At 45.8% G+C, this 71665-nt stretch overlaps 2 protein-coding genes and 1 pseudogene across 5 annotated transcripts; 1 reads left to right on the top strand and 2 right to left on the bottom strand.

Annotated features, from left to right (window-relative positions):
* Positions 1 to 20425: 20425 nt before the first annotated feature.
* LOC121837807 (zinc finger protein 22-like) lies at positions 20426 to 23375 on the bottom strand. Its single transcript, XM_042293626.1, has 3 exons — positions 23348 to 23375; positions 23078 to 23263; positions 20426 to 21343 (listed from the first exon to the last, which is right to left on the bottom strand). The coding sequence occupies exons 1-3, from the start codon at positions 23373 to 23375 to the stop codon at positions 20802 to 20804; spliced, it is 756 nt and encodes a 251-aa protein (XP_042149560.1). The 3' UTR covers positions 20426 to 20801.
* A 12286-nt stretch (positions 23376 to 35661) lies between these two features.
* LOC115309386 (gastrula zinc finger protein XlCGF49.1-like) lies at positions 35662 to 70823 on the bottom strand. 4 transcript variants are annotated; one of them, XM_042293189.1, is made up of 5 exons: positions 70701 to 70823; positions 60999 to 61402; positions 56782 to 56915; positions 42182 to 43112; positions 35662 to 36477 (listed from the first exon to the last, which is right to left on the bottom strand). In XM_042293189.1, exons 4-5 carry the CDS (start codon positions 42255 to 42257, stop codon positions 35852 to 35854), a joined length of 702 nt encoding a protein of 233 aa, XP_042149123.1. In that variant the 5' UTR covers positions 42258 to 43112; positions 56782 to 56915; positions 60999 to 61402; positions 70701 to 70823; the 3' UTR covers positions 35662 to 35851. The 4 variants fall into 4 exon arrangements, with proteins under 4 accessions (XP_042149123.1, XP_042149122.1, XP_042149124.1 ...); XM_042293188.1 differs by having other exon boundaries at positions 42182 to 42349; positions 70701 to 70817; XM_042293190.1 differs by lacking the exon at positions 70701 to 70823 and adding an exon at positions 62769 to 62787 and having other exon boundaries at positions 42233 to 42349.
* On the top strand, positions 64179 to 66194 carry LOC120836435 (annotated as a pseudogene).
* Positions 70824 to 71665: the final 842 nt, after the last annotated feature.

Genomic DNA, 71665 nt, shown 5'->3' with positions numbered 1-71665 from the left:
TTAATCTACGCTGACTGTACAGTGGGTGTCACTATATCCTGATGCGCCAGAATCGCTGCAAGTGGAGTTCTATTCCAAAATGTATAAAATATTTGTTTTGACATAAAGAGCGTGTTTCCGGGGAAACGGGCAAACTCGTTACTGCAAAAACTACTCATCTCACAATAAAGAAGCCTGATGCCGTAGTGGTCTGTGTCAAAGTGATATTGTTAGAGTTCAATATAATTGGATAATTAATGAATTCCGAGTTCTTAAAATATTAAATAATAGTTTTAAAGGCATGGTTTCCATTATAGTGTCGTTCGGCATCGTCGTGAACTACTTAATACACCCGCGTTACAATGGTATGAGGCATTTGAAACGAGTCAAAATTACTTACCCAAATAGATTGAACGCTAAAAATGTTTCTTTGATGGCAGGTGCAAAGGGCCAAAGCTGGCAGGGTGGTGGAAGCTACAAGCCCGTTGGACCACTCAAACGTCGATCTTCCGCCGCATGCCCACCCTGCCAGCCATATTCACGCAGAGGGCGTGGTCAGGCGATGAAATGGAGGCGGTTGTCTGGTCCGGCAAACGTGTAGCTCGCACCGCTCTGTCAGCTTCAAGGGGCCGTGCAACGATATTGAGTACTGGGCTTTCTGGCACCTGTGGGGCCCAAGCACTGGTGTGCCCGTTAAAAATAAAATAAAGAAGCAAGGAAATAGCATTACTTTTAAGATTGTCAAAAATTAACGGGGTAATGAGATTCGTTATCGTCCTAGAAACGTCACGATATACCGTTACGGTTACTTTCAAAAGAGAACGAACGCCACTTGCGCCAATTTGAATTGCATTATTACTTGACAGCGAAAGGCTGAGGGTATGAACTTCGAGAACAGTTCAGCTTCTACGGAGTAATTTCTTTGTGTTATTAGTTTGTAAGATTTGTTGCATATGGTTTATTATTTTGAAATCTGGTTTTATAGACTGTGCTCTTTCATTTTCTCTTTCTTTCGCAAATAATTCAGTAATTTTTTGCACGACCATAAAGGCTAAGCAATACACTTCAATCGAATAAAACACTGGCTTGAACAAACAAGTCACCACGTGTCTGGATATCCATCCCCCCCCCCCCCCCTTTTTCTAAACGAATACACTTTTGGGAGTATCTATGGTTGTTCCAAAGAAAAAGGGGTGTAATGTATTATATTACAGCCAACATTAACCTTCAAGAAAAATTGGAAGAGCACGAAGCTGGAATTCAAGAACCTCCACTGACACGCAGAGTAATGACAAGAAAAGCAACAAATCGCGAGAAGAAAATAACTTGAGTGCTTCTCTTTTTTTTTGTAGATTATTTCTCAAGGACCCAATACGTAATCCGCAAACGTGAACAGAGCATTGTGGCCTCTTCTCCACGAGCTATTAGTTGACCCAAATAATAATAATAAAAAAGGACTAAACAAGCTCGTAAAACGTATAAAAGAAAACATTGTGACAAAAAAAGAAAAAGAACCCTTCTGAAAAGAAAAAAAAAAAAAAGACACGCGCGCCTGGTGCGCCCCACCGGGAATTACGGATATTCGATGTTCGCACTCTGGGTTGGGCTACGCTTGCGGCCCAGGTCGGTGCTGTCGTCGGCGAGTTGCTCTTACAAGTCCCTCGAAGCAGAGACAACGAAACGATCAGAAGTCGATGGTAGTTGGCGATCAAGACTGTGAGTTTGTGTGAGCTCTATATGCTGAACCTAGTAAAGATCCGCGCTTTTCAAAACTGCCATCCGTCTTGTCGGTATTGACAGATCGTTTCATCGACAAGCAACGTTTTATCGACGGATCGTTTCTTCGGCAGAGTCTTTTTCTCGACATAGCCTTAGAAATTGACTTTTTTGTGGCATTTATGTCGCAGACTTGTGAAGAGGGCTTCAGGAGCCTCATCAACGCAGCGGTGGCGCATTCTCCCCATTGCAAAGCCTAGTTTACTTAACGATCGGCGGTTCCGACTAGGTGGGGTGCCTACTTGAGCCTGAGATTAAATTAAAACTCCCTGAGCGAAGCCGAAGTTGCCTTCACGTTGCATGACGGGCGTACGACTATGCCTTCGACGCCCAATCGGGCGTCGTAGTAGTAGTCGATTGAACGAGCAGCGGGGAAATGTTGTCGATAAGTCGCGGGTCGATGAAAAGTTGTCAATGAAGTGATACGGGCCAAGCATTGGCAACTCACAACGCTCCAAGTGAAAAATACAGACTTACCTTTGGATGTCTAATCGTCACAGCCGAGCGTGGTCGTTTTGTGGACACACGAAGGTACTATACTCCGTTTCACCTTATGTTGTACCGCAGACAAGGCTTGAAGCCGAGATGTGCCCTAAAGCAAGGAGCTCGCGCTTCTAGCCTTTCCTGCGGTACATCATAAGATGAAACAGAGTATTATCAACTCAGGCTAAGCACTCGTCCGTGCTGTCACACGGGCGGTACATCAGAATGCCCCCACAATTCCCTGAGCCATGCGAGGTCACGTGGGGTCCGAGTGACACATTTTAGGAATTCCCGGAAGGGTCTATTCGTAGCGGAGCGAGAGGCCTGCTTGTTTTTCATGCTCTGAAATAAATAATGCATCATCTGGGGTGACGAGTCGAAGCAGTCACTTGTCTATACCGGAGGTTGTGAGGGCGCCGGGAAGAGGATCAGTGTAACGCCGCGAAGCGGTGAGGCTCAGACGAGCAACGTTCCAACGAACAACGAACGTATTTAGCGGCGCCCACGAGGACCTTATTCCAACATGCTATATGATTGGTGCCTGGGTTGCCAGACCAACCAGCAGGCTCTGTCGTTGCACCCACCTTATCTTAGGGTGAAACAATAGCCGCGGCTGTTGGTAAAAAACTTTGTCACACGCGAACTTCTGATCCGGACGCCGAATGTGCTGCAGTGTCCCTTTCTCCTTCTGTGTTGAAGTCCTCGGGGGTACGAAGGAGGTGCCGTCTGTTCCTTCGTAGCGTTCTGCCGCTCTCAGAGATGACCCGATAGGATCTAGGCGCCACCCGGTCTTGGACTTCTTCATTTTAACGATTTGTACGCCTTCCTCGGCCACGCGGTAAAAACAAGTGTAAAATAAAAACAAAAAAACAGAATTTGTCTGGCAGCTTTCTTGCTAGAAAATTTCTGTAAAGCTGTTTTATGTTTTTAATTTTTTTTTTTGTTATTTGACATTCATTTTCTGTTTCTCACTAAACGCCAATTTATGTAAAATCACAAGTTCTGTAAAAGCAGTTACGAAAAAATCCCAGCACAGAAAATGTATGTAAAATCACAAGTTCCGTTAAATCACGCAAAGAAAACTAAGGGGGAAGATAATTTCTGCAAGGTTACAAGTTTTATAGAACCAATTATTGTGAAAGCCTAAGAGCAGATATCCTGTTTTAGTTACGTAAATTTACATTTTCTCTCGTTTCTTTCTTTTACAAATATTAGATACAATATTCGAAGATGAAACAGGGCATAGGAAAAATATATGACCTCACTGCTGATATACTGCCACGCGACATCCGTGCTACTTGGCATCAGAGGTAGTGAAGTATGTATGTAGCAAAGGTAATTAGGTGAATTTTAATACGTTTGCTACTATATAAACTTTACCGCATAGATGCGTATGTACTATCGAGGGAAAATGAAAAACGAACAGAGGAGCGCGTGGCTCGCTGTACAGGCTGCGCCGCCTGGAAGTCAGCCTGCGAAGTTTGGTAGGAGCTGAGAAGATGACTTCCCAGTTTACTCGGTGAGCTATTTTCTTCAATCCGCGAGAAAAAATTACGAATTATAAGAACAAATTATAAAGAAACAACAAAGAAACCCATCATTGTGCCATATATTCATAATTTTTTTTCACGGACTAAAGAAAATAGCTAACCGAGTAAAGTTGGAAGTCATCTTCTCAGCTCTTAACAAACTCCGCAGCTTGTGCAAAAAAAGTAAATACCCCACCAATTACAACTGTCGGCTGCAAACAGAAGCATAAGAACACCTTTGTCCCTTGTACAGAGAAGGTGGTGTACTCCTTTCCCCTCTCTTGTGGAAAACTCTACATAGGTCAGACCGGAAGGTGTCTTAGCGATCGCCTTCGTGAGCTTAAGATAACACATTCACTAACAAAAGCTCGGGACATTTAATCATTCACTGTCGAGACTGTGGCTGCTCAGTACTGCTGAGTAACTGCGCCGCGCTTGGCAAGCACCACAACCAGCTCACAAGAGAAATTATCGAGGCGGAGAATATCGCAAAACATAACGACAAATGTGTTAGATCTCCGTCTTTTACCTTATCGCAAAAAAAAAAAGTTAGACTACCTAGCTTTATATTAATTTCAATTTAGGTAGCTTTATATATAGCTTCATATCGAAAGTAAAGAAAAAAGACCAGTTATATTCTCCCTGACCTTAGCCTGTAATACAAAAAGAAGAAAATAAAAAATTGTAAATATACCCGAGAGGGTTGTCAGTCAGCGCTGCGTAAGTGTCTCTTTCTTTTGTGTGTGTAGACTCGAGTGACTGCTTTGCGCCTGCTTCACGAGTGGTAACTCTGGCGCGCCCGAGTTTCAAGTCGTTCTAAAAAGAGTTGATTTAGTGGTTCTTCATGACGCTCTTCTAATTGGAACCATATGTTTATTTCCACTAATTAAAAAGTTAATTAACGAATTTTAATTAATTAGCCGACTGTCGCAAAGATTAGCCACCCACATAATGTCCCCCGCACAAACCGCATACGGACTTTTTTTTTTTGTAATAAATATGTTTGAATTTGAAACAAATCACCCGGTATATTTCTACGCGACATATGCGTACATAGGCACCTATGTAGTAAAGCGTACATAGCAGCAACTATATTAAGATACACCTAATTACGTTCGCTACTATACGTACGTCACTAGATCCGGTACCTATAGTAGCACAGATGTCGCGTGGCAATATATCAGCAGTGAAATCATTGTTTGCCTACGCTCGGTTTCATCTTCGAATATTGCATCTAATAATTGTAAAAGAGAGAAACGAGAGAAAATGTAAAATTACATAACGGTGCTCTTGGGCTTTCACAGCAATAGACGATATGCGAAACTGCTTGGTGATCTGGCAGCACTGTGCTCGCCGCCGTTTTTGTATTTTTGTAGCGTCAAGTATCTTGAGTTTTGATTTCTCAGCACTTCCAGGGCATGGACGCAGTGCCACGGAGTTTAGTTCGGAAACGTTATTGTCTTCTGCCTTCCGATCACCCAACGTGCACAAGGGACTAGACCGTCATGCCTTTCATCTGAGGACACTTTCAAATCTTTTATCGACGCGTATCCGCATGAAGTCGTACTGTTTAGCGATAAACTGCTCCACGACAATACATGCAACTCAAGGTTATTTTTTATTTGTTTGATTTTTGTTTTATTATTGGCGAAAGTATTTTTGGGTGGAAAGTTCTGTGTTCTTCTAAAGGAAACTGTCGTGGGCAACATTTTTCTTCGGGCGCTAGAAAGAACTCAAATTTGTTTCAGATAGCATTGACCCAATGCTCAGTTGTCGGATGTTGCGTCAACCCTGGCAGAATAACTGCTTTGACTTTCTCAAAACTATCCCCAAGCTTCTTTGCACTAAACAAAATTTTTACCTCAACTGCAGCAAAAAAAAAAATGGAGATTGTGAAATGAAGTTGGCATTGCCCGTATTGCTCCACTCAACGTCCGCAACGCAAGTTTTCACCGCCGCCGACAGGTGGTATTTGTTTTAGTCACTGCCATGAACCGAAGTCGAACTTTGCGTTCGATGTAATCGAACGTGGCGTTTGACAAAAAAATTGTGGCAAAATCCCGCCTCTGTGAGTGTTGAGCAAACAGACGCGTCGTTCGTGTCTGTTTTGTTTTTTATTCTTCATGACTGCGCTTTGAATATTGAAGAATATTTTATCAACAAACTCTCCTGTTTAGTTTAAGAGGTGTTTTATAAGCCTACCGACGCCAAATCAAGAGTTATGAAATTGCTGCAAATCAATGAGATGGCTTTGTGGCTTTCCAAAATAATTATTTTTTTATTTTAGAGCGCAGCTCTTAGGGGCCCGTTCCCGGCTTGAGCGGCGTCGCCGTCGCCGTCGGCGTAACGAAGGTCATCCCAAGGTCACTTGACCCCCAAGGTCATCCCAAGGTCACGTGACCCCTCCCCAAGGGTCATCGGGGGTCACGTTACTCCCAAGGTCACGTGACCCCTTCCCCAGGGTCACGTGACATCCAAAGTCACGTGGCTCCCCAGGTCACGTGACCCCCGGGGGCACGTGACCTCCGATGACGTCATCAGTGACGTCACTGATAACGTCACCGGCATCCGCATTGTCATCGTCATCATCACTAATGACGTCACCGGCGTCCGCATCGTCATTGTCATCATCACTGATGACGTCATCAGTGACGTCACTGATGACGTCACCGGCATTCGCATCGTCATCATCACTAATGACGTCACCGGCATCCGCATCGTCATCGTCATCATCACTAATGACGCCACCGGCATCCGGATCGTCATCGTCATCATCGCGGATGACGTCACCGGCATCCGCATCGTCATTGTCATCATCACTGATGACGTCATCAGTGACGTCACTGATGACGTCACCGGCATCCGCATCGTCATCGTCATCATCACTGATGACGTCACCGGCATCCGCATCGTCATTGTCATCATCACTAATGACGTCATCAGTGACGTCACTGATGACGTCACCGGCATCCGCATTGTCATTGTTATCATCACTGATGACGTCACCGGCATCCGCATCGTCATCATCACTGATGACGTCACCGGCATCCGCATCGCCATTGTCATCATCACTGATGACGTCATCGGTATCCGCATCGTCATCGTTACTGATGACGTCATCGGCATCGTCATCGTCACGTGACCCACCTAGGTCACGTGACCCCCACCCAAGGTCACTTGACCCCCCCCCCCCAGTACCCTTCCCTCCTCCTCCTCAAGAGCTGCGCTCTAATTCGGCGTTACAGGGAGTTGTAAACGGCTTTCACTTTTTTTTTATATAAAGATAAAATGAGGGCTCTCTGGTGCTTTCAACTTTTGTGGTTCACTGTTAACTATATGCATTTTCAAATATGGCTGGTGGAGGTGATTAATAAAACTGTGTTCTTTTTGCCTCGCTTAAAGGGGCACTGACACATCAAAATTATATATGTATATTTTTTTATTATCCGAAACGATTCAAAACGATGCCGGGACATTATCCTCAAAATTCAAAATTTGGGAATTCACTATTTGTGAAGTAAGAAAACAATTCCCAAATGCCGAATTCGAAGTTCCCGCGCGATCCGCGCCGGTGCGTTGACGTTAAAGGGACACTGACAGGGTATTTATGCTCGCCGAGGTTTTTAGTTGTACGTGACATATGAGAGCTCAACTACGCAGAACAGAATTTGCGGCTCGAAATTCGGTTTCTTTCGCCCGAAAACCGCCGATCAAGAACTGGCCGGTTCGAGTCTCGCTCACTCTCTTTTCCGCGGTCACGGGCCGTTTTCTAAGGTATCGATGCGACCACCAAATTTAATCAAAGTCGTGGGTCACTGAAGGCACACACTCAGTATTAAAAATAGAAAAAAATATGAAACCCATTTTTTGTGGCTTCTAAAAAGCTGCAAATACGTTGATTGAAAAAAAAAAAAGTTTCACAGACAACCGGAAGCATTCTGTGCGTGCGTCGTTTCGCGTATCGTGGGTCTCGCAGGGACGGCGATGGCAGCGGACGACGGGCGTGGGACCTCTATTTCAGAACTGTCGTTCGCGGTACTGGCGAATTCTGTCTACCTTTAAAAGAGAAATTTGGGACTGATAAAAAGAATTGGTATTCATCCCGTACGACACGCCCGACCACCAAGCCGATTTGCACGAAGACGTCGCCGAGCCGTCGCTCCCTTCTCGTGGCTGAAGACATCGCTCGCGCAAACGTCAAGCACGACGTGTCTACTTCGAGTTGAGTATGCACGCGTACGATTTCTTTACTAGGTGAGAATGTCCCCAAAGCGTGGTGGCGTGGTGCTTCCCGACTTCGACCCGGGAGTGTTTTTGCTAGAGGAAAATCGGCAGCAAACTTTCCAACTTACAGTTTATCGGCTGAATTATTACCAAGGAAAGAGATCCCCTAGTTTCGATATGCCCCTGTAGCTTAGTGGGAAAGACGTCCGCTTCACACGCCGCAGGACCGGGTTCAATCCCCCATGAAACATTTTTTTTTTCATATGTTTTTCGATGTCTACATTTCTTTTTTTTTTTTACAATTATCACTGAAGAAACAAAAAAACAAAAACAAAAAAATAAACAAATGTTGTGGACGACACGTCGCTGAATTAAATGGTATGGGATTTCCTTTTTGACACCTGCGAACTCAATGTAATCACTTTCCACAAAATGCAAGGAGCATATAAATCGGGTAGCGTCCGCTTTCCGAGGTGCCCGTAAATGTTCTACAGGAATTGCAGCCAGCCATTGGTCCCGATCCCGTTGATCTTTCGGAAACTCTGTCGCACAATGCCACTTCTGTTTCGGACGCAGGACATGTGAGCCAGCTCTTCACGCAACATCTTGGGTGTATTCTTTTCGAAGCCGATCAAAATTCACCACGGGCACTCACTACTCATCTCCAACTCCTCAATGTACAAAACAACTCATCTTGGAGTACAGAACAACGAGCGGAACATACATAACTGCAAAAGAATCCCACGGCAAACAGTTCCCATACGCCGCATGTCGTCTGCTACGGAAAGGAGAAAAAAAAAAAAAAAAACACGGTCGGGTGTAGCCACGTGACTTCCGCCACTCGCTCTCTTCTCTCCACTTCTCCGACCTCCGTCGGGTTTCGGTTTCGGTTTCGAGCAGTTGCGTCTTTTGGCTTTATTAAAAAAATACGCTACTCTGTTGCGAAATATTAATTGGGTAGTCCACTGACACCATAATAAAGCCCCTGGCAAAAAATTAAAAAAATTTTTGGGGGGTGTCAGTGTCCCTTTAAATATTGAGGAGTCCTGAGAGTTCACTTTCTTTCACGACTCCCTGCTGTTGCCAGCGCGATCCAAAGCGAGGAGGAAAGGAGCGAGCGCCGTCGGACCGGTTTTGAGCGGTGTCGCCTGTTTTCCGTGGGAGGATACAAATCCAGGAGACGGCACCACAACGGACTCCGATTTTGGTATGTCAAAAAGAAGGGCCGTAGTGCGTTCGCAATTGCGTTAAAAAAAAACATGTTTTACGATTGCCGTTATTAAATGTCATAGAAATGTCACCTACAAAGCTTCTAAATTTCATGATTCTTGACGTCACGAATCAAAAGAAGCGAGGAGGCGAGAGGCGGGAGAATCAACCACCAAAAATAAAAAGGGACGCGCGCGCGCAGGAAATCTTTTTTTTTTTTTTTTTTTTTTTTTGCGATGCGGTTTTTTTGCGTGTCTATGACTGCAACTTGCATCGTTTTACACAATAAAAAAATATAAGACCTTTGGGGTCCCTTTAACAGCCATGGTCTCGTCCGCATGTATTGAGCTAGCTGTTCGCACACCAGAGGGGGAGGGGGGGGGGGAATAATACGCAGGCCGTCAGTAAAACGCGCATAAAAAAAAAAAACTTTTGAAACAAGTTTGTACCACTTCGTAAAACGATTGGGGCCCAGTGACCCCGTTCAGTAGTTGTAAATGGCTTCACGTCGCGCGATAACGTCTGCATGTTTCCTCGTGTTGTCACCGATTGTTTTTGTCAAAAGATGCGTCTCAGCAACAAATAAAAATAAGAAAATATTGTGAACTCTGTTTACGTTTGCGTTCCCGCCACGCACGAAGCGAAGGTTAATCGCTGCATCCCCAGTGAAACGCAGCAATGCATTGGCATCCAAGGAGGTTAGGAGGGGGCACATTGCAATAGTGGTGAAGCCTAGTCGTAAAAAGTTTAAACGATGTTGTGGCCAACGTGACCGTAGGTCTCTCTGGCAATGGGCCTTTTCCGGGGTTTCCACGGCGCATGCGCGGGGCGGCGGAGGAAAGCTCACCGGAGAAAAGCTCACCGCAAAACCGGCAGATGCGGAGAAAAGCTCACCGATATTTTTTTAGCTTAGCTTGATTCTGCGTAAAACGTGGAAATTTAACACAATTCGCATTCGTCACTTCACTAAAAATATCTCCTCGTTTTTGTAATATTCTTGAGGTTCATTGGGCATATTTACTAATTCCTCAGAAATTAGTAATCACCCATTCTGTAAATTAATGAAGCCGCAAGTATAAAATCAGAACATCGTACACCGGTAAAAAAGGCAACAATTTATTGACAGCTGAGGGTGCGCCGTCGGTATCTCTGTCAGATAAAGAGGTTTGTTTTTTGCAAGCTAATATGAATAGCGGTGTGTGAATCGCTTGAGGTCCAAATATTGTGTAGTGCCTAATAGATAAGTAGATGTTTGTTAATGTAATCAGTGTCGGCTACGCTGTATTCTTTATGTTAATTTCACTAACAAAGCTTTAGTTGCGAGAACAGGTTCGTCCTGTCTTGTTTGTTGTCTTCACTCCGTCGTCGTCGTTTGAGCAGTTTTCATCATGCATAACGTTTACCAACTCACCCACTTCGCTACCTTACAGAAGACTACTTCTTGTATAGGTCGCGGGTAACAACGGTGACAGTGTGCCGCTCTGAAGGTCATGAGTGGTTCACCGTAGAAGGGCACTATCACACAAAGGAAACTTGTGGAAACACCAGCACGAACGGCTAGAAAACGTGCATGTCCGTGGAAGAAAGAAGCCTCGATATCCTATTGACAGTTTTATCCTGTTTTCAAATGTTAACGAAAGCTTCAAAGAGAATTTCAGGCACCGCGGTGTTGCGCGTGCACCTTTGAATTTTCGGCATTTACACCTTTGATTTTTCGGTTTTAGGCAGTCATCATTACCTTCTTTTTAACTTCTTCCTGTTCTTCAAGTTCACAAACATTTTAGTTAGGCTTTCGTTGCCTAGAGAGTAATAGCCACAAAAAACACTGACCCGCGATTATTAATTTGGGAGCAATATACCCATTAAGCTTAAAAATATTACAAAAGAGGACATTTTATTTTTTACAAAGCTGACGAATTTTAATGATAATAAATTGATATATGTTACGCACGATCCAACAGCCTCCACATAAAAAGAAGAAAAAATATCGGTGAGCCTTTCTGCGCATACGCTCAATGGCCGGTGAGCTTTTCTCCGCATCCGCCGGTTTTGCGGTGAGCTTTTCTCCGGTGAGCTTATCTCCGGTGAGCTTTTCTCCGGTGAGCTTTTCTCCGGTGAGCTTTTCTCCGGGATTCGCATGCGCGGCAGCAGCAGACAGGCGTCCGCCATTTTTGGTGGCGTGGTACGTCCGGCTCGGGGCTGCAGGAGGCAGCGGTGGTCTCGCGTTTCGAAGCTCTCCGACAGGCCTTAGCGCTGTTTCGTTGTTGGCTGCAGAAGCGGCAGCTCTGGATTCGGGCGATCCAGCGATACAATGCGGACGGCTCGTAAAAGCAGGCTTCGAAGCACTCCCGCGTTTGCAGTTGCAACTTCAAGGAAGGTTCATGTTTTTGTTTCTTCGTTTTTTTTTTTTATTTGTGTGTGAATACAAGTCAGCAGATTGGTTAGGTATGCTGTCGTGTCGCTCATGTGCCACGCAGAGCGAGCGCCTCGGAGTTGGCGTTTCTGGGATAGTGCGTTTCACTGGCACACTTTTTTGTTTACCAATGCGACGGTCTCGCGTTGCTACGCATACTGCCTGTCTGCTTTTTGGTTGTTGTAAACATTGGAATAACCCACAGTTTTCAAATAATTATAAATCATTGAGGTAAAGTGGTTATGCTGCACAGTTTGTTGCTACGTGCACACCCAGAAAGTCAAATGGGAGCAGATCTATCGCTACCACGACCGCATCCGCTGGTCTGTGGTTAGATAAGAAAGAGGAAACCATCATCTTGATGTGTTGTCCTCGTGTATGTATCGAGTAAACAAAAAAAATAAGTTTGCAACATTGTCTACAAGCGCTAAACTAAAAATAAAGAAAAAAAAAACGAAAACAGGTGTGGCCGATTTTGTTTTTTCTTCAGGACCTACAGTCACACGATTAATACGTGCCTGTACGTATTAATCTTAGATATTTACTAAACATGTATTTTAGTAGTGAATTTGACCTTGTGAAATTTCAAAGTGGTACTTTTTTCCAGTAAAAAACGAGACCAACAAACTCGCCAGGGTCAGCGGCGCTCGCAAACGATATTTTGTATAGTCGCTGAACAAGTCCGCCGTTGACCCGGCCAAGTTTGTTGGTCTTATTTTAAAATATAAATGGAACTACGCGTTGAAATTTCATAAGGTGAAACCCACCACTAAAATACACCTTTGATGAGAATTACATTTGTACGTTCAGGCGCCGGTGTTTTTCGGACGGTTTAGAGCAACGTTACTAAAACACTCTGTTGGGAAACTCCCATAGAGACAGCTTTGAAAAAGCGGACCCAATCTGTCTCCGAGCACCGAACTAATGACGAACACAATGCCACCATTTCTCCCGCAGCGGCCACGCGAGGAACTGTACGTGACCTCTATTTTGGCTTTAAGAACAGATACAGCGGAAGAGGTTACAGGGGTGCCACCTCCGTCTCCCCGGCGGACGCGCCGCATCGACCTACCGAAGTTAAAATGCACCTAGGTCAGGACGCGCTACCTGAAAGGACCGCTGAGGCATGGTTGTATAAAAACAATATTAATTGTGCCGCAAAACCCTGCAAACTAAAGATTTTAAAAACATAACGCGCCCCTCTTTTTGTACTAAACTCCAATAAATTTCATACAAAAACAGTCTTTTCTGTTTGTTTTTACGCAAAAACAGGCTTTCAAAAAGCTCGAGGTGACCACAGTACAGACAAGTGACAAAGAGTGGCGCTGTTGTCGCATTTAGCTCGGTCTCGGTGGACGCCAGCGGCCCAGGTTTCGACGGCGAGTTTCCCAACTGAGTGTTTTAGTAACGTTGGTTTAGAGTAAGCTTTCACATTTATAAGAATACATCTTGCCAATTAAAATTTTCGAGCAAATTAAACAAATAGCTTACAATTAAAAAAAAAAGGCTTTCCTTAACTGTAACTTCGTCTCAAATATTTTCTGAATTTACTGCCGGTACTGCATATGACATGAATCCTAGTTTAATGTAACCGTTTATACTTTCTCATAGGTCGAAGAGAGCTTCAACGGTGTTGTCAGTCACAACGCGTGCCACGGCGAAGTCAGTCGTCCATTCATTCGGAAACAAAACGTACAAACGGACGAAGTCGTTCGAAGTTAACGCATTAATTGAAAACAAATCTGCTCGTCGCTTGTGTTGGATAGAGGAAAAACAAACGATGAGCAGTGAGCGCATTTCCCGACCGCGTTCAGACAGCCAACATAGCTTGGAGAGGGCAGAACCGGAAGCAAGGCAGGCCATCAAAATCGCCTCTCCTGCTTGCCGATAGATGGCGCCCAACATTTACGGAAAAGTTGAGAGAGCTAGTAAATACAAGTATCTAGGAGTATGGATATGTGATGGTGCAGAATATCTCAGAGAGCATGAAAAGTATATAATAGGCAAGGGCAACAGAAATGCAGCTGTAATGAAAAATAGAGCACTTTGGAATTACAACAGGTATGAGGTGGTGAGAGATTTGGAAAGGGGTCATGGCGCCTGGCTTTTTGGAAACGCAGTGCTATGCATGAAATCCGAAGTGCATGCGAGACTAGAAATAAAACAGCGCGGAGTAGGTAGACTGGCTTTGGGGGCACATTGCAAAACGCCAAACCAGGGAGTACAAGGAGACATGGGATGGGCGTCATTTGAGAGCAGGGAAGCGGTGAGCAAGATAGAATTTGAGGATAGTTTGAGGCAAATGAATGGGGAGCAATGGGCACAAAAGGTTTTCAGCTATTTATACATGAGGAGTGTAGACACAAAGTGGAGACAGCGCACTAGGAAATTAAGAGGAAAGTTTTTGGGCTATAGCGAAGATACGGAAGAGCAAGCCTCAGTTGAGAAGGAAGTTAAAGGGATACTGAACCAAGGAATTTGGTGTCCATAATAAGTGGCGCACGTTCTTTCCACGAGCCAGCAGCCGCCGGTGTGCACAGGCAACAAAAATGACGTCACAGACCTCCATTCGTGGTTGAGATGACAGTGAAATGTATGGGCTTCGGACCAAAGGAGAATAAAGACAAGTTTTTCATCTACACAGTGGTGCCTGGTGTAAAAAGTAAGCGATGAATTGGTCTAACAAGCACGTAGCTTTCACTTGTAGAGATGAAAAGCCTGTCTTTATTCTCCTTTAGTCCGAAGCCCATGCATTTCACTGTCATCTCAACCGCGAATGGAGGTCCGTGACGTCATTTTTGTTGCGTGCGCCCGCGCCCACCGGCGGCTGCTGGCTGGTGGAAAGAATGTGCGCCACTTATTATGGGCACTAAATTCTTTGGTTCAGTATCCCTTTAAGGCCACAGAAAGAGATCGGTGGCTAGAGGGAATGCAGACAAAGACGGCTCTGGAAACCTATAGATTAAACAAAACAGTTATTGCCAAAGAAAGCATTTATGACAAATCTAGGGGTAGCTCATTGCTGTTTGAGGCGAGGACGGGTGTTCTGCGAACCAGAACGTACAGAGTGAAGTACCAGGAAATGGATGCAGTGTGCACTGCTTGTGGAGAGGAGGACGAGACGGCTGAGCACTTGATACTCTACTGTAAAGGGCTTTACCCTATGCCTACCGAAGACAACATAGATTTAATAAAGTCATTGGGTTTTAGAGACAGCGAAGGGAGAGTGGATTTCAAGACTGTAGAGATTACCAAGCAAAGATTAAGTGAATGGTGGCAGAAATCGAGAGAAAACTAGATATTTTCTTATTCACTGATGGCAAGGGGGTTTCATAGCCTCACTTTCTTTGCAGTGCGGAGGGAATATAGATTTCACATTTAAATATTCTAAACTTAAATGGTAAAACAAAATGGCTAGGTGGCGTAAGCTACCGCACGATCCAAAGGGCTCAGCCATATTCAGCCTTCCATCCATCCAAAGGCCCATTGGTCAGTGTTGTTGTTTATTGCCCAGAGGAAAGGCCCGCAGGCCTAAGTGGGAAAGGAATTAAAGGAAAGCGGGAAGGCCGGCGGTAAGGACGAAGTCTAGAAGGCTTCGAGCGCAGGCGTTGTTGGTCGTCCAGGTCTTGTAGGCCTCCGGATCGTCCCACCGTATCCCCGCCTGGAGGACGTAGTGCTCCCGATCCGTCCGTATCCCCGGGCAGGTCCAGATGAGATGGCGAACATCCACCTGGTCCGCCGGAGCGGGGCAGTGGGGGCAGGCGGGAGGGATGCGGCTGTGGTCTCCTCGCCAGGATGAGAGGACTGCCGGTGTGATAGCGCATCCAGTGCGAATGCGCCGGAGCAACACCTCCTGGAGCCGGGACAGACCAGGGGGAACCCGGGCGGTGCACGGTGGTATGAGAGCTCGCGTGCTTGCCCGGATCCTGGTTTTAGTGGCCAGAAGTGTCGCCACGATGTCCATGGGGAAGGTGTGGCTCTGCAGGTCCTCTGATTGGGCTGCCCGTTTGGCCGCCTCATGAGCCGCTATGTTGCCCTCTGCAGGGCCGTGGCCCTGCACCCAGTCGATGACGACCATGACCGCGAAATGGTGTCGTAAACGATGGATCTTTTGAACAATGTTCATGGCTTGTTTGGTCTGTTTCAGGTGCCTAATGGCCTGTGCGGAGTCAGTGAAGATGGTCACTTGATCAATGGAGTGATCTTTGGAGGCTGCGAGAAGGGCTTCATAAATGGCTTGTAGCTCAAGCAGCAAAGGAGATGCGTCCGATGTAGCAAACTTCTTCTGGTCGTCAAGGTGGGGGTGAGTGCGACTGACGAATGCAGTAGCTCCTCCGTTTTGCGTACATGCAGCGTCCGTGTACAGGATACAGTGATCCGGAGAAGAAGGGTTTGGATTATAGGCCTTGGGATTTTGACGTGCCTTACGGCGGGAGGTCTTATTGGTGGTAAGGCAGGAGAAACTCCAGGGGGGAAGCTGCTGTATCTTCTCAATGTATGACGTTTCCTTATGACATTCTGAAGCGTACAGTTGATGCTTGGCAACCCGGGCTTGTGTGCGTTGATCACATAATTGTCGTAGTGTATTCAGGTGAGCATGCTACTGTAACAGCTTAATAGGCGTATGCATCGGGAGGCCGGTAATGCTGCGCATCGCTGCCCGGTCGACAGTTTCCAGCGAGTTCCATTGCGTCTCTGTCAGGTTCTGAAATTGTGCTTGGTAGATTATCCTAGGCTGTAAAATGGCCTTCACGAGGCACGTGGCAATCGCAGAACAAGCCCCTCCACGTCTCTGGGAGATGCGGTTGATAAGGTGGAGCATAGAGTGGGCTGATTTCTTTATGGATACGAGCCACTCTTTGGCACTGCCGGTCTTGTAGATTCGGAGGCCGAGAATTCTCATAGTTTCAACTTTGGGGAGTGTTTGTTGACCCATCTTCAGATCCAGGTCGTCTTTCCCTAGCTTCTTGCGGGCAGCATTATTGCAGACGCGCATGTAGCAAGATTTAGATGGGGATAATTCCAGGCCAATGGCTTGGGTGTACTGGTGGAGAGTGTTCAACCCTCACGAGGACACAGCGCACCCGTAGCAAACACTCAACGTTCACAGTCACACCAAAAGAAAGGGACACTTACACAGCGCTGACTTCAACTCTTTGTATATTCCCGCCTTTTCTCTTCTTTCACGTCTAATGCATGACCTAGGCCTCATCTTTTTCTTTCTTTGCCTAGGTCATGCATTAGACGTGAAAGAAGAGAAAAGGCGGGAATATACAAAGAGTTGAAGTCAGCGCTGTGTAAGTGTCCCTTTCTTTTGGTGTGACTGTGAACGTTGAGTGTTTGCTACGGGTGCGCTGTGTCCTCGTGCGTCATGAACTACCAACTCGCCCGAACTTCTGTTTTAACATGTTCAACCCTCGTTGAAGTATATCTTGATGTTGAGTGTGGTCCAGATGGGTGGCCCAGAGCGTCACATCGTCAGCGTAGATTAGAAACTTGAGGTGTTTGTGTTGTTCCAATTTCCATGCGAGTTGGATGAATGCAATATTAAAGAGAATGGGCGCGAGGGCAGAGCCTTGGGGTGCATTGGTGCTCGTGACATTTCACGTGCGAGATGGATGGTTGATTGTAGAGGATTCCTTGCAGGCTTGCGCGTGCTCCGTCCAGTAGGTTTTATCAGCAGATCGAAGGCTAGCTACGGTCACGTGATGTGGTCACGTTGGCCTGATAAGTGAGGAAAGGGGAAAAATGAGAAAGAGGCGAGGCGTCAAGGGAGCATGGCTTGTGGAGGCTGCGTCATGCCCTCTCCTACTCTTCTATCTTCCTTATTGGCATCGCATCTCTCGCACGAAGCGCGTTCGCTTGTTTACGTCGGGACTTTGCCGGTCGGGTCACTGGTTTTATTTTCTCGCCGCTACCAAGATGGCGGACGTAGCACTCGTCGCGCTACTAAATGGCGCTCTTCATTTCGCATATACTCAATTGCTTCAACGAAACGTGTAATATTGCAGAAATTATCTTCCCTCACATTTTCCTGAACTTGATATAACGGAAATTGTTATTTTGCATATTTTTTGTACCGAATTTTAACTGCGATTGGTTTAACAGAACTTGTGAATTTACATAAATATATGTTAGTGAGAAACTGAAAATATATGTTAAGTAACAGAAAAATTAAACAGATAGAAAACAGAGCTTTATAGAAATTTTCTGACTGGTCAGCTGCCAGACAATTTCTGGATGGATGGATGTAACGGGCAGTAGCTAGCGCCACCTAGCCTAAGTCTAAAGATATGAAAGAGTGATCACCCTCACTATCACCATGCAGTGTTGGATATCACCAGGGGGGCTATGTTGCACGTTTTGGACTCCCAGGAGACTTGGGAGAAGGAAGTGACGTCAACGACTAGAGCAAATGCAGATTGGATGTTGACAGAAGAAAATGAAATCAACATACAATCTGCATTTGCTGCATTGTTGACGTCACTTCCTTCTGCCTAGTCTCCTGGGAGTCCATAACGTGCAACATAGCGCCCCAGGATGACCATTGGGGGATCCGCAAGAAATTAACACCTGCACCCCGGGGAGGAAGTCGGCAATTTTCCTCTGGTCAAACCTCGTCGGCGTTGCCCTAGCATCGTGACCAGCTGGGAGACAGGGTTGAGACTTTGGGCCGGAGCCACGCGAGAGGGAGTCCCAATTTTCCTCTTTTCCGCCTGTTCCCAGCTGTGCTATTTCGTTGTGTATCATTCAAGTTTTTTTTCTATAGTTTCCACCAATCTTCAAATCACCTCTTTGTGGCTCTAACCCCCCCCCCCCCCCTCTCTTCTCTTCCGTCATTTCATTTTCGCAGCGAAACCCAGAGCTAGGTCAAATCCGTTATTCCTTCAGGAAGGGCAGGGCGAAGCCCCGTGCACTCCAAAACCAAGTGCTCTAGCGTCTCGTCCTCATTGTGGTAGGCGGGCCATAAAGTGTCTTTCTCCTGAAATTTATCCCTAAACGTCTTCGTCCTCAACACTCACGTTCAGGCCTCGAGCCGTAAAGAAATTCCCGTTGAATTGTCAAACACATTTTCCTTTCTTCTGTCCTGTTTTTGTGACTGATTTTTTCGTGTATTCTTACCTCCCACATTTTCCTTTCTGCCTCTTTCACTCCCTTCTTTACCGGGGTAGTCTGCTCAGCCCCATCACAAGTGTGTAGGTAGTTTAACGTAAGCTTTCGGGTTCGGTTTGTCCATTTTGTGTAAAATCTTTTCATGACCCATTCCCACACCCATTTCGGTCCACCTTTGTTAAAATTTCAACTTACTAATATCCTCCCTACTCTCAAAAGACGACCAACACATGTCCCCCTGTATACTTCCCCTCATTTGGTGTCGTTCCATGTGCTCCCAGTTCCAATCTGCCTACGCTTGTCAAACCTCCAATCCTGATTGAACCTTTGATTTCATGCACACTACCGTATTGCCGAAATACGGTCCTGGTACCATCACTCCTTTCCATATACCCCTGACCACTATTTAGTTCTACAGTGTCTTTATTTCATAACATATGAATTTCTTTTCCTTTTCTAATTATACTCTCCTCATGTTTCCTTCCCTCACTGAGCGAAACTCCCAGATATTTGTATTTTTCTACATGGTTTATTACAATGTCTTGTATTCTCAGGGGTTCCCTCTTCTCGTCAATAAACACCATTACTGCAGACTTGTCATTGCTAAAACTCACACCCCATGTGTCCCCTTCCTCTCCATATATTCCAGCTCGTTCCTGTAACATTCCAGGACAACTGCCATGAGTGTCGTCCGCATACATCAGTCCTGGCATTACCTCTATTACATTTCTCCCTACTTCCATATAACTCACATCAGAACCTAAGTTAATTTAATTTCTATTTCACTGAGATGTATCATGAAGAAAAGAGATGACAGTAGACAGCCCTGCCTGAGCCCTGTTTTCATTGCTGCGGGTTGTGTAGTTTCTGCTTCCAATGTTGTAACTACTTTATTGTCTGTGTACACCTGAGGAAGAAACCTAACCAAATTTGTATCTAAGTTGTAGTCCCTCAGCTGACCCCTGAACTTTTCCTGGCTTACATTTTCGTACACTTCATTTATGTCCAAAAAAGCTAACCATAGAGGAGGTTCGTTCTTCATTACTATTTCTGTACATTGAGTGGGGACGATTAAGTTATTTACCAGTCTCCTACCTCTTCAGAATCCGTTTTGGGAGCTCACCCTGTATTTCCATATCTTGTTTCTTTGTACACTCCTCTTTTCTACAGTAAAGCCCACAAAGGCATACAAATCAATAAAAGGATAATGAAAAAAATGAAAGACATTTACAATCCCCTGTAACGCCGAATTAGAGCGCAGCTCTTGAGGAGAACGGGGGGAAGGTACAAAGGGGAGGGTATGCACCTCCTCCTTATCAGTACCCTCCCCTCCTCTTCTCCTGCTTGCCTTCCATTTAGGGGAAAATTTCCCGCTAAATTTAACGGGAAAAATTTTCCGCTAAATTTAGCCGGAAACATTTTCCCGCTAAATTTAGCGAGGAATTTCTTCCGCTAAATTTAGCGCGGAAAATTTCAGTAATAGTATAAGGAAACAAGACATTGCATTCCTAATACTTCGAGTGTTGTATATTGCGTTCCAGTACTACTATGTGCAAAGCATTGTTTCCAGCTTGGTGTGTCAATTAGTTTTCATTATATAATTTTTCTTATATCTTAGAATTGTGTTGGCATTACTCTTTCTTTCTTATACCTTTTAAACTTTTACATAATTAAAGCCTGTTGCTATTGAAAGACCTAAGTTATTTTAATTTTTCGTATATTTTTGTTTATTAGCAGGCCAACCTGTAAGCAACATAAGTGAACCTACAGACAACCCAGAGACTGCAGGTGTAGCATGTGATTAAGAACTCTAAATTAATAAAAAAAAGTGCTTCCAGTAGTTTTCCTTTTTTGCACAAAAAAAGAACCTTGCTCTCTTCTTCTAAGGAAAATTGACATTTTTATTTGTGATTACACAATAAATAACAAGCTCAAAAATTTTGAGCCAAGCAAAAACCTGCACTGCTCACGCGCAGAACCTTTGCAGGTCTATCGCAAAACGAAGTGAACACACGTAGGAGCTAGAGTATTTCGTTTAAACCCCTCCACAGCTATAACACACGTGATGGTTTCAATCACTTGCGATGTATCTTCCGATGATTGTGTAAATAGCTATTAGACGCAAACGCTCTGCTGCAGGTCTCACACCTGTACGGCTTCTCTCTGGTGTGAGTCCTCTCATGATTTGCCAATTTGCTTTTCTGAATAAACGCCCTGCTGCACGTGTTGCACTTGAACGGCTTCTCACCTGTATGAATTTTTTCGTGATCCACCAAGTTGCATTTCTGAGTAAAAGCCCTGCTGCACGTGTTGCACTTGAACGGCTTCTCTCCGGTGTGAATTCTAACGTGAGCTACCAAGTTACTCTTATTCGTGAACGTTTTCTTGCAGACGCCGCAACTCGAGGACCTCTCGCCAGTGTGAGTCTTCTCGTGGATGGCTACAGCCGTTGCGGAATAGCTTGAGTGAGGACAGAAGCTGCACTGGTGCTTGTCCGATTGTCGGTGCGTTTGCGGCTTGAGTGGGTCCAACCACTTGGTCTGGGGAGAGGTGTCACCCCTGCGGCTGTCACGGTCAAAGATATCCACTTCATCGTTATGGTATGCTTCGATCCAACCTGTTGGATGACACGACAAAAAAAGAAAGGTCAGAGCTTTTTTTATAGTTCTGAACATGAATTTTGAGTACCTCGATGATCATGGCCCTGTATACCTACATTATACGCATTGCAGTTTAAAGTAGGTATTCATTCGTTTCAGATGTTAAGGCTCAATCGCAATGCTTGTAAAGATCTACAGGCGATCGTTAAAGACTCGACTCTGGCAGCCCCATGGTGCGGCAGCTGTGGTGGCTTGCACGTTCTGCTGAACAAGTGTAGAAGGAAACTCAAGCCGCCGTGGTTGCTGCTGCACAGCGTTGGTGGTAAGATGTTACAAGTAACGTCGTATACCGGTAAGGCGTTACTTTTTTCAGTAACGTAATGACGTAGTTGTTACTTTTCCAAGACAGTAACGGGTAATGTACTTAGGCTCCTTATTTTGAGTAACGGGTAACGTAATTATGTTACTTGGTATGCTTCCGAAAACCAGAAAAAAAGTACATATTTTTTTCCGCGTTTTTATACTTCATTTTAAAAACAAAAAAGGCCTAGTGACTTGCGCTTTTGACGCTGCTTGATTAGTCCCATTAGCTCCGAGAGCCGGCTGCATGTGGAGTTAAGCTGAAATGTAGCATGTGATCCAAGTCATTAATTATTACACTCATTCTACATATTTTCAAACATTTTTCCTGCCCTTTCCCTACGCAAAATGTTCCACTTTAGAAAAATCCCAACGCCCGCACCAGTTATCCCAGTGTCAAGAAACGCTGTCGCAAAAAAAAGAAAAAAAAAGAGACACACACACACACAAAGAAACACTGTTATCGCTGCTTTATAAATAAAAAATGCTGCGAAAGTAACGTGCTTTACTTTCTGTCGGTGACAGTAGTGCGTTCCTTTTATTTTTAACTAACATAGGTCGGTAACGCATTCCTTCATTTTGACAGTAACAAGTAATGTATATCGTTACTTTTATCGGTAATGCCTAAAACACTGCGGCTGCAAAACTCTGCAAGTACCGAGCGCTGTGTATTAAGTTACGCTGGAAGGGTCTTCCACAGACCCACAGATTACTAGATTGCACAAAATTGCATCCAAAAGGCTTGTAGAACAATTGTTTTGTACCTTAGAAAATATCAAAATTGGCTAAGGTACACGACAAGTATTTAACAAGCTATTCGAAACAGCGAAAAACGCTGTTTCAAATCTGTATTGGTATGGACATTTGCCAGTAAAGCTCAACTTTGGCGGCACAAATAACGTTGTGAGAAAATCTTCAATCACATGAAACAGCGAAATATTTTGGGCTATTTCATCCGTTAAAAATAATTTATAGTGTGTGTGACAGTGCTCGGACTTCTTCAAGTGCCAATCTGAAGCTAAACTTCAAGTGCTCAGACTAAACATTCTTTCAGTAGAGCCCAGCTTGATTGTTTGCTTTCATCCGAGTTGTCATTTTTGGACTTCGGACTGTAACTCCTTTATTCCCCCTTTCCCCCTCTTCCTAAGGAAAAGAACTATTTCAATGTGGTATGCTCATCTGCTTGTTGCAGGGCGCTAACTAAACCTGAAAGACGTTTCCATGTGGGAGAAACTTTGTGTACCATATCAGGCTCCTCAGATTTTCCACCTTCTGGAAAACCTAGCATACAAAAAGTTTTTCTATCCGTGTGGGACCGTTCACAAATACTAAGGGTGTTTTAAGAAGCTGTGAAGCTGGATGAGTATTGTCCCATTTGCGTCTTTTCATACCTGGTGCTGTTATTTTTGTGGGCACCATAAGATTGGGGGCAGAAGTCTCACTGCTGTCTGCCCTCCCCTCCTGGTCCATCTTCGATGGTTGCCACTGCGATTCGACTCCTTGGAACGAGAGCGCCACCCCCGTGCCCTCGCAGTTCGTTCCGTGCCATTCGTAGTCTAATGCTGCCTGGGAAATTTCTGTAAGGAGTGAAGATAAAGTTTTCTTTAGTTCCTTTCTTTTTATTTATACCACACCAATACAGAAGCCCAACCAGAACGAACTCAAGGAACAAGCAAACAGGGGATGCATCATGGAGATAAAGTAGAGGAATTCAGTTTACATTCGTATTGTGGTGTAATCCCAAATGTAAAATAATTATATCACGAAAAAACACGCGCATCATAACTGGATAGTGAGCATCCCGAAAAAGTCAATTGTAAAAAATGCATGTGAATCAAACATAAAAGCGATCCTTCTCTATTAATACGTGCTTCAAAGGTTTTACTTCACCTTTAAACATATGGTAAAAGATTACTTTGATACAGAACCACACAAATCATGAAAGACACATCTGGATATGATCAAGGAGCATGGTTTAGTCTCAGCGCTCCTGCTTTTTAGTGCTGAAAAAGGCAGTCATGCTACAAAAGCAAACACCCTACAATGTATCACCGCCATAGGTTTTGAGAATTACACGTGAACAAAATGGACATGGTGTGTCGGCGAACAAAGGTAAAGATGGGAATGGAAATGTTGCATGTAGCTGGCTGAGCTGTGGCCATTCCCTATTTGATCCGACTGGTTGGTCCCATTTATCTGGGGGAAAATGTAGTCCAAAGGTCTGGCTCTCCCATAGGTTGGTCTGGCTGGTGGCTGGCACTCTTTCCCAGGCAGCGAAGGATCGCTCACACTTGCTTTAAGAGGATTTCCGGATATTTCAGCCTGCAAAGTTTAGAAGGATGAGGGTTAATAAACAGTCGCCAACACAAAGTTTTTACCTGCGCTCAAACGTCCTCAAATTTGATGAGCAAAACTAAAACTGAAAGATACCAGTGCTGGGAATTGGTATGGTTGGCTATTCATTACTTGATCAAACTGCAGAGAAAATGATTATGAATTATGACGCAAAAACTAGAAAAAAAGAAGGCAACAAACGGGATAACATCGCATTTTCTGTCTGCATGGGAGCAGTTGCTCTCTGCATAGGAGCAGTTGCCAGTGTATATGTTCTTTCATAGCCGTGACGCTTGCTTTGAATGTATATTTATTCAAGACAAATCTGGTGCACTGACTTTTTAACTTGTTCTAATTTATCCCATAGTCTTTTAGTTTAAGGTTCCCAGACTTTGCAAACATATTCCAGAACTTAACAAACAAAAGAAAATTATAGTTTTCTTCAGTTCTTTTGGTCAGTGACGAAAATTACGACCTAAAAAACCTAATTTTATAATTCATTATGAAATTAATACGACTATTCCATAGTAAGTCGCTTTAAAACCTAACACCGAGATAACGAATCGCATCTGTTTTATCAAGTTGTTGATTGGCAATGGCATAGCCCCTACTTTCTCTATCTTGCTTTTTTCTAAAAAATCTAGCTATTTTACATTTTTCTTATATTCGGCTCCATTTGCCAATCGCTGAACCAATTTGACACACGGTCCAAGTCTAGTTGTAGTTTAAATAATCTTCGTCATCCTCAATGGTTTTGTATATGAAGCAATCACAAGCAAAAAAGCTTACAGCGTGATGAAGTAGCTAACAGATATCATTAATATATGTCAGTAAGAGCAGAGGTCTCAATACCAAACCCTGGGGAACACCAGATGTCACAGTCACACTATTGGATGAACAACCATTCAAAAGCACACAATGTTTTCTATCACTCAAGTAGTTACCAATCCAGGCTAAAACATTGAAAATGATATTAAAACACTCTAACTTACTCAGTAACAGAAAATGATCCACTTAGTCAGATGCCTTAGACATATAAAAAAAAAATACAGTCTACCTCTTTTCCGGACTCAATTGCAAGTGCGATTTCATGATCAAATTCAGCTAACAATGTTGTAGATGATGCACCGGACCGGAAACCATATTGCTCCTTTGTAAAGTAGTCCTGCTTCTCTATATGTGCAATTACGCTACTTTAAACAATATGCTCTAGAATTTTACATACCATCGATGTCAACGAGATAGGCCGATAATTACTAGAAACATTTTTGCTACCGCTTTTGTGGATGGGCACCACATTTATAGTTTTCCAATCCTCTGGAAGCTTGTGTTCAGATGAGCTTTTTGTAAAAATGATGTGTAGATAGCACAACAGGATATATCCGCAGCTTTCAAGCACGACAGCAGGAATGCCGTCAGGCCCGGTTGCTTTCGACGTGTCAAAATTAAGCAGCGGCTTTTCGATTCTCTTGTATTTAATTATAGGCGACGACATTGGATCATATCCTAGATTTACCAAACGTAACGTCTCCCCAGCTGGAATCTTGACGTTGAAAATGAATTTAAAGTACTCATTTAACAGTTCACTTTCGCAGTGTCGTCAGTGACATCAGCGCCTTCGAAAAGGAGTGCCGGTATGGTAGTGTCAGCCTTCTTATTTCTCTTCACAAATCGCCAAAATTATTTTTTGCTGTTGGCTATTTAAATAGCAGAGTTGCTATTTAAATCATGAAAATACGTCAGTTCCTTGAATAAGGCAACATAATTCAGTCTTTACTTTTAAAGCTGTGGCAGTTCACAACCGAAATTTGAATTTGCTTTTCACGGCTATTTACTTTTGTGGCTGCTGCCTTATTTCATTCTGCAGTACTCTCAGCAGAGGAACGTGCTTGGTCCCAGCTCTTCTGTTTTACCTTTTGCGAAGCTCGATCATAAATAAATGTACGGTCACCAATACACAGCTTATCGTACCGTAGTTTAAAAGAGCCCTCCTGAGCTTTACCAAAGTCTAACAGTTTCCTACGAGCAAGCCGAATTTCTGGCGCAAAGTCTTCACTTACAGCAGATGCAGAGCCCTTCAGTTTATGTGCGGATGACATCACGGCGTCTTTTTTTTTTTTTTTTTCAAAAGAACAAAATTTAACAATGACAGCACAGTTTCTTTTTTTGTTTGGAAAAGCCCATGCGATGTGCTCGCGCAATTTCCGTCGGCTCAATACTTATATGGAACAAATCAACGCATAGTTTAATAATATGCTGCTCGGATTCCGCCCACGTCTCTTTATCCTTATCTTTAACGCCCTGCACTGGTAGAAAGTCTGACCAATGAAAAGACATAGACGGAGAATTAAGACAAAAGCAGAAAGAAATTTTAATTTAGTGGTAGTCGGAAAGTTACACTGCATACACCTTGCACAAATCATTTTTGTAATATTAAATATAAATCTTACAAAAACATGGGTCACAAATCTGTGTTCACAGCCACATTTTTCAAACTGATAAATTTACTACGATTAACCGACTCAAAATATGCTAATTCCAAAAAGTTACGGCGAGTGCCAAAATTCTCATCTGGTGGGTCGATGGTAGACGACGTCTCTTTGCGCGGTCCGTCCAAGGTGGAGCAGTTCCGGTGGTTGGCTGGCTCACTATTTTGGGCGGGGCTCCCTGGCCTTGCACCAGACATCTACAGTAAAACCTTGTTAATAACAAAGTTGAAGGAGCGGTCGTAATTATTTCGTTATAACCATTAGTTTGTTATAGCCACTGTCCATTTCTTCCGAATATTAGAAAGCAAGAGGAATTATGATTGCTTTGTTACATCCATTAGTTTGTTATAACCCATTTTGTTATAAAGAGGTTTTACTGTACACGTTACCCCCAAAAAATAACTAAATACTAGTGATGGGACGAATCTTTATCCAAATCGGGATTCGGAGCCGAATCTGAAGATTCGGAAGAGTAGCCGAATCTCAAGCGATTCGGAAAAGTTGGGAAAGATTCGAAGCGTTTCCATGGTTGCCAGATCACGTTGGTGTTTCAACTTTTCATATTAAATTCACTATATTTTACAGAGTGCACAAAATAATGTTGTAATATAATATAATAGTAGTAATAAATAAAATGTTTCCGCTTTGTTTATATTATTTTAGATATTTGTCGAGAACTGTTTCGCGGGAAAATTGGTTTCGGTTCCAGATTACGACCAAAATAGGCATGCTTAGTGCACGTGGAAATACAAGCGCTTGTTTTCATCGCTGCAAGAGATTGATGACATACGTGCTGTTACGTACCAGGAAAGATACGCACAAGTGAGTATCTTGTCTAGTTATTGATATCCGATTTAGTTACAGTGTTTGTTTCCGAACAGTAAAGTTGCGTTGGACACCCCTGTGTTGTTTCTTTTTCATCAAATGAAACGCGTAACGTTTCATGGCCGACTTGCTGCCGAGAACGGAGAAACGCACTAATGCCTGTATACGGTCGAAGTTCATCTTGCTCTCGCGCCTTACAGCTAGTAGACATACGCAGCTCAAGAGAAGGAGATGAATCACTTTCTTGCCTGAATATATATTTATTGTGCGTTGTGCCACATTACGTATAATACACAGCATTTCACTACATTTTAACGATCACCGCGAAACCGCACAGACACCAAGACCGTGCATTGGTTAGGCCTCCATCAACCACACCGATCAATCAGATCGGCTGGACCCGCTGGACCTGGGGGCGTGCCAGGGTTTAGAATTACGGTACAGTATATACCACACGTTGAAATAAACCAGACGAAATCTGGTTATATGCAGTAACAGTACCTAAAAAAACACAACTAACCGCATTCGTGAGGTTTACGACAAGGTTCATGCTACCGTCTGCAACCAGCAACGAACCTCCGACTATTTGTCGCGGGAAGTTCGGAAATTTCCGAATCTGTCCGAATGCGTATCTCCAGGGATTCGTCCCATCACTACTAAATACCGTTACTCGTTGAAAAAGTGACTAAATACGTTACTCGTTACCGACTCTAAAAAGGAGCGCGTAAGTTACCTCAAAAGTAACGAGTTACTTTTCACGTTACTTTGACAGTCAAATACACAACTTTTTTTGGTTTCATGTTTTTTGTTCATTCTTCTTTTTTTTTTTTAAGTAGTCGTTGCATGTAAGCAGTAGCTGCCTCTTAAAGTTTTCATCAGTTATGTTTCTCCACTTCCTTGAAAATACATCTCCGGCGACGCTGAAGAGTCATTCTATTGACATGTTCGAAGGAACGGAAGCGTTGTGCTTCAAGAAGAGCTGGTGGTGGGTCTTCGGGAACTGCGCCTTCAGGACAGCGGGTAATGGGTTCTGTGCTTTCCCGTGTTCGCAACCTCGGGGTTTACATTCGGTGCGTTTCCTGTTCTAGAAGGTTCAACCAACAAACCTTATTGCGTTCGCTGGGTGAAGGACATTCCCAGCTGTAAAGTTGAGTACAGCAAGGTTTATTTATTGCTGGACACGTCAGCCAAACTGTTCGACTGACGTGTCCAGCGATATACGTTGCTGTACTGTCATACGGTGAAGTTGTTTTTCAGGTTGCCCACCTACTGTTCTCGCAATAGACGCATACTGAGGTTAGAATAAAAACAAGGCCGTTTAAGCGGTGTTGTACACGTTACTCCACAAAAGTAACGAGATACGGTTACTTGTTACCTGTCCTCAGAAGTAGGTATGTTACTCGTTCCTTTTCTAAGAAAAGTAACTAAATACGTTACTCGTTACCAAAAATAGTAACTAGGTAGAACTAACTCGTTACTTTTAATGCTTTACATACATGTCTGCCTCGCACCCACTTCTCGAGGTGGCATGCACACACCCGATAGAACTCCGAGCTATACTTGGCATGGGGCCGTCGACAATGGTCTCGTCGCCCCGCTCGACGACACGATGCGTCGGTTTGCCTCAGCGTCTTCTCACACTGCCCTTTGTTCCTCAGACTCAAACCCAGGGTCGCACACCAAGTGCAGAAATTTCCCTCTCCCGGACGGCCATTGCCCTGCGGATCTACCCTATGGTCTTGAAAACAGTTGGCCTTCCAAAGCCAAAACATTCCCCGCTGTTTCCAGTGAAACAACCCTGCTAGGTTCTAAGGTCTCTTTGTATGTTTTTGTGTTCAGTTTGATTTTGGGCAGAGTAACAAAAAAGCGTGCCTCATAATATTTATGACTGGCCACCACAGACACGGCCGTCTGTGGCCCATTGCTTTGGGAGTAACCCGGGGCTTGGGCAGGGCAGTCAAGTACCGGGGCTACTACGTCCCCCCACCGAGCCTGGGCGGGCAAAGGAAGGGAACCACCGAGCGAGCTGCCAAGAAACACTTTCCGCAAGTGTCGGAGAATTTGAAGATGGGGGAGGACTCCTGGAAACTAGGCCGCTCACCTCGACACATACTCCCTCCTTGACCTTCGTATACTATCATTGCCGTTTTATGTCACAGTCGTTAGCCTAATGTTTCGATTATTATTTTGCTTTGCCTACAGCGTGGATTTGACTTATCATTAGAAATATACTTTTTTTTCACCCATACGAGCGTCGCCTTTTTTACTGTTCATTACACTAAACTCGGCCCTATCATTTCTCCACCGCATATACCTAGTTACTTTGTCCTTTTAAATACTTTTCCGCTTTTTATCAATATCTTCATGTCAGAACTGCTTCGTTGCACACGTTTAACAACACCGTTTTAAGAGCACTCATTCAGAACAAACGTATTCAAAGAATTGGCGAATAGGCTCGCGATCTCCACTCTGCGCGTGCCCAACAGCGCGTGCACTGGTTCGTCGACTTACTCTGTGGCAGTGTTGCGGAGTTGCCACTCCGGAGTTGGAATGATTCCGGAATCATTCCACATTTTCGCGACCCCGGAATGGAATGGGAATGGAATAGCTGCAACGTTGAGGGGATATGAAATGGGAATGGAATTAGATGCCTTTTGCCCGGAATGGAATGGGAATGGAATGGCCCCGGTTCTTTATATATATTTTTTTATTCATTTCATTTTTTTTAGGTTAGCTCTACCGAGTTAGTCAGCGAGTCAGTTCAGAAATAAAATGATCGGGAAGCTGCAGACCCGTGTAGAGCCCTAACAGACTTATATGCAAAAAAAGAAAAAAGATATATATATATATATATATATATATATATATATATATATATATATATGCAATACAAAAACAAGCGTCAAAGCACAGACAAAGGGGGGAGAAAAGGGGGTGGCGGTGGCGCCTTTCACCCGTGAAGTTCAACACAAATCAAAATGCGTCTGTGCCTGTTGCACGGCTCAAGGGTATGTCATCCTCAGTCGATGTCAACTTGACCCGCTGCTCTGGTGATCCGATACCCAGGAAGGAGGCCAGACGTGGCCTCGCTGTGCCGACCCAGACTTCGTACTCCTGCGACTCGTCTCGAGCGCGCTGTTTCTCGAAGAGCTCACACCTGTGCCGGCCATCTCAAGTCGCGATCCACAGGTCTCTCTCTGTTTGGATGATGCTAGCCGAAACTTGAAGACTGCCATTCATGCGTTGAAGGGGGAAGGTCGGCAGGTAGGACCGTCACAACAGGGATGCCACCGTATCGATTTTTCAACCGTAACAGAAGACATGTGCTCCAGGATGCTTAAGGTTGTCCACCCTATTTTCGAAAATTCCAAATGCAACTCCCTGCATGGTCTTCAACGAGGTCACCTACAACGAAAGTATGTATTGTCCTTTCATACAGCAGCGTGGGTAAAGTTTCGTGTTCAAGGTAACACCTACAAATACAAGAATACTAGTTCATTCCGCCGTGACGTATTGTGATCAGTGTTGACAGGGGTGCCCTTACTTCGCATCACTGGTTAGACAGACAGGATGCCAGGGAAGGAACCGCGGTCAATCCTTGATGAAAAGTTTTTTTAACCCTTTGAAGACTTCTCTTCGTCCGGAACCACTACCTTTAAGGCGAAGCGCCAAGCCTGCGAGAAAGTAATTTCGGGATAAAAAAAAAACAAAAAAACTTCCACTTCAAACTTAGTCTCATCTCAGTTGGCGTCTCAAAAAATTTTGAAAAATGTATTGCATTATCAGTATTTATATTTTTGCCCTCCTTAAAATGTATTCCTGTATTTGATTTTCCAAAGACTTTTTGACTTTTTTGAAAATGTATTTCCGATAAGTATCGCGATACATTTGTACAGATATATTTGAGTATCAGTATTTTAGCTACTATTTTCATCTAACCCAACATTTGTATTTTCAAATACATTTTTGACTATTTCTGCCCAACCCTGCAAAGCAATGCAGCTGTCAAGTGCCAATTTTTACGTTCAGGAATTAGAATGGAATGGAACGATTCAGCCATTCCAGGAGTGGGAATGGGCCCAGTGTCCCCATTCCTAGGAGTTGAAAGGAATTGAATTATCGAAGACTCTAATTCCCCGGAAGGGAATTGGAATCGAATGGGGGTGCCCATTCCGCAACACTGCTCTGTAGTAGCTGAACTGTTGTCCAAGTTCATCTCATCGCCCTTTCGCTGCCAATTAATAATGCAATTCAAATTAACGCAAAAATAAAGTTCCTTAGGTTTTGAAAATAACTGTAACGGTATATCTTGACGTTCGTACGAGGGTAACGAATCTCACTAACCAGTTAATTTTTGACGATCTGAAGAGTGACACTATTTTGTTACTATCTTCTGTAATGGCTGCACCACTGCTTGGGTCCCACTGGTGCCAGAAAGCCCAATACCCTACATCGTGGCATGCACCTTGAAGCTAACCACTTCCCCTTCATCGCCCGACCACGATCTCTACGTGGATGTGTGTGGGTGCGCGGGCATGCGGTGAAAAATCGAGGTACGAGTGTTCCAATGGGCTCGTAGCTACCATCACCCCGCCAGCTTAGGCCCTTTGCACGTGCCATCACGAAAAACTACTGCCAGCATAATTGGGTAATTCCAAGTAATTAAATTGTTAATGACTGATTTTAAAGGCATGGTTACTAATAGAATCTTAGTGAGCATCATCGAAAACTACTACATACGTTACAATGGTAAAAGGCACGCGCAGCATTTTACGGCGTTCCGAAGAAATGGTGTCGGTTTTTTATCGGAGCGCATCTCCTCGCAAACAATCCCGCCCCCGTGTCTAATGGTGAATTCCGCTCGCAGATCTCGAGCGCTCCAAAACCGCTCCACTTGGAGCTCGCATATTCTGCTCGCAGATCTGGCTCGAGTTGGTCATCTTTCACTCAAACATCTCTGGCAGTGCCCGCTCCATGCAGCGTCTCCAACCCTGCCGAACTTGCTCCGTGGGATTTCAGAGAACTTTGCTGAAGTTGGCAGAACGCACCACATCATCTCCTTTAATTTGGCCGTGGCACATGTGTGAAGAGGTCAGGGGGGGGGGGGGGAGTGAGCTGACCGGCCGCACCGCCAACAGCATTGAGTCGGTCGAGCTGGATCTACTCGGATGCGTCGGTCGTTTTATGCGGGATTGTGACGGCCCGAGCGTATCTACCTTGCGTAGATAACAAATGCAAAGCCAGGACTAAAGCGGGGCAAATCACAAGTGCTGTCATCTGTGATCATGAGAGGAACAATGAGAAAAAGAAAGGCCGAAAATCTGAAGGAGGTGGATCCAAGGTTAGGCCTGTTCATTTTGCCGCCACCGATTGTTTACTTTTTTACACTGCATGCCCCCGCGTTTTTTCGTGCAATAAACCAAAAACTGATTAGGCGACAACCGTGCAAGTGATGGTTTGTTACCTCCGTGTTTAATAAAGTCGTACCAGAAATTTTAACTTTACCAATGGCAATCGGTGTGCGTGCCCCACCGGTTCGAGGCGGCCGAAAGGAATGAGACCGTGGCGAACGCGGACGTCTTTCTCGTTGTTTTTGACATGGGCTCCTTGGGTGGTACGTATAATTTTGCCCGGCCTGTGTCGTGTTTTATTTCTGCAGCCAAGCACTGACAGCTGTCACTGGTCGTCGGAAAGATCAGTCGGCTGAGGCGATGGTGGGCTTGTTAAGTTCAGGCGGGGAGGGGGGGGAGTTGGGTGGGGGAGGTCGCTCCAAAAACACGAGTTCCTCTTCCCCTCGTCGTTTAGGAGCGGGTCCCACGGAGCAGAATTTTGCCTCCTTTGCAGAATTTGGAAAGCGATCCGGATCTACAAGTGGAATTCACCATAGGATGCACGTGTGTGGCGCCATGCATCGCACATAGAGAAGTCTATATAGGAAAGCCTCCGGACTGTCAAGTGAGGTCTGCCTTTTTGACATCGGTGCCAGAGTTAAGACGCACCTCACGTGCAATGCGTAGCAACGAACGCACGTTGCGAGGGGGGGCGAGATTGCCCGCGTGGAGATGCGCCCCGATAAGAAACCGAAACCCAGAAACGTGTCCAATATGTGCATTTTCTCGGAACGCCGTAAAATGCTGCGCGGGCCTTATACCATTGTAATGTGTGTGTGATTAGTAGTTTTCGAAGATGCCGAGAAAAATTATAATTGAAACCACGCCTTTAAAACTATTACCGTTTTACCCGAAAATAGGTCGACCACGAAACACGAAAATAGGTCGACCCCAATTTATTGAACCTACCGAGAATAAAAGATTATAATAATTCAAATATAGGTGCTTTTTTTTTTTTTTAGAAACAGGGGAAATTAGGACAAAAGAAAGAAACAAACCTTTATTTACAGCCCTCTCAGCTAAATCGCAGGGCGATGCCAAAAACTTAATCATCGTCAGAACTTCCGGACACGTCATCGTCGTCCGAAGCTTCGTCAGCTTGGTAGACATCCTCGCAAATTCGCAGCAATACCTCACTGACACTGTTGTAAAATGACGACAAGAAGGGTGGAGACGGGCGAAGCGAAGAAAGACCAAATTCAAAGAAGCCAGCAACGTCGCGAGGTGCCGCGAGCAACACGCGAGCGCCGCAAGTAACAAGCTAAAGTAACCTCCATTTTTCTTTTCTTTTTTTTTGTGCGCATTTGCGAAGGAGAGGAATGGAGGCAAGGTGCATTGCCCATCATGTTCCTCTCCCTCCCCTTCTTCCTTGCTTAGCGAGGGGAACGCTACAGGCGCGATGGCGAAATCCGACGCCCAAGGGATATGTGCGAGCGGCGGCCACAGTGGGGGGGGGGCTGTCGGTTGCTGCTCTTTCGGTTGTGTTTGTGCATCAAAAGCTTTTTGAAACAAGAAGCGGCGCGGCCCTATGGCAGTGCCAGCTCAGTGACTCGATAGCTCCAAGCCCTCGGTAGAGTCGCAAAATTTGTTCGCATATGCAGGTCGAAATTCTTTGGTCACGATTATAAGTCAACTCTTAACTTTTGACATTTCCGAAAAAAAAAAAAAAAGGTACTTATATTCTAATAAATACGGTCTAAAAAAAAAATTTAGGTACTTATTAATTATCCAATTATATTGAACACCAACAATTTTCCTTTGACACAGACCACTATGGCATCAAGCTTTTTTCTGTGATGTTGAGTTTTTTGCAGTAGCGATTTTGCCCGTTTTTGCGCAGACACCCTGTATATGTGAAAACAAATATTTTATACACTTGGAAATATAACTCCACTCGCAGCAACTCTGCCGCACCACACAATAGTAAAAACCAATGTACAGTCAGCGTAGATTAAGATATATTTAAATGGATTATGCCTATACAGTTTTTACATTTATGGATATACACAATGAAGTGAATTATGCCTTTAGTAAAACAAATATATTTGATCCATCAACTAGAAGAGGAACTTCGAGCAAAGAAAGACCTGACGAATACAAGTGAAACTTGATGAATACCAAATGAATAGCACTAAAAGTATGAATATCCTAAATGGTCAAGGACTGTCTTTGTGAATGTGAAAAAAAAGAGTAAAATTATGCAAAAGAAAGGCATACATACAAGTATATCATGTAGCAAGCACATGAATGATGCAGGCACGCAGCCGGGGGTGAGGGGCCATGGGGCCCAGCCCAGCCCCCCCCCCCCCCCCCCCGCCCCCCGAATTTTCCATTTTGCTGGGACCTTCTCTCCTCCCCCCCCCTCATAGAGCATTGTCATAAGCAGGCCCTCCCCCCCCCCCCCCCCCCCCCCCCCCCCCCCCGAAACAAAATCCTGACTATGCGCCTATAATAATGTTATCGCAATTCAGCAATTCAAACCAGTCGAAAAGAAAAAAAAGGACGAAGAATATTTATTAAGAAATAAAATAGGAAATAACATTGCGTTAAAAATTCTTCCGAGTCTTGTATACTCTATTCCAGTACTATGCACAAAGCGTTAGTTTCCAGTTCGGTGTGTTAATCAGTTTTCAATATAATTTCATGTTTATATCTTAAGAATGTCTTGGCCTCTCCACATTACTCGGTTTTTCTTACTTCCTTAACTTTTACATGGTCACAGATTATTGCTATTGAAAAACCTTAGTTATTTTATTATTTCATACCTTTTGTGTATGAGTAGGCCGACTGTAGGTGGGTTGTCTGTAGGACATAAATGATCCTACAGACAACCCAGAGACTGCAGTTGCAGCACCTTGATTAATGACTAAATGAATAAATACTATGCTTCTGGTATTTTTATTTTTCATATACAATAAAGAACCCTGGTCGCTTTTAAGGTAAAATCATATTTTTATTTGTGTTTACACAATAAATGACAGGCTGAAAAATTTTTAACCATGCAAAACCTGCACTGCTCGCAAGTAGAACCCCTGCAGGTCTATCGCCAAACGAAATGAACACACGTCGGTGCTCGTGTGTTTCGTTCAAACCCCCTCCACAACTATGATACACGTGAGGGTTTTGGTCACTTGTGATGTATCTTACGATGACTGTGCAAACCGCTCTTAGCCGTAAACGCTTTACCACAGGTCTCGCACCTGTACGGCTTCTCTCCTGTGTGAGTCCTCTCATGATCTGCCAAGGTGCCTTTCTCAGTAAATGCCCTGCTGCACGTGTTGCACTTGAATGGCTTCTCTCCTGTATGAATTCTTTCGTGATCCGCCAAGGTGCATTTCAGAGTAAACGCCTTGCTGCACGTGTTGCACTTGAATGGCTTCTCTCCTGTATGAATTCTTTCGTGATCTGCCAAGGTGCGTTTCAGAGTAAACACCTTGCTGCACGTGTTGCACTTGAACGGCTTCTCTCCGGTGTGAATTCTAACGTGAGCTGTCAAGCAATCCTTACGCGCAAATGTTTTCTCGCAAACACCGCAACTGAAGGGCCTCTCGTTAGTGTGTGTCCTCTCGTGGATGGCGACAGCCGTTGCGGAATTGCTTGAGTGAGGACAGAAGCGGCACGGGTGCTTGTCCAGTTGTCGGTGCATTTGCGGCTTCTGTGGGCCCGACCAGTTGGTGGGGGGAAAGGTGTCGCCCCTGCAGCTGTCACAGTCAAAGGTATCCACTTTGTCGCCATAGTATGCTTCGATCCAGTCTGTTGGGATGACACGACAAAGCAAGAAAGGTCGGAGCTGTTTTTATCGCTTTGAACATGAATTTTGAGTACCTAGATGAACATAGTAATGAATGCCTACGTCATGCCAGTGCTGTCTAAATAAGGTATTTTTTCATTTCAGATGTTAAAAAGGTTCATTCGTAATGCTTGTAAAGGTCTACAGGCGATCATTAAAGACTAATCTGGCAGCTCCATGGTGCAAAAGCTGTGGTGGCTTGTGCGTTCTGCTAACCAAGTACGGAAGGGAACTCAAGCTGGGGGGGGGGGCCGCGGCTTGAGTTCCCTTCTGTACTTGGCGGTAACGTGTTAAAAATAACGTCGTTACCGTTAACACCTTTCTTTTTTCAGTAACCTTGTAATGTAATCGTTACTTTTCCAAAACACTAACAGGTAACATACTTACGTTACTTATTTCAAGTAACGGATAACGTAGTGACGTTACCCGATACATATTCTTCCGAAAACCTGAAAAAAGCACTTACCGTAATATCCCGAGTTATCGCCCACCCCCCTACCGCCTGAAATTCATTAAAAAAGTGGGGTGGGCCATGTCTCGGTGGGTGAGCACAAACACTTTAAAAAAAGCGGAAAAAACCGCCTATTTTTCTCTGCGTATCTAGCGCTGATGCACAAGAGGTACATCAAACTCAAAACTCGATTTAGTTTCGTTGTTTTATAGAAAAAAATGCTCACGAAAGAATATTTTACTATAGCGAAGTCCGTTGCTTGCATACGCGCTAGAAACACCGCCGATCTGCATATAGCGCGAAGGTTTGTTCCGTGAAAGAATGTCACCACTATGTTCTCCTAGTTAGTAAAAAAAAAAAAGAAAGAGAAGTCTACAAGAAAATAGAAAAACCAACCAGGCGCAAGAAGCGAGCGAGCGAGCGAGCGGACCAAAGAAGCGACCAAGAGCAATGCTGGGAAAGTGGGAAAGCCGGCGGTCGCGTTGGCAAATACTTTGGCGTCGGGCCAAGTCGGGCGCCTTGTCAATTGCAAGCTCTTGCGCAACTTTCTTGTTTGGTGTGTACATACGTGCGTCCGTGCACGGCGAGCTATCAATGCACGGTTGGGACGCTCTGCAAACGTCTGTGTAGGGCGTTCCAGCAAAGCTTTATTTACGCGTTGGCTTTGCCTAAAATATTGCACAACCGCGGTCGCGACGGGCGGGAAGGAGCGGGTTCGCGGTGACCTTCGGCGGAGACAGACTTTGACCTAACACTCCGCGGTTACATTAACAAACTCTTATTTTGTTATCCCCATCGCTTTCTTTTCGCACGGATACACGACCACTTTGGGGTCGCTCACGGAGAAAATGCGTAAACAAAATAAGTGTCTTTCCCTCCTTCGTTTTACTTTGTCACGGACGTCCTCCAACTGTAAGGTCCGCGGCCGCGTCATTCGGGTAGGATGAGTGTTCGCGGATCGCAGAGTCCGCGCTGGGGTATTTGAAGGGGTGGGCGATGACTCGGTGTTTTTTCGGAAATCGATATTGGCCCAAAAATTGGTGTGGGCGATGGCTCGGGGATGGGCGATGACTCGGGATATTACGGTATATTTTTTGCGCCTTTCTATATTTGGTTTTACCTTAGAAGGGTACTACAACGAAATTTCAGCGCTTATTTTATGGTCTATATGTGTTCAAAGGAGCAGTATCACATCAAACACACCGATATCTTGTTAAAAAAAATCACGAAAAGGAATTTTAAAACGAATTAAACGATTAGCAAAGAGCGCCTGGTGGCTGTCGCTAACGCCTCGTTTGTAATGCCCATCTAGGACCCTTGAGAGGTAGTGACGGTTATTGTCTCGCCTCCGGCCACGACGAGAGAAGAGGGGAAGGAGGAACTCTCCTCTTCCCGAGAATTCCTTTTGTGTGTCCCAGAAGTCGCTATTGTCCCTCTACAAGATTATAAAAGATTAACCCATCACTCAAAATTCTTACAAAAGCAGCTGCTTCGGTGGCTGGGACGACTAGGCCATCCTCTCGACGTCAACCTCGCGGTAGCTTTGCTCATCCCGAAACGACCTACGTCACGATTGCGTCGGATGTCACGTGCTCTAAGCTGGGCCTTCTCCGAGCACTTGCCAGAATGGGCCATTTATAACAAAACATAGAGCCACCAGGCTCAAAATACAAATGTTCGATTGTCATTTACGGATATTGTGAATCATATTCAACGTATTTTTGAACACGACGAATATATTTCAAATTTTGTTGAAGTAGCCCTTTAAAGGGGCCCTGCAACGACCTCTTGACTGGTTTTTAATTTGCACCGAACATGAGCACACTGAACATAGTAACTTCCTTCATGACGTCCCTGGTCCTGGCTTGGGTGGCCGTGAACTAGAGGAGGGGTAGTGAGCTGAACGAGCTCTCACGGCCGCCGCACTCCGTGCCTACGGCTCAATAGGGCGCCACTAAAGCATGTGCTGGATCGGCTGGATGAAGCAGGCGGCGGCATGACACTTCATTGGCCACAAACGATCGCAAACACAAGGTAAAGGACAGTTCTGTAGCGCCGCCACGTACATGCAGGACCTTTCTACGCTTGCCGCTTCACAGCAGTGCGCCGCACGCGTCGGCACCCGATTCCACTGCACCTTCCCAGTATGCGCCGCCTTTTCCACCGTATGGTGGCGGTTATGTCGACAGGTCATTTCTTGTTTCCATACTTTATAAACTGCCTTTGTTTCTCTTCTGATCTAAGATACTGAACAAAAACTACTTTCATAAATAATCGAAACAGTTTGCGCCACTTATATTTTGTATTTCAACAAAAAAAATAATAATAAAGCTTTTAGCGGCTTTCATTAGTCGTAAGGCAGAAGCTGGCCAGGACCTGAAACGTCACGATGTCGTCACATGTTGAGCGTGTTCAGCACCATGGGGCACCCCTGTAGGTGGAGGAGACTTCCACGACGTCCAGTTAAAATAGAACGCACTCATCTTTAGTTACACTTTCCGCGCCCGCTGGGTTGCCCGAACCACAAGAGACGTGAAAACCGCAAAAAAGGCTTAATGAGGAATGCAGGGCCCCTTTAAGTCCATACGCAGCTGACGCTACAAGCTGACGGGACCAATGAGAAAGAGTGAAAAGGGCGCCATCATGGCGCTCGCCGTGTCTCTGGACGTGTTCTATTATCGCTGAACCAATCATAAACAAACAAGACCCAGCGACTTGTGATTTTGCCACTGCTTTACTGGTCCCATTAGCTGCATCTGGAGTTAAGCTGGAACGTAGAATATGATCCAAATCATTAATTATTGTACTCATTCTACATATTTTCAAAATTTTGCTGTCCGTTCCCCAAGCAAAAAGTTCCACTTTAGAAAAACCTCAACACCCGCTCCCGTTATCCCACTGTCAAAAAATGCTCTCACAAAAAAAAAAGAAACACAAAAAACGTTGTTGTTGTCAATTTATAAATAAAAAGTAATGCAAAAGCAATGTGCATTACTTTCTGTGAATAACGGTAACAATAACGCGTTCCTCTATTTTGCAAGTAACAAGTAACGTGTTCCATTACTTTTTTACGGTAACACCTAGAACACTAGAGAGTTGTAAAACATTGTTTTTCTCCTCCCCTACGGTATCCGTAAAGAAAATGCCGCCACTGCGCATGCGCGCCGGCAACATTGTTTACACAGTTCAAGGTCATGCGGCAGATTACGGAGCGCTATGCGGGTGCTTAGCGGGCTGCAGAAACGGCCTACTAAAACTCCCTACTGCATCTGCATAACGCTGGCAGTACGGAGCTCTTGGTGGTAGCGTGTTGACATTCTTAATGTTTACGACTGTATATTAAGTTACACTGGAAGAGTCTTCCTCACAACCACACACTCTAAGAAAAGCCCGTGCATCTACTTTCTCGCACAACACTCTGAGAGCCAATCACCGCAACTTACGGAGGCAGCTTAGCAAATGACGGTGCCGAAACATATGTTTAGACCAAAATATGCAGTCTGAGTTGTGACATTGACCAATGCAAGCGTGACGTTTTGCAATGCTTGATGTCACAACTGCGACAGCATATTTTGGTCTAAACCTGTGTTTCGGCATTGTCATTCGCTGAGTTGCCCCGGTAAGTTGTGGTGATTGGCTCTCCAAGTGGCTGTGCAGGAAAGTAGTCACACTGGCTTCTTTTAGGGTGCAGATTACCGTATTTGCACGAATATAACGCGAGTTTTTTTCTCGAAATTCCGTGCTCCAAAACACACCTCGCGTTACATTCAGAGTCGAGGCACGCGAGTCTAGAGAAAGCCATTCTTCCGGCTCAATGCAAAAGATCCAGTGGGAAAAGAAGGGGGGGGTGTGGAAGGGAATTTATTAGCTATTGGGCTACGTGAAGGGGCGAATAGAAAACATAAAAAAAGCATTTTTATCGCTTTGTGTTTGTACAACGCACGCACGCCGCAGAAACTCAGCGCACGCCCGCCATGCGGGCACTGGCCAATTCGAGCCAAGCCAAGCCAAGTCAAGTCAACACAAGCCATGCCAAGACCACCGACCGCGTTTACGCAATCGTGCAACACGAGGCATTTGTTTATGCACAGGCACCAGAACAAGAAGTGTGATGGTGTATCGGTTCAGCAGTCTTTTTCCTGCCTGCGCATTGTTTAGTTTCTGCTCCAGAGTGGTCTAGTCCTCTAGTGTTTGTGTGTTGGTGCTTCTGCTTTGTGCCTTTTTGGACTGTGGGCTGCTGAGGAGCTCGCACGAAGAAAAAGTAACTACCAGACAAGCTGCGTAGTGGCCAAGCAAATTGTAAACGGAAGGACCTGAGCAGTGAGGATGAGTGCAGTCAAAACATAAACTGATATTTCTTTTATTTCCATTGACTTTTCACTTCCGCTATGCCCCCGAGTGCGAGAAATTGACGCTGCTTCGGTTTGCGTTATAATAGTAATAATATATTTATTTTTTTCGTTTGGGAAGCATCAAAACCTGCCCTCAAGTTATATTCGTGGTCGCGTTATATTCGTGCAAATACGGTACTAGATTAAACAATATAGCATTCAAAAGGCTAGTAAAATAATCTGAAACAGCGAAAAACAATGTTTTAAATCGACATTGATATTTGCCAGTCTAAAGCTAAACTTCGGCGACACAAATATTGTTGTGAGAAAAGCTTCAGTCATTTGGAACAGCCAAACATTTTTTGGGCTATTTCACGTGTCAAAAAGAATTCATAGTATTTGTGAGAGCTACTCCGTCAACCGAAACTAAAGGAAAAAAGACAATTTTGTAATATAAATAACCAAGTCAGCACGGTACATTTCTTTGATATCAAATAATATGTAACTATTGAGACTGAGTGCTCCAAGTGAATGTTCCTTCAGTAGAGCCCAGTTTGTTTACTTTCACTTCAGTCGCAGTTCTCGTACTTTGAAATATAACCCCTTCATCCCCCCCCCCCTTCAACCTTTCCTAAGAAAAAGAACTTTGAATTTTGTTGTAGTATAACTTTTCTGTCTGGTGCGGGCTGCTAATTAAAACTTAATGAACTGTCCACGTGAGGGAACCCTTGTGTACCACATCAGATTCCTCACGTTTTCAACCTCCTGGGAAGCCTAGCCTAGAAAAAAGTTTCCTATCCGTGTGGGACCGCTCACGAATCCTTGAGAGTGTACCAAGAAAGTATGAAGCTGGATGAGTATTGTCCCGTGTGCGTCTTCTCATACCTGGTATTCTTAGTTCTGTGGGCACCATAAGATTGGGGGCAGAGGTCTCACCGCCGTCTGTCCTTTCCTGGTCCATTTTCCATGGTTGCTTCTGCAATTCGGCACCTAGGAAGGAGAGCTCCGCCCCCTTGTCCTCGCAGTCCGTTCTCTGCCATTCGTAGTCGAATGCTGCGTGGACAATTTTTGTTAGGCGTGGAGATTAAATTTTGCTTAGTTGCTCTTTTCATATATAGTACACCAACAGAGAAGCCCAACCAGAACAAACTCAAGGAACAAGGAAACAGCGACACATCGTGCAGATAATGTAGAGAAATTCAGGGGTTTACATTCGTATTGCGGTGTAATATTCAAAAGCTAAAATAATCACATCACAAAAAAAACAAGCATCCTAACTAGATATTAAATATCTTGAAAAAGTGAATTTCTCTTTTTATGTTTGAAAACCAAACACAAAAACAATCATTCTCTATTAAGCAGGTGCTTCGAAAGTTTTACTTCACCTTTAGACATGCGGTAAAGGACTACGTCCAGAGACCCACACGAATCGAGGAAGACACAACTGGGTACGATCAAAGAGCGTGGTTTAAGTACAACGCTCCTGCTTCGCAGTGCTGAAAAAAGGCAGGCATGCTTGAAAAGCAAAAACTATAATGTGTATCACTGCCATAGGTTTTGAGAATTACAGATCAACAAAATGGACATGCCGTGTCGGCCACCAAAAATAGGGAAGGTAATGGAAATGTTGCATGTAGTTGGCTGAGGTGTGGCCATTCCCTATTTGATCCGACTGGTCGATCCCATTCATCAGGGGAAAAATGTAGTCCAAAGGTCTGGCACTGCCATAGGTTGACCTGGCTGGTGGCTGGCCCTTTTTCCCAGGCAGCGAAGGGTTGTTCACACTTGCGTTAAGAGGATTTGCGGATAGTTCAGCCTGCAAAGTTTAGAACAATAAGTGTTAATAAACAGTCGCCAACACAGGTTACTTTACCTGACCTCAAAAATATCATCGCATTCAATGAGCAAAACGAAAACTGAAGGATACCAGTGCTGGGAGTTGGTCTAGTTGGCTATTCATTACTTGATTAATCTGCGCACTAAATGATTGTGAATTACGACGTTGAGACGAGAAAAAGGCAACAAACGGGAAAACACGCATCTGCAGTGCAGTTTCAGTGCAGAAGGGAAATGTGTGCCGCTTCCGTCAGTGCTGCATCCATGTGGCTGATGCTATCATACATAAAATGATACGCAGTGTAGATCCATCAGTCAATCTTGCATTTTGCCAAAAATTCATAAGCGGGGCTCACTGAGGAAGAATTGGTTTTAGCTGAGATACTTGGTTCACGTTGACGAGTTTCCCCGAGATTCTAATGGGTAAAGAGCCCTCTTGATTATACAGAAGTTGACTACAAAACATTATAATTTAGTTATTCTTTTTCCTCCTCTTCTACTACAAGCCACACTTGAGGGAACAATTCTCTTTTCCTCTTTTTTGCTTTCTAACCCACCTTAAATTTTTTTTTTTTTTTTCCTAATTTCCCTTAAAATGTTAACCCCGAAGAAATCTTTTTTCTTTCTCGTGAAGCACGAGAGAAGGTGCACTAACGCAGTCATCCCCTTTTTCCTCGATGGCAAGTGCCTCTAGGATTTCACGTCCCAGTTTTGTTTTGTTTTTTGCCACAATGTTTACGTCGTAGAACAGTGCCGAACATTGACACGCACAACAATGGGTTGGCAAGTGTCCTCCTGCTGACAGGGTTTTCACTGATGCAGCGTGCTCCCTCGTCCGATCGTTAATGCATCGGCCGGTTTGTTTGATGTAACTTCGGCCGCATGTCAGCGGAATGTGGTATACCACCTCCTTTTCACACAGGGCGTATGGAGACTTGTGAACTGTGCCACACCTCTTCTCGTCGTTATTTCGCTCCTGGTTAACCCGGCGACACATGGAATATGCTTTGTTTGGGGCCGAACACACCACCTGAACGCCTTGCCGTCCAGCTACCTTCTTCAACTTGTGGGTCATCCCGTGAACATAGGGTGCTACCACCACCGCATGTCGAGTCTTTTTCTTTTCCTTTGTGCTTTTATCCGTGCACCCTAATCCGTGCTTGATGGTCCTGCACATCTGTTCGCAAATCGCTACCAGGAGCGGTTTTGGGTTAAGGGGAATTAGGAAAAAAAAAAAAAAATTTAAGGTGGGTTAGAAAGCAAAAAAGAGGAAAAGAGAATTGTTCCCTCAAGTGTAATTTAGTTAATTGATCACAAGTATAAATTGATCACCATTGATCACCAGTGTAAAGTATACCATCCCTTCTACAATTTTTTTTTTTTTTTTCTCTTCCGACTAAACACAAGCTTAGAGTGGCATTCCCCTCTCCTCCGTCCCCATTAAAGGGAAGCTGGAACAATTCTTCCAAAAAGTTAAATAGAGGTTGATTCTAGCGTAGTTCTATCCCGCAAATCTGAATTTTGCATTTGTTTTCCCCAAAGATATAACTAAAAGCGAGGAAACACGAAAAACCTCCCACCAGTCGTTACATCATAGGAGTATCTTTCGGCCTGCAAGCTCGTGTCGATCGTGTGGCAGCGCGTGCAATTGCAATCTCACCACTACCCGGCACTGGCACCAGTCGTGATGTCTTTTACTGACCTTTTCGTAAAAATAACAAAAGTGTGCATGCATAGCTCCGATAGGCGCTGAAGATGCGCGAGAGCGGAGATTTTGAAAACCCTTTTTATGACGGTACACTCCGAGAAGGGGGGGCTTGAGCGGTACTTAAAAAAAATTTTCTGCTGCCTCTGTGCACGAAATTAAAAAATGCTTTCGACATTGGGGTTCCTGGAGACCAAATTAAGACGATTTAAGTGTGTTTCCTCAACTACAAAAACGCTTCAGCTTCACTTTAAAGAAGTCTCATTTCCAAGACCGCCATCGCTGAACACTTTTCTAATCCTTCATTAGTTTGTTTGTGGTTTTGTTAACGCATTTTCAACACCTTTCCACCACCTCTGTAACGTCGTCCCGAACCCTGAGGGTATCGTTCAGGCTAAAACATGGCGCTTATTACAGATCTTGTTCAGGCTTTTTCCGCCAGCTCGGCCACAAGATAACGTCCTTTCTTTTCAAAACGAGTTTTAAAGGTCGGTGTTTTGTCCCTGGTGAGAGCGATCACATTCTCAGTCAGTGATTGGATGCGACATCCCAGCGTTTTGGTGTGCGAGAGTTATCGATTAATGATACATCTTTAGTTGATTCATGAGTCTTTTTGGTGAGAACTTCTAACTCACAAACGGTGAGAGGAGTCTTGCGGTAATTGATGCGTTTTTCCCAAGTGTGCTACATACATACGAGAATTTCAGCTATATACTGCAGCAGAGCTTGAGATTTGCATAGAGAGCACTCGCTGTCGATTGCACCGAAAGGGAAGTATAGCAGGCCATTATAGTTTTAGCTCACGTCCCGTATCACTTCATCGTGGCACTCGGCTTTTAGCAAACGGCTGCCTTTATTCCGGTCCGTTAACCAAAGACGTGAAAGTATTTTCTTGTTTTCTTTTTGTCTGCGAATGACGCTTTATAGCAGACAAACTCCGTTGTTCACTTACGTTAGCAGACTAATCATCTGCTGACATTTTCTTGACTCGCTCCGTAAAGTTCCAGTCACACTACTCATGCAAGAAGCAAAAGGCAGTGCACAAACACCGTCCGAGGCACGTTTCTTTCTCGTGCCCTCTCATATTAGGCCTACCAAACTAAATGCAGACGTGTTCGAAGCACACATATGTGTGCGCTTCTAACACGTCTGTAGATAGTTTTGGTAGGCCCAATATGAGAGTACTGTCATAAAGGAACCAATTTTGGCAGTTCAAACACTTGACTGCTTACGACCGGAGTTGCTCGTGAAGCATCTTGTGACTGCTGATAACCCTGACAAAAATCTGTAGTTAAATTCTTCTGAACTTCTGTTAAGCGTTTTTTGGAATCGTATTGAAACTTGTTTAAAACTTTGTTGAGGTTTCCCAGAGTTTATTTTGACAACTCACTTACTTCCTGATTAAGACTGGTGAAAATAATCCCTGGAGAAGGAAAAAAGAGGGTCAAAGGACAAACACAAATCTCCAAGCACAACTAGGTGACTGGTGCGCGACCGAAAAAATTCGCCTGGTTCGGGTATCGAACCCGGGACCTCTCCATGTCCAGTGGAGCACTCTACGAAATGAGCTAACCAGGGGTTAGACATCAGTAGAGCAAATGGGTTTTATCAGCTGCCACCAGTCTAACACCAACAGGGGTAAAAGGCTTGCATTTTATGGCAGAATAACGTTAAAAAAGAAGAAGAGACTCGATAATTTCCTAAATATATATTTTGGATTTTGTTAGGAAACAACGTCCCTGTGACATTTGAACGCACTTTACATATACCACAAATCACATTAGAAACAAACACAAACACAAAACCAAGAAGCACTCAACACCAGATACACAGTCTCGTTAACTGCTCCAGAGCCTTATATAGCCTATATATTGAAGCTAATCCTTTTGCCGGTGACCACCTCAGCACTTATTAAGGTTCCAAGTGTCCGATATCCTTTTCCGGAGTCTGTCAAGGGGAAAACGGTGTTATGAAGTTTGTGGTCTTTATCTCTTTCTAAAAGGTATTGGTACAACTAATAATAATTTGGCACAGTCGCAAAAACAACATCCTTAAAAATAGCTCGTAGAAGAAATGTTATTGCTTCCCTGCTTAGCACCACTCGGGACGAAGGGAATAAAGGCAGTTGCTCCACTTTAAAATAGTTATATTGGTTTTCTTTACCAGTTTACTACTTTAAGGGAACAGGGTAGGCCCTATCCCTCCCATGTGTTTCAGCCTATGTATGTGACCCTTTTTCTCAGGATCTGCTAGGGTTAGAGGATTCATGTTGGTATCATTGTATTTAGCTTTCTGTGTTTTCTTTACTGGACTAGATTTATTGTTATATATATATTTTAGTTCTTTTTTGCTTTTGTTTTTACTGGACCCTCCTAATTTTAATGCCAAAATAGACAATAAACAGCTTGTCAAACAAATTTGCCTTGATTAATCTCCATAATTCTAGTTCAGTAGAATCCCCCTTGTGATGTCTTGTTAGCGGAAAAAAATAATACTTCTAGTTTTTATGGTTTCAGAGAAAAAGGGTCAAACGTTGCAAAAAAATGATGTTTTGAGATAATCGACTTTGAAGTGAAAAAAGGCGCTTTATAATAAACTTGCACTCTAGAAATGCATGCTGATGTATCCGTTCGGTAGCCACCAGCCAGGTTTTCACCTCCATAGTCAATATTTAGTTTCTTTGTTTGCTGTCTTGCTTTGTGGGCCTCTTATGTGACGAGCTGTGTAGCCCTGTCCGCCAAGTAAAGTCTTCGCCGGTCAACGCCGCGCAACCACTGCACCATGAATCATCCTGGTAAAACGCCAAGTAGAGGCTCGAAGTTGTCCGTTTTGACGTCTCTCTAATTAGTGTGTCCAACAGCACTTTTCACAGTTCAGAAAGTAGGTGCAGGCGACGCCAGCTCTTAGTGCTGCTTTTTCAACCAGCTGCAAGTCCCCACCACACACTTTGCACACCCAGCTTTCGGCGACGGTACAGGACAGAAGGTCGATGTCGATCAGTGCACAGTTGCAGTCACTAACACTTGCCTTGAGCTCTTCAAAGCATGCTGCCGAGTGCGACAGCTTCGAAGAAGACGCACACGTGGTAGCCGCTGCGTCAGGCATCAGAATGCGTTGCGGAGACTCGGCGGCATAAGAAATTGACCTATGCCGACTACTCTGGAAGCGACGCTTCTAAAACATCTTCTTCGTCTTTCGTCATTTTTAACATTCCAAATCTAGTGTTAAAGTAAACAATAAATTACCTTGCCCGTGGAAGCATGCCGAAGCAGAAGCAAAAGTATGCGCGTCGCGACTGACGCCGGCAGTGTCTGAGGATTTATGGGGCTAAAAATGTAAAAGCTAGACAGCTTTTCGATGTTGCTGGACGAGCAATAAACATTCCGCTAAACCTAGTGAAAATCTTCGTTTTTTTTACGGTTTTTTTTTTTACAACATAGGAGAGATACAGATCGTGCATAGGTGTTAAAGGGGGCGTGGTCGGTCACCACCTAGGTTTCAGAAAAGGTTATTTTTCCTGTAGATAAATCGCGCACGCTCAAATTACACAGTCAGCATTGTTCAGGAAAGACTGGGAAATCCAAATCCCTAAAAAACAAAAACTCAATTTTTTTCAAAATTTTGCCCTACCCTGTTCCCTTAAAGGGGCACAGAAACGAAAATTGAAATATACAAATTTCGTTCGTAAATGAGTGAAACATGACGGATAGTAATTGTACATGATAATCGCACGTTTGTATTTTGAACGACTGGCTATAATTTTCGTCCCAAACGGAGAACGCGATGCATTATTAAATATCCGGCGCAAAATACATAAATATATATTCACAGCATTTGTGATGTAGAAAGGCTGGAGTGGTTATAAGCGTTGCCGTTGGTGGCGTTGTGGTGGCGTCAACGCGTTACATCCGAGCCGTTCGAAGTACCCGTGGGGTGACGAACGTCGTGCGCGTCGTGTGAAAACCACCGTTATGTTCGTGTGGCCCATTCTCCCGATTAGCCCGTCGCTCAAAACTGAGACAAAAGTTGCTTTCCCTTCCCCGTTCACCCCTAAGCTGACAGTGCCGTAGAAGCTACGGCATCATTGGGCCACCTACACTTTCGCCACATTATCACGCTCCCTCGCGCAGACCCACGCGCAGAGAATACGGCAGGTGATGAAAGGGAGGCGGCTGATTGGTCCGGCAAGCGTATAGCTTCCACCTCAGTGTAAGCTTAGAAGGAAGCAATTTTTGTCAGAGTTTTGAGCGAGTGGCTAGCCTTCCGAGAATGAACCACACGAACACGACGCGCACGACTGATCTCACACGTGAAACGCTCGTCACCCCACGGGTACTTCGAACGGCTCGGTTGTAGCGCATTGATGCCGCCACAATGCCACCAACAGCAAAGGAGGTATGCCGAGGTATATTCAAAATACAGATGTGGGATTATCATTTACGTTCATTATCCGTCATGCTGGACTCCATTTCAGAACGAAATTTGTATATTTCAATTTTAGTTTCGGTACCCCTTTAATATGGTCATTAAAGTCACTAGTCACTTACAAAGTCCTAATGGCAGGGCATGCCTTTCGAACGCCTGGCCTCCAGCACACGCCCCACGCCTTTCATCGTGCTTTCACTGCATGCGCGCATTCAAGGTGCACGAACGCCAACGCATTGTCAAGGGTAGGATGCTCGCGCTGGAGGCGGCAAAACTGACGTTGCTTCCTGCCGTTGTCACCTTGTCGGAGACTATTTAGAAAGAAACTTTTGACATAGCTAGTCAAGATATATTATGTTCAAATAAAAAGTACAGAGACTGGCTACAGGGAGTGAACAGCACATTTTCAACACGGAGTAAACGTAACTCCAGCCATTCTGATGACACTGTCAATAGGAAGTCAGCAGAAAAAAATCAGCGTAAAGTTAATTAGAAAGCCAACAGCTTTTCGTTTGACTCGGACTAAAGAAAATCACCAGAAAAGTTTCAACACAAAAGGAAAAAACTTTCTGTTTACCGTGACAACAGGAGGTAAAAAAAAGGAATCAAAGTCAACAAGAAGTCAACACATTTTCAATAAAATGTCAAAGATCATCTCTGTAAGGGGACCGGCCGCTGTGCTGCCGGTCATAAGTGGTCGCCAGTGTTTTCAGCATCTGCGGCTGTAAGCATGGCAGGAAGAAATGTGTATAACTGCCTTTACTTGAGCAAACAATAAACCAAACTTGCTATAATAGAAAGTTGGGCTAGTTGGTCATAATTCATATTGAAAAACAGTGCGAATAACACACGGACAAAAAGAAGAGAACACACAAGACGAGGCTAATCCACATTGAAAAACAGCGCGAATAACACACGGACAAAGAGAAGAGAACACACAGGATGAGGCAGTGCCTCGTCCTGTGTGTTCTCTTTGTCTGTGTGTTATTCGCGCTGTTTTTCAATATGGATTATGACCAACTAGCCCAACTTTCTAATGTCTATGTGTTATTCGCGCTGTTTTTCAATACGGAATGAAACAAACAAACATATGGCACATGTTTCAGTGTTTTAGATATAAGACTCCACCTCCAGACATTTTGACATAATAAAACAAAAGTAAGAGACACTATTCAGTTGGTCCGCGTTAAGATATACCTAGTAGGATTATACAGTTTCCATAAATAAATGTATGAAAGCCTCCAATAGGCTCAGAAAGAGGGGGAAGGGGCGGTTGGCGGCAAAGTAGTGTAAGGCAGACAATGAAAAGTTTGCGCGCAGCTGGCTCAACTGTAGTCATCTCATTTGGTCTGGCTTTGTGGCATTTGTGTGAAGGCCTTGCACCGCTGAAAGGGGACTAGGCGGATGACAGGCCACCTTTGCAAAGCAGCGAAGTGTCGTTCACATCTGCGTCAAAATTCCTGCCTAGTTTGTTCTGCAAGGTTTAGAAAGACGACGGTTAATAAACAGTAAAGAACAGAAAGCGGCAATACTTATTTGTACCTTTCACTACGCATGTTAAGCAATACTGAAATTGGGTGCCAAATTATAAAAAATAAATAAAAAAGAAACAGGTATGTCAAGTGATGCATGAAAAAGTAAATTTAAGCTTTAAATTTGAATGAGATGACTATGCACCGATCACCCCAACCAGGTCATGTTCAGAGCCAACCTAGCGAATCTGTACATAAGATATATCGTCCACTTCAACCCATGCTATATTATGCTGTGATCGCAATCCTGTTCAGGTGAATTTGACATGCCTTATTCCAAAAACGGGATGAGTATTAAATCTTGGTTAGGAACTGAGGTGCATAAAGATGAGACGAATTATAGCTGCATTTGCGTCGTCGGGTGTCAGTCATCCCAGCGTTTTCTTTTTCTTGGAAGTAGTTGAGATTTCGATGTCTGCAGTGTGAACCTTCTTTTCTTCATCATTCTGCACTGCCTTGGCCGACTGTTAAAGAGACACATCATGTATGAGATTAATAAATTGTGGTGCTTTCTAGCTAGAGGAATAATCTTAGGTGTCTACTTCTGCCGGTTGATAGCTCCAGTCCTCGACAATGTGACAACTACACTGTTAGCAAAAATAACACACCCAGACGTGTAAACCGTTCTCCCATAGTGGACACGTCAAAACGTGTCCGTTTTACACGCAGCCATCTGTGTTATTCGTCTACACAAGAGGTGCCATGTAAACTTAACACGCTACACTGTGTCTGCCTTCCGCGAAACACGTTTCGAGCGTGTTCCTTATGAAACATGGTGGCCAGCAGCCGAGAACATGCGAGACGAGCCCAGCGAGCCGCACGCCTTCCAGCCGAATTGAAAGCACACAGGACGCATTTGTTCTCGTTCAATGTCTTTTACACACAGTAAACAGTCTTTAAGCGGCGGACAAAGCTACGTGCAAAGGTACGTACGTGCGTCGTTGGCGGTCAGTGGCGTCGGTAGCTAGCTACGACGGAACTGCTAGACAGGAAAACTAATGCTGAACTTACATGGATAAATAACTCGTGCAAACTATTTGGAGTCGGGCGGTAACTTGCACCACGTAGTGAGCTTTATAGCAGCCTATAAAAAACACAAAGCGCGTCTGTTTGTACGCTGCGAACAATCACAACCCTAGATACATTGCATCGCAGACAGCACGAGCACCACATATACACAAACACTATAAACGACACTGCGCCAGACGCTTCCTACTCGATATTCATTTCTCCCCGCGACGTATATAAGCTTGACATGTGCGGGGGAGCTCTTTGGTCGTTGGCTGTTACAGATTTGCAGAAGACACAAAACATGGCACAATTAACAGCCGTATGTAAGAACTGTTTACATTTAAAAAGTATGGAGGCAAAATCTATAACGTTAGTTTGTTGCAAAAAATAACGACGTATTAACGATAAATCTTAAACCGGCCACGAAAAAGTTCAAAGTTTCGTTATTTTCATGCTCGACCAGTGTTATGAGCGGTCTGACTAGCTTGAATCAGACAGAGAAACAAATTATTGAGATTTTATCATTATGTATTCAATAATCAATGGAAATTATTCTTGCACAATGCATTTTTTTATATATTCTTGCGAAAGACATCAGCCCAACACTTCACTTCCGTTTGTTGCAGTATGCGTACGGGAGCAGACGCCTTCACTTTTGGGGCGTTTTGATGCAGTTTGTTGTCGTATGTCGTGTCGGTGTCGAGTGGAGCGGCGGGGCTTGGGAGTTTAGGACCAGTGTTATTCGTGATCACTAATGAGGCTCTGATGCATTTTTTAAATATTTTTTATACCGCCATTACCCCGAACTTTGAAAATTCACGAGCCCGTAGCACTGCATTATGCTGAAGCGCGAGCTCCTCCTCTGATGACGTCGTTTTTCTGGTAGCACTCGTGGATACTGCAAGCATTTAAACAGTGTGCACCTTCTCACCCACATCCGCGGCGACGTACTCGACCTGTTGAAACTTGTTGCTTCCGTCATTTTGGTGTACGCAAGGCAGTTATCTTGCTGCTCTGGTTTCGGTTGTAAAAGCAAGGCAAAACGCTCATAGTTTTTGCCCTCAGTACACGTTGGACATCTTCAACACTTTGACAACAAAATCTTGCATATTTTCCATACCTCGCAAAAGCATTTACCCAGTCACCTTGCGAAAATCGCGAAGCACGGAGTCCGCACCGTCCTGACTTCCAGTCTTACCAGTCTTTTACCTGTTTTAGAGCAGTTTGTACCTGCTAGTAGGCATGCCTACTGAAACTGAAACAAGGGGCAGTGTCAGAGAGAAAAGGGACAAAGTTGGGAAAGCTTGCTCACTCTCCCCAATTTCTCAACTCTCAAGTGACTGTACCATAATAAATGCACCAACGTCTCTTCCCAAAATAAAAAAAAGCACTATGTTCACTACGTAAAAAATGGTCTTAGTTCATGCATCTGTGGGCAAGTAGAAAATCTTGCCCTAATTTATTCACACCGCATGATGAGCGCAACAAGCTCACATGAGATTTACAGGAAAATATCGGTGGCGATTTACGTTTCCCTGAAATTCTGTATAACCGGTCGTTTGCAGGACCAAATCATCTACTCGAGTGGTGTGCGTTGCTGTGCAAACGCAGTCCGACAACACGAAGCATAAAAACGGTAGATTTAGGACAACAATCCGAAGTCCATTGTTCAATTAAAACGACTTAATTTTGTTGAAAACGCTCGCAGCTTTTTACTCACAGTATGCGTTAGGAATCTCCCCCATTTTGAAACGGAACAAAGCAAGATTTACTTTTAAAAGCGCTCACTGTGTCCTCCCAGACCAGCTGGACCAGATCAGCTGATGACGACAGGACTGAACCCGTTGAACCTCAACCCCACAACAAACAATTTGAGCTGCGTGTTAGTGTAGGTTTCTACCTCCAAGCACCGCATCACACACCACGATCGTTTCGGCTCTTTGTCACATCGCCGTGTTGCACCAAACAGAAGGAGATCGCCGAAGTCAACGCAACGCTGTCGTGAACCTTGGCTTGTGGTTGCGCACTCGTGGACCCTGTGACTCCCTCCGATTTCAAAGCACACACGACAATTACGAATGATGCTTTCCGTCTTCCGGGAACATCACAGGGGCACTTCTCCGGTCACGTCTTCGCTATGTGCTCACAAACTGCGAAGCTCTTAACTTCCTCGCGTCCCGTCAAACCAAAACACTGGCGGCGCCATGCGTTGTTGCCAGATTTTCCCCGGCCAAACAAAAGCAACGAAAGCAAACCGGCTCTAGCTTCCAATGCACATCAGCGTTGTGCCGTGACCAGATTTTCTCTGTCAGCTCTAACTTAAAGGGGCACTGATACATCAAAATCATATTTTATTTTATTATCCGAAACGATTGAAAATGATGCCAAGACATTACCCTCAAAATTCAAAACTTAAGAATTCAGTATTTCTGAATTAAAAAAAAAAAAAAAATTTCCAAATGCCGAATTTGAAGTTCCCGCGCTATCCGCGCCAGTGTAGTGAGTCAAATTTTGCGGTCTCCTGCGACTCGACTTTCTTTTGAAGCACCGCTCCACGCTATGAAGCAAAGCGCCGTTGCTACTGCGACCTGAAGCGGGGAGGAGATGAGCAGGCCGGAGAGATAGAAGGGTGCCGGCGCAGGAAAAAACCGGTTTCTTCCCTGACTCGCCGATAATCCTCTGCTCGAGCGCCGCCAAGTTTTCCGAGGGAGGATACAAATCCAGGATGCGACATCACGCCGAAATCTGATTTTTGGTATTTCAAAAAGAAAGGCCATAGTGCGTTCGCGATTGCATTACAAAACATGTTTTACGATTGCCGTTATTAAATGTTATAGAAATGTCGCCTACAAAGCTTCTAAATTTCCTGATTTTTGATGTCACCGATCAAAAGAAGCATGGAGGTGAGCGCGGGAGATATAAACAACAAAAATAAAAAGGCGCGCGCGCGCACAAGAAAATTTTTTTTCGCGATGCGCTTTTTTTTTGCATGTCTATTACTACAACTTGCATCGTTTTAGACAATAAAAAAGAATACGACCTTTGGGGTGTCAGTGCCCCTTTAAAGATGACCTACAGATGCAGCAACACTGGTATAAAGTTTTAATATGGCAGCCATCACGAAGCGCCGTAAATTGTGAGGAGGGTGCATGGCAAACGGCGGCACCTTCCCCCCCCTCCTGGTGTTGCAAGGCCGTTTCGCTTGCAGTTGAAGGGTTAAAGCCAAAACGAAACCAACTGCAATGTCACGTGTTCAGATCGAGGACACGCTTTTTATATCCATTTTAACCGTTTAGAACGAGTAATTAGACCCATAACTTTATTCGTGGTGCGTAAGAAACTATTATCAGAACCCCTAAAATAAATACAAACATGGGCGACATGAGGGAAGCCGCAGTGCCATCGACCATAATCAATGGCAGCGAGGCGAGAAGCTCAGTGAGCACGAGCTTTGCCCCGCGACATGGCATAATTGCTTTTGGTGCATGTCTGTCTCCGAGACATGCTTCTTTCCGCGGCATTTGTCTCCACGGTCATTTCTAGCTGTACCCCTAAGCATTCCGGTGCTTCGATAGCCGGCAATGCTGCGGTCGTCGCTGGGGTGATGCATGTTTTCCAGGTGGACTACACGGTTAGGCTTGTATGACCGAACCAAAACACGTCTTTTACAACCTCGCATGATTTTTGAACGAATTGTCCATTACTCAACGTGTAAATTTATGGTAATTTGTGGAAACAGTGTGCTTTTCACCCCAACTGCTCACCATATACACAGGACTTGCTAACAGTGTAGGCTGAAAAGGCAGCAGTGGCTCCACAGTAGAATGCCTAAATATTGCTGGGTGGCCCTCACAGAGTGGTGATAACTCTTCCGTCCGCTTACGGAGTCTTCACCTTGTCTTTAATTTTTTATGAGCGCATTACGCTGTTATTGTCATTGAACATTACCACTTGAGAAAAGGCACCGGGCAACCTCAAGAACACGCAGCGTTACAAATTCCATCAAGTATGCGTTTGCTTTCGCCGTCTGTCAGAAGGGAGGAGGCATACTGGTGGCCGCAGTAGGGAAAAGCGGGCACTTGCCCTCCCAAAGGATTTCGCCACTCTTGCAAGGCGAAGCCAGCAAGCAACATTGAGGCACTCTACTCCAGAGCCATCGACAACAATTGCTTTACAGCGGTAACTTTACAGGCGACACCTTGCTGAGATTTCGGAAGGGGGATCGGTGGCGGAGTGGTCTAATGGGTCTCAGTCCGCAGTGTAGAGAGAAGGCTTGCGTTGCAGAATCTTATGGGTTTGCATCCGTTTCAATCTGGACGAGTTTCGTACCGGCACGCGCTCGTGTAATCGCTACTGCGCAATTCACGTTAAAAAACCCAGGTTAGCAGTTGTACTGCCCTGGCTAAATTTCGCATCTTCAGCGAAGAGACAAGTCCCTCGTTACGGCGTACTAGTATCAAGGCTACATAAGTATGCCAGCAAAACAATTTTAAATTTCTACTTCGTCCGTTATCGCCGCCGCTACAAAAAAAAAAAAAAAAAAGAACAAAAAACATATTTTGCCACTATTAGCGCGAGTCCAGGGTATTCGGGTTTTCTCGTCTGCCATGCTGCACGAACATGGTTTAACCCTGGCATCGCGCTAGTAACCACACGACGAAACAAGTCTTCCAAGTCGTCTGCTTGACAGACTTGTTTTCATACACATGGGATGGTCCAGGTATTGGTAACCGACGACTTTAGCGGCGTCTCTATTCGGGAGGCGCCAAGCCTACTCCCACACCCCGCAGCTTTCTCTCCGAGAACACCGCTATGGGCGGGTCCGAAAGTCAGCCGCACAAAGGATCGCTTCTCTAAAAAGAAGCAACACGTACCACAATAGGACTGGGTCCAACAGTGTTTATTATAAAAAAAAAAAACAAAAAAAAACCACTGTCCCAAACCCCAGCGCCGAAAAGGTTAAATGAAAGGCTCACCCTGTCTACACCGTTCCGACAGCGTAGTCCAGAGTAGAGCGCTGCACGGGCCGAAATTTCCAGGCCCGGCCCGACGCAGCACGGTAGAGGCCCGGCCCGGGCCCGGCGCGGCCCGGAAGAGACACTGCCCGAGCCTGACAAAATTTTTTTTAAATGTAAGCCTGAGCCTAGCTTGGGCCAGACAGGTTACATACATGAGCCGAAAACACTTTGCAGGTTTTAACCTAAAAACTTTCTAAGCATAAAGCGAGCATATTTGATTTAAATTTATTTTAAACTTTAACCGAATTTTTTTTTTCTTTTTTTTTCGACTTGATAAATATCCTGACTTCGACAATGTATTTTCGAGAATATGGGCAAAATATGCACATCGTAAGTGATTCTGACAAAAAAAAAAAAGTGAGCAATATTTTTTACTGTATGCATTTCTTGAAGAGATATCGAACTTTTCGTTGTTCAATTCGTTTCATAGAGAACTTTCCTCTCCACATGTATTTTTATGAAGAAACAATCGCAATCACGCTTGTGTATCTTCAAAAGGTGGTACAGTATAGACCACTTACAACGTAACCGCTTATAGTGCAGGACCGGGTATAATGCGGCTTTTTTAAACCACCGGTTCACCTCCGATAAAACTCCAAGTAATTACATACCGCTTAAAATGCAGGCGCGCGAAGGGAAATACCGGTTATAGTGCGGTCTTCGGAACAGCCCGGCGACCGCGCCAACTGACCGACGCAGAAAGCACGCTTCCCTGTGCGACACTAGATAACGACGCGAACCGCAAGCGGCACTCACGGGGCAAGGAGGTTGCTCGAAGAAGCGGGGAGAAGCGAAGAGAGAGGCTTCAGTTGCCATAGCGACAGAGGGACGCACGCACATGTCGTTCACGTGCGTGCGTCCCCCCGCTGCGTTGGTTGGAAACAACCGCAACGACAGACCAATCGCAGGTCGAGGAGAAGTGTTCGCACGCATTGCATGCCGGTCGCAGGCCGGCCGGCCGGCTGCTTCTATCCGCAAACATGGCGTCGGTTTTGATCGTCGACGTAGACGGCGTGGTAGAAGCACATCGTTCCGCGTAAAAGCGCTATCCTTGACTGTGAATTTACGTTGTGTGTCGCTATGATAACCCAGCACGTACTAGAAGGGAAGATCCACCTACTCATGCGGCGATGTTGTGGCGGCACTCTCATGACGGCAGAAACGTCCGTGTTTGTTTACTTCGACTACAGTGGTGCTTTCTAAGCATTTGTGTTTTCGAACATCGCCCGGATTTCTTATTTGGAGCATTTCATGCCTGTGCTCAAGTTGAAGGTATTATTGGCGCGTACCGTATAAAGGATGCGAATTTTCACGCGTTTTCATCGCCAGAGAAAAGTGGTTAGGGTTAGCAATCCTGAACGCTCGCAACGTCCATTCGCAACCCACGACGCCATTAAAAGGCTGCGCCAGGCAAAAGTCGTTCATTTCTTTCAAAATGTGTGACACACTTGAGAAGTGTACTAGTCTGGTGAAATAAAGACTTTCCTCAAACTAAGCTTTATTTTTCATCTAACATAAAATAAATTCTTTTACAAAGGTAATTTGTCTGATGGCATGTATTTTGGCCTGAAAAATTAATGTTTTGGTTATAGCGCGGTACCGCTTATAGTGCGGATTTTCGCGACTCCCGCGACATACGTTATATGCGGTCTACACTCTATAGACCGACACGCGGAGCGGCTCTGTTTACCAACACGGCCGGAAGGCCGCGCATGCGCGGTAGCTATGTGGGCAAAAGCAGCCCGGCTGTCCGTGTTTTCGCCATTGCGCTCTATGGCGTGCGCTCGTTGTTGACGTTGTAGGGACGCTTGTATCTTTATTTGTGCGTCGTATTTCCTCACAACGTATGTCGTATGCTATGCCCGACTATTTGAGCTCGTTGCCCGAGCCTGAACGGTAGCGGTATCGAAACAAACTGTGCGTGGACGGCGTGGCCTACGAGGATCTGTACGCCGTAAACAAGGCCTGCTGGACTTCCGACGCAAAGTTGCTGCCACGGAAGTCAACGGCTCAGGTCGCCGCTTATTTAGTTTTTTCGCCAAGCCAGTTCACGGCCGACACGGTGCAGGCGTACAAGTCTCTCGAGGCCTACGATTACTTCCAGTCGGTTTCTGCACTGCCGGCGGGATCAGCAGACTGTGGGTCTGCGGAAGTGTGTGTATTCATTAATTGATTAAATACACAGAGCGTCTTCAAGTCAAGGTATAATATTTTCCCTGCCCTCATGACCACAAGGCATGACAAGCAGTAACGCTTTGTCCGTTCTGCAGTCTTGGAGGTAACAGGTTACAAGTAAGGGCGTTGTTGGTAACGCGTTACTTTTTTCAGTAACGTAGTAACCTACTCGTTACGTTTTCGACACAGTAACGGGTAACGTACTTATGTTACTATTTCAAGTAACGTAGTTATGTTAGTCGTTACTACTTCACAAGTCTTAAAGAAATTACACTTCAATTGTTTCCGTGTTTTAGGCGTCAAGCCATGTTTTTCTTTGCGTTTTTCCTCGTAAGTATTTAGGTGAAACCGTGAAAAGAGCTAAAGTAATTATGTTCAGTTTCTGCATGAACACAATGTTTCTTGATATATGACCTGTATCGTCAAAACCGTAAAATGTGTTACATCATAATTTAAAAAAAGTAACGCAGAAGTAATGTGCCTTACTTTTTATCGGTAGCGGCAACGCGTCCTTTTATTTTTAGATAACGTAGCTCAGTAACGCGTACCTTTTATTTGCAAGTAACGAGTAACGTATTTCGTTACTTTTTTTTTTTTTTTTGGTAACGCCTACAACACTGCCGTTCTGTAGTCGATTTCCTTCTGCTCGGTAGCACTGGCGTAGCGAGCCTCCGACGAGCGCTTGGGGGGTGCCCGGGTGCGTTGTGCGCGAACACCGTGGAAACAAAATCCGGGTGGTCTCGATCAGACAACGGTTTCCCTGCACATATGCAAGCCTCGGGACGGAGATTGAAATGGAAGCCGCACTTGCCTCCAAGAAAGTGTTTGCCGCACAAACGGTCATTCGCGCGAGGCGACCATTTTTTTCGATCCACGGATATTATCCACCTTCTATGCCTTTCAGAGTCTGCCGGGAACTTGTGGAAACTCACTCCGCTACTTTTCTTGTACATTTCGGTGCAATTAACGGCAACACAGCTTTGCGGCATGCTGAAATGCTATGACGCCCATGCGAAACGTGCGCGCTTTTGCCCACACCCCCCGGCTCCGGCGCGATCGCAGCGCCGCCGCAGCTCCGTGACGTCAAGCCCGCGTGTCGGTGTATAGGCATAGAATTCTTTAGGGTAGTTAGCTTATCTTAGGTGGCATGCCCCCTCCACAAATTCCAAAATCACTCTTTTTTTTTTATTTTTTTATTTTGAAACTCAGTGGAAAAACACATTCATGTGTACCCTGCGACTGAAGTGCCCTCGTTTTCTTGACTGGACAGGCCCACTACCCTGTATGAATCATATACGTTTCCTTCTATCCACACAAAAAGCTTTCCAAGTGCAAGACGTCTTTTATTTTTCTAACAATGTCGTAGTGAATTTGCATTTTGCTTATTTGTTTTCATTGAACCTAAAAGATCAATGAGCACTTTTTTTATTAACAAAATAGAATTTGCGGCACATAACTGACCCAGTCACGGTCCGGGCCGGCTCGGCCCGGGTCGGCCCAAAAATTTTTTTGTTCAATCCCGAGCCCGGCCTGGGCTCTGGCATTCGGGCTGGCCCGGGCCCGTGCAGAGCTTTTGTCCATCGCGAGCCAAGGAAGTCCTTCTCCAGACATCTGATCTCCATCGCTTCCGAAAGAGGCGACTGCGTTCCCGAAGTCGGGAACACGCATCGACCTCCTCCTCCCGCGGGTGTTATCCTCACCCTAAATAACTAGGTTCCTGGATGAGCGGGGGGATGGAAAATGGTCCCCCCTGCAGAAAGTGAAGAAGAGAGCCCCCCAAGCCAGGCGGCACTCCTACGCTTCACAAACAGGTTGGAGCTCACAGCAGCCGAGTTGAGCGTTCCGAACCACGGCCGTTATACCGGGCATCGGGGAAGGGCCACCAATGGTCCCCACATCGCCCCCTCCTTAAAATATTTGGTCGGCCTACCGGACATACAAAAAAAAAATCCACCGACACTCATAAAAAAAAAAAAAAAAAAAAGGAACAGCAGGCTTACTTGAGCCCGAAGGGGCTCGAAGTCGTCGTCCCTGCCCAGCGGTCTACAGGCCACAGCAGATCAAGGTCAATAGTCCATGTCCACGTCGATCAGGTCCCGGAGTCTATTGGGTCCGACCGTGTCTTCGGTGGGCAACGTTGGCGGTCTCGGTGGCAAGTTGCCGGGGCCGAAGCAGCCACCCCTTGAAGTCCGACTGCTGCAAGGGCGGCGGCAGCAAACACAGGGCCTGGGCCAGCAGAGTGCCGAAGCACCGGATGGCGTCTCGATGTTCCGCCGAGTCGTCCACGCGCCGGGGCCTGCTGACGTCACCGTTCTTGCCATTGGCCCGGCTCCGGTGGAACAGAGACCGGTCGTGCCCATCGCCGTGGAGCCGCAGTCCGCCACAGATGCAGCAAAAGACATCCCTGGCCGAGATAAGGCAAGGTTGGGCAGAAATACTCAAAAATGTATTTGGAAATACAAATACAAGGATACATGAGAATAGTAGCTAAAATACTGATACCAAAATATATCTGTAAAATCGTATTGCGATACATGTCAGAAATACACATAAAAATATGCAAAAAGAGGCCGCATCTCCACGTGGTGAATGATGTTGATTGGGGCGAAGCTCTGGTGGTGCTGATGATACTGGTTTTATTTTACGCATCTCGACCGCTTAAGTCAGCGGTCCATGTCAGAATAATAATAATAATTGGGGTTGTGGAGATATTTATACAGCGTGTAGTTGGTCAGCCATTTAAAGTTGCGACGAGTCACACGCTATAGATGAGCAATTTAGCCAGTGCAGTACGACCGCTAGCCTGGGGTCTTTAACGTGCACCACGCAGTAGTGATACACGACCGCACGCCAGTACGATGCTCATCCAGATCGAAATGGGCAGGGGTGGGGCTCGATCCCAGGATCCCTGGGTTCTGCAGCGCGAGCTTTCGCCATGTCAGAAAGAGAATGTGTAATATGGATCGTGGTTATATACGCAGTTGAGCATTTGACTGCAGCGCCCTCTCGTCTATAAACGTTGAGCCAATGCATGCAAAGTTTAACGCGATTATACACACATTTGACCGCAGCGCCCTCTCCTCTATAGACGTTGAGCGGCTACATGCAACGTTGGAGTGTAGCGTAGTGGTTCAATAAAGGAAAAAAAAAAAGAGTGTAGCGTAGTGGTTAAGATGTCTGCCTCGTAAACAAGCAATCCTGAGTTCGTTTTTTTTTTTTTCTTTTCTAAGTGGGTTGATTTTGGAGGCAGTGCAATCGATGTGAGCACGGACGCCAAACAGATGGACAAGGCTAAACCCTAAGGAGCGTCGCCCCTAAAACTTTTTAGAAATACAAATACTGAAATACTGGTACTGCAATACATTTTTCAAATTTGTTTGAGACACCAACTGAGATGAAGTTTGAAGCGGAAGTTTTTGATCTCGAAATTACTTGCCCGGAAACTTTGCACTTCGCCTTGAAGGTAGTGATTCCAGACGAAGAGGAGTCTTCAGTGGGCTCAAGAAACGTTCCATCAAGGATTGACCGCGGTCCCTTCCCTGACATTATGTCTGTCAGACGAGTTATGCGAAAAGACTTCAACCTCTAAATAAATTCCATGTTACCTTAAATACCATCAAAACGTCACCACGCTCCTATCCAATAAGGCTGCTCCTGTCAACAGTGATCGCATGACGTCACGGTGGAATGAGCTGATATTCTTATATCTGTAGGTGGGGTCTTCAACATGAAACTTTGCCCACGCTGCTGCATGAAAGGACGATACACACTTTCCTTGTAGGTTACCTCGTTGAAGATCATGCAGGCAGTTGCACTTGGAATTTTCGAGAATAGTGGACCACCTGAAGCATCCTGGAACAAAAGTCTTATCTTCTGTTAGGGTTGAAAAAACGACACGGTGGCATCGCTGTTGTGGCAATCCTTTCTGCCGACCTGCCAACGCATGGATAGTGTGAGGGCCCAGGAAGAAGGAACAAGTTTAAAGTTAAATATAACTTTTTTTTACGGAAAAGGAAGGTCTGTCTGAGTCAGTAGGATGGGCAAAAGCAACTAGGAACATTGGCTTGGAGGATACTGAGGCGAAGAGGCGATGTCAGCCAGCAGAGGCGAGGGCGAGAGCGGAGCTAGTTTGTGAGGTGAGGGGTAAGGTTACAGCTGCGGCGAAGAAGTCGGCTGCCGGGGCTGTCGAGCAAAGTTGACTTGGCTGGTGTTTACATTTGGGCAACGGGTAGAACTGAGGACGAGGAGAAGAGATGGTCGGTTTGAGCGGCGAGGGCTCGTTGGCTGTAGAGGACTCGGGTCGCGGGGAGCAATTTGGAAGGAAAGAACGGAGCGGGGGCGGCAGAGGGGATGGAAGAAAAACAGATAGCTATGGTCAAAGGGGAACTCCACCGATTTTTGATAGACTTCGATTTGACTGGAAATTTGCAGACCGCATCAATAACCCTTTCTTAAAGGAGCTGTGCAACAATTTCAGGGCTCTGCTTAAATTATTATGGAAGTTGATGCCTGACACTTCTGAAGTGAACTACAGAAAACGGATTTTGCCTAGATACCCTAGTTTTCATTTTAAAAAATGAAAAAGATCCTGGCTTTTGCCACCTCTCAACTCGTATGTCGTCTTCCGGGTCGCGCAGTGACGTTGATGGGGTAGGCGCAGGGTTCCGGAAAAGTTCTTTCTTCAGAGCCATCAGTGAGCAGCAAGAACTCATCCGCTCACGACCGCGTGACCACGTGCTGGTAGGCGCCGTGCAAATATTATGGTGAAAGGAGGAAAGTCTCATACGGGTCCGGTCATACCCGTCCGGCCCTGTCCCCCTCCCCCTTTGGCTTCTGGCGGCTGTTCGCGGTAGCAGAGAGAGCTGACGGTTTTGTGGACCTAGGATAGATGGCGCCACTAAAACTCCGTATAATAAAAGTTTTGTTGATGATACCAGGTTTTTGACACATTTATATATATGTTGGAACAAGATTTATAGAAAAGTTACCTTTTATCGAGCAGGTATTCGCACAACTTGCTATCTTTCATTTTATTTTACCTGCCAAAATGGCGGACGCACGCACATTTTTGCGGCTCCGGATATTCTTGGTTTTCGCCACGATCCTGAAGTTCCGAATCGACAATTGTACAAGCGTCGGGGCTCGTGATGGCTCCAAGTACTCTGCCAGCCATCCTCAAGGCGGCCTATCCCACAGTTGGACCCGTGCTCCCTTGTCCCTTTCAAGCTGGGCTGCCGTCAGGTTTATGCCGGCTAGGCCTAGCGGGCCCGACCGCTTCAATCGGGCTGCTCAGGAACGCCGCCGGTACTTCGCCGGTGACTTCACAAGTCATGCACGTCGGCATCACCTCGTCTGGTGCATTCTGCTCGCCGGTGACGTTGCGTCCAATCCCCGTCCCCGGCATTCTGTCTGTCCCTGCTGCACCAAGCGAGTGCGGGATAACCAGGCCGCGCTCTGCTGCCACTCCTGCACAGGCTGGTTTCATCGCGGCTGCATCCACCTGTCATTAGCCCATTATCGTCAGTTGGGTTCTTTAAGCGACCCGTGGTTCTGCTTGGTCTGTTCGCTACCCCAGTTTTCTGATGACTTCTTTGAAGTTCCTCTGCCTCCACCTGCGACTTTGCCCAAAGTCGCCGGCCCCCCCGTCACCCGCGGCGACGGCGGTGTTTGCCGGCCTCCTCGAAAGGACAGTGGACGTGCGCCGAGAGCAAAAGGTGTGAACAAGGCACTCACCCTGTGGTACACCAACTGTCGCAGCCTCAAGAACAAAATGCAAGATTTTCATGCCACCGCAAGTTCACTGCCTGACAATGCGATTCTTCTGCTTACGGAAACCTGGCTTGACTCCAGCGTCCACGACGGTGAGCTTCTAGGCACACCGCATAGCATTTTTCGGAGGGACAGGGAGTGCAGGGGGGGGAGGGGTACTGGTCGCCACTCCGTCCGGCCTCACAGTTGATAGAAGGTACGACCTCGAACACCCCGACCTGGAGGCGATCTTCCTCGAGCTTCACTTGCCTCATGGCACTGTTCTACTCGGGTGTGTGTATTGCCCGCCTTCGACGCGGAACTCTGCCTACCAATTACTCGACGCTTCGGTAACTCGTGCCCTGCTGAAACCCTATCGGGACATCCTGCTTATCGGAGATTTCAACTCTCGCATCGACTGATGGAACAGTGACGAACCGGTTCCTGGTGATGCCTTCGACGACCTACTCCTAGACGCAACGTCATCAGCTGGACTCTTCCAGGTCTGCCGCAGCCCCACCTACCTGCCACGGAACAGCTTCCTGGACTTGGTGTTCACCACCGATCTCACGAAGATCCTTTCCTGCGACGTCTATCCTGGACTTAGTGGAAGTGATCACATGGCTGTGGAGGTATCGTTTGCCACCTCTCTGCCCCGGAAGGGCCACTTTGCCTGCACCATATGGAGGTTCCTCGAGACAGATCACGCTCACCTTGCAAGCCTGGCCCACTTTGCGCCTTGGGGTATGACAACTATGGGCAGCGACTATCTCTCAAACTTCGATCTGTGGTGTGACTTTGCCTGTGCCATTCAGCATGATTCCGTCCCCCACTCACTTCGGTCAACCCGGCGGAAGAGGGCTCCTTGGATAACACCTGACATTATCAAAGCCGCCAGTCACAAAAGGGCGCTTTTCAAAAAGGCGGCACGGTTGCAATGTGCAGAAACGCTAAAGGCAGCGAAAGATCTTCAGCGAGCACTGAAGTCCTCTATTCACACTGCTCACTCCAATTACGCCCGCAACATTGCTTTTAAGGCCAAAGAGGACCCAAAGCAGTTCTGGTCTTATATGAGCAGGCTGCAGACCAGCAGCAGCAAGCCATGCTTCTTGACCGATAATGGGAGCGTAGCGTCCTCCCGTGACGTTGCACAACTGTTCGCTCAGCACTTCTCTAGTGTTTTCAATGCTGCTTCATCTCCACCCTGCATCGACTCTCTGGTACAAGACATTGAGGAGAGCACAGCGTGCCCCAACATGCCTATGCCTGACATCACCCTGACACTTGACCACCTCAATGATGCCTTGGGTCAGATTAAGCCCTCTCTCTCGCCGGGCCCCGACAACCTGCCGCCTGCTTTTCTCAAGATGCTCTGCCCGCAGGCGTCTCCATCTCTTATCAACATCTTTCAGTCCTTACTGGACAATGCTGTGGTCACAGATTCATGAAAGAGGGCCCTGGTGACGCCCATCCACAAGGGCGAAGGCAAGCCGGCGAATAATGTTTCTTCCTATCGACCGGTCTCCGTGACATCAATCCTCTGCAGGACCTTCGAGAGACTAGTCAATCGGAGTCTTTTGGACTACCTGATCGACAGCAAAACCCTCTCCATGTCACAGCATGGATTCAGGCCAGGTAGGAGCTGCGACACTGCCCTGGCCACCATCACACACTACATCAGTGATGGCTTGGACGCCCGCACTCCTACTGACCTGATCCAGCTTGATTACAGCGACGCCTTCGACACGCTTGATCACCACCTTCTCATCAAGAAGCTTGCCGGGGTTGGCGTGCGTGGCTCCATGCTTCGCTGGGTCGCACATTTTTTCATCGGGCGCTCACATAGAATTGTGTTCCACGGATCGACATCCAACGACTATCGAGTACCCTCAAAAGTGCCTCAGGGCTCGGTCCTACGACCCACGCTCTTCTCGCCGACGATACCACCATTCTGGCTCGTCTAGATTCACCCTCATCCTACCATCTCATTCAAGATCACTTGACGCAGGTCGTGGACTGGTCCATTGCCAACCACCTCAGATTCAGCCATGCCAAAAGTGCCGCTATGCGCTTCAGCGCACAAAGGAGAGTGCAGCCCCCATGCTACTCGATGTCTGGCACCCCTGTACCGGTGGCTACACATCTCCAGACTCTGGGGGTCACGCTCACTCCCACTCTCGACTTCACCATCCACGTGTCGAGTATTGTGGCGAAGGCTCGCAGAACTCTTGGATTCGTCACCAGGGTCTCGCGCTTTTGTGGCCCGGAGGCCTTTCGAGTACTCTACACGGCCCTGGTACTCCCACGCCTCGAGTATTGTGCGGCCATCTGGAGCCCCCATCAAGCTCACCTCTCACAGCGCCTGGAGGGAGTTCAGCGTCGTGCAACACGGACTCTCCTGGCACGCACCTGTTGGCCACTTGCCAGGTCACAGTCATACCAGGATCGTCTTAGGGGAGTGAACTGGCATTCTCTTGACCACCGGCAAGTCGTAGCGCGTGTCAAACTTTTGTGCAGACTCCTGGACGGCTCAATGTGTGACACTTATTTGGAGAGTGTTGTTCGGATTAACAGGCGTTCCGGGCAACCTGAGCAGCTAAGGGCGCGCACACTCCGACATGGCCACTCTTTTGTCCCAGCTGCAATTGAAGCTTTCCTGGCGGCTCCCCTAGACATACGTGTCCCTTTACCTCAAGACAGGCAGGACTCTGTGCTTCTGTGTCGGGCGTTTTCGCGAGCCCGGGGCAACCAACGTCCGTGGTGTGTGTTGCGGTGGGGGGCAGTCGTGTGTGCCTCGTCTCCTGGGGTGCTATGTTGCGCTTTTTGGGACTCCTGGGAGGCTTGGGGGGTGGGGCTGGCGTCGTCGACTAGGGTGAACGCAGATTGGATGTTGACAGAAGAAAACAAAATCAACATCCCATCTGCGTTTGCTGCGTTGTTGACATCACTTCCTTCTTCCGGGTCTCCTGGGGGTCCGGGGGGCGCAACATGGCACCCCTGGTGAGCTGTGAGACGGGGCGCACAAGCCCTTTCTTCACAGCGTCTTTTTGTGAAGGGACAAGCTTCCTACCACAGGGTGGGGAGCCCTAATGTTGCACCTCGTGGTGCTGTGTGTGGGAGGGGGGGGGGTTCATTATTGTCCTTGGAGAGTGTTCTGCAAATCCGGCACTAAGACTGCTTGGATTATTATTATTATTTTTTTTTTCAGTTGCTTGATTGTTGTTTCTCTGATTGCTTGTTTTCTGTTTTTATTGTTTGTTTCCTGGGGGGTTGGCCAGCAGACGCTCTCGCGTACGGGCTTTCGCCTATCTGCTCTCGCCTCGCAAGCCCCCCAGGACACAGTCTGCTCTTTGTGCTAATAAAGATTATTATTATTATTATTATTAAGATTCCCCCATTGACGCCACGCCGTGTTTCTCATGGCCGCCGCTCGCGGCTGCAGGTCGGGGAATATTCCAAGTTTTGAATCGCAACATTTCGATATAAGGAGGTCTGTTTCCTGGCTACTTTAGCTACATTACCCTTTTAACCCACCGAGGAATAACAGAATGTCATTTTCTTGCCAGAGCCAGCGATATAAAAGGCAATAATCGAGATTTAGATGCCGATCCCATGCATTCCGCCGGGAGAATGATCGAAGATGGCGGCCCTCCCCACTCAGGTGGGAGCAGCCGGGAGTTCACGCGCATCCACTCATGCCTCTCGCTCTACGCCGCGTGCTGATTGGCTCACTTGGGAGGAGAGCGTTACGGCCGCGAGATCATAGACTGACCAAACTCTCCCCATATAGACCGTTTTATTGTGGCTAGCGCCATTTTGAGAGCGAGAGAGAAAAGGGGAAAGGGCTACCGGCGCTTTCCCCCTTTCTGATTGTGTAGAAAGAGTGGAAGTCCCGGATGAGAGGCTTGGCCGGTGTTGGGCGTCTGCAGTGCCCCAACTTCGTTCGCGCTTTCTTCTACGTTTCAAACTCCCAAACTTAATTAGAGCCATGGTGTTCGATGGCGACAGTCCCCCGGTCATCGGGACACCATTGCTCGGTCATAGGGTGCACGAATAACGACAGAAAGCGTCGAATACTGTCCGAGGACCTATGTAGCTTGCATGGAATCCGGCAAGGCAAGTACGGCTGGAATGTTTTTAAGCTTCATTGTTTTCCGCATGACTGGAAATGATGAACCATTTATACATTTTTGCTTGCAATGGGCCTATTTCAACGTAGCCGCTTTTAGTTAACGGGAACCTCAATTAACTTTGAAAACGCCCGGAGCTGCTACATATCGTCCTGCTGTGCTGTTTTTATCTTCGTGTCCCTGTTCTTATATTTCCTTGTGAATGAACGACGAAGACGCTCTAGATGTACTTTTGTCGAACCGCAGAAAGCCTCGAAGCAGCCACGAATTATTTTACTATTTGATGCAATATTTTGGGTGCTCACCTCCAATTTTTATAGCTGGCACGTTCGCTGGCGCTGTTCTCTCCGTCGCCACACTGGCGGATGCCATGACTCAAACAAAGAAACGTGCACACTGGGCTCGAAAACGCAGATCGCAACACACGAGACGTTCCCTGCAGTGACTATCAAGCGCCTCAAAGCGCCTTAGTCAGCGGAAAGAACCCACCAGCGGCACTCCAAGGAGCACTTTTGCCGGCTTTTTAGTATCGCGCAGGAAATCGCAATTTAAAAAAAAAAAAAAATTAATAGAACCACGTTTTTAACAATTTCCAGCCTCAGCCGGCGGCGGAAATGAGCCTTCAACTAATTGTTGTCGATGATAAAATCGAGTCAGTCACCACTGCAAATTATCACTATTAAGATAAATTCAGTTACAAAATTTTACAAGCTGAAACAGCAGTTATCATGAGAAAACTCGCACGCACATTGCGAGCGTACCCTATGTTCATCGGCAGTGCGCTCTGCATTCCCGAAATGTTCCGAGCGAAGTCGAGAGGATGGCGTTGAGGAAACGCCTTTTCGGTTTATGGACGCAATCCACTGCCACCGGAGACAGGGTTCATGTGGAAAGCGATGGAGCTCAAAGACATTGCAGCCGCTGTCGCCTTGCCGGATTTCTTGCAAGCTACATATATCCTCGGACAGTATTCTATGCTTCCTGATTTTATTTGTGCACCCTATGACCCAGCAATGGTGTCCAGATGACCGGGAGACTATTGCCATCGAAGCCTCTGGCTCTAATTAAGTTTGCGAGTTTAAAACAGAAAAGAAAGCGCGAACGAAGTTCGGGCACAGCAGACACCCAACACCGGCGAAGCCTCTCATCCGGGAATTTCACTCTTTCTACACAATCAGAAAGGGCAAAAGCGCCGGTAGCCCTTTCCCCTTCTCTCTCTCGCCCTCTTTCAGTAAAACGGTCTATACGGCTCTGTTATGACTGAACAGACAGCGGCGCCTCGCTGGCCTCGCGGCGAGCGATGGAGTTTGCGCGATAACACTCTTCTGCTGAAGAGCGACTCAAATGAAGACTGCCGGAGAAGACTTCACGCGCGCGGGCTTCGGGATCTCAGAGGCCATGGCATCCGGGGACAGCGCTCCCCGAAGGCGAGCTCCGGGTGAAGTGGTCGGAAGTAATAGACTTGGTCGTGGGCTGAAGTAGGGGACTACTAGTTCAGACCCATGCAAGCCAACACGACCGCTTGCCATTACACAAGGTCAGCCGTAGGCATAAATACGCGAGAGGCGCTCTCTTGAGCTCTCTGAGTGACGGGCCGCGCTATCAGTTGGCTCGCGACGAAATACAACACAAGGGCTTAAATCAGGTTTCGTAAGAACGTCAAACGCGAACGGGAACTGACAAGTGCGACCGTCGTCATTAAATACGAAACATCTCGGCTGCAAGACTCCGTGGTTTTGTTTCACCCCTATGGGAACGCGAGTTTCAGAAAGGTGGGCCCGTACCTCACGTACAAAACCAATATTTACACGCGGAGGAACTCACCATTTCGTAAACAGATCGGCCTTTTTATCTTGAGGTTCAAAACCGAGGACGTCAAAGGCGTCAAAGTGAGGCGCGAGGCCGCGAGAAGACCAACGCGAGCGGGAAAACCAAAATGGTATGGATAAATAAATAAGTGATAGTAAGATTCTATTAGACCAACACTGGATCTTCTCCTACTATTAGGCGGTAGCTAGCGCCACCAAACTCTTGCAGCTATCAAAAACGGTCTAAAAGTACGTAAAAGGTCTTTTTCCAAACAGGGGACGGGGGACGCCACTGATCTCTATTGTAGTTAGGGATTAGGGAGGCTCAAGTGATTGTGGGTGCAACTGCTAGATCGGGGATCACGGGACATGGACGCCATTTAATTGCTAAATTTTGCTGGGAGTCTATGGGGCAAAGGGTCATTTTCTTTTCTAACTCAGGTCATAAGAGCCCATCAAAGTGCTTGAATAATTTACACAAGGTATAATTGATTACCTTTCCATAGCCACCAGTTTTGTTCCGATAGGCTAAGTATTTTTTTAACGCGAAAAATGGTTAATTTCGCCATCTTGGACATTGCTGCTGGTCTGGCAACCCTGCTTTCGCCTCTCGACGTTTGCAATCATAGGAGCGAGAAGGAAGCGAGAGAGGCTGCGCCAAGGCGTTCGTTACTTGCAATGGAAGGCGACAGGAGGAAAGGCGCATGGAGCAACAGAGTTGCAAGAGAGCGGGCGTCTGCTCTTGTGCAGGCAACATTGGCTCATATCCTTTCACGAATCCTCTCCCTCAGGCGCCGCCATTAAATTGCAAACGCTCTCCAGGTTTTGAGTTGCGCCCACCCTCACTAGAGCCTCCCTAATTGTAGTAGCCTGGATCGTGGACCGCGCCCTCAGCAGCTAGGGCCGAGTATCGCCACCACTGGTCGTCACCGGCGGCCATTGATTGACACCAGCCAATGCATGGGACTCTATGGGAAGAAA

The sequence above is a fragment of the Ixodes scapularis genome, unplaced genomic scaffold (genome assembly GCF_016920785.2).
Source record: "Ixodes scapularis isolate PalLabHiFi unplaced genomic scaffold, ASM1692078v2 PGA_scaffold4__175_contigs__length_147842914, whole genome shotgun sequence".
NCBI lineage: Eukaryota > Metazoa > Arthropoda > Arachnida > Ixodida > Ixodidae > Ixodes > Ixodes scapularis.
The sequence above is the reverse complement of the archived record's forward strand: the minus strand, read 5'-3'. Positions and strand labels throughout refer to the sequence as shown.

Excerpts from the sequence above, each read along its gene's own strand:
- LOC121837807 (XM_042293626.1), bottom strand. The coding sequence starts at position 23,375 with ATGCATCCCCTGTTTGCTTGTTCCTTGA. Across the intron at positions 23,264-23,347 it reads CCTGTTTGCTTGTTCCTTGA|AAATTTCCCAGGCAGCATTA; the intron begins GTTCGTTCTGGT and ends CACTCCTTACAG. Across the intron at positions 21,344-23,077 it reads CACAAAAATAACAGCACCAG|GTTGGATCGAAGCATACCAT; the intron begins GTATGAAAAGAC and ends GTCATCCAACAG.
- LOC115309386 (XM_042293189.1), bottom strand. The coding sequence starts at position 42,257 with ATGGACCAGGAAAGGACAGACGGCGGTGAGACCTCTGCCCCCAATCTT. Across the intron at positions 36,478-42,181 it reads CACAGAACTAAGAATACCAG|ACTGGATCGAAGCATACTAT; the intron begins GTATGAGAAGAC and ends TCATCCCAACAG.